This window comes from Panicum hallii, chromosome 1 (assembly GCF_002211085.1).
Source record: "Panicum hallii strain FIL2 chromosome 1, PHallii_v3.1, whole genome shotgun sequence".
Taxonomy (NCBI): Eukaryota; Viridiplantae; Streptophyta; class Magnoliopsida; order Poales; family Poaceae; genus Panicum; species Panicum hallii.
Genome location: NC_038042.1, coordinates 25,582,302 through 25,654,390, shown reverse-complemented (window position 1 = coordinate 25,654,390; position 72,089 = coordinate 25,582,302). Strand labels below are relative to the sequence as shown.

The 72,089-nt window shown below is 51.3% G+C and overlaps 1 protein-coding gene across 1 annotated transcript; it reads right to left on the bottom strand.

Moving 5' to 3' along the window:
• Positions 1 to 33,438: 33,438 nt before the first annotated feature.
• Positions 33,439 to 35,434, bottom strand: LOC112896568 (MAP7 domain-containing protein 1-like). Its single transcript, XM_025964587.1, has 2 exons — positions 35,306 to 35,434; positions 33,439 to 34,653 (listed from the first exon to the last, which is right to left on the bottom strand). Exons 1-2 carry the CDS (start codon positions 35,432 to 35,434, stop codon positions 33,439 to 33,441), a joined length of 1,344 nt encoding a protein of 447 aa, XP_025820372.1.
• Between the last annotated feature and the right edge of the window lie 36,655 nt (positions 35,435 to 72,089).

Below are 72,089 nucleotides of genomic sequence, written 5' to 3'. Positions count from 1 at the left end.
TCGTGTTGCAGAGGCTCAGAGAGCACAAGCTGTATGCCAAGCTCAGCAAGTGCGAGTTCTGGATTGACGAGGTTCCGTTCCTCGGTCATGTTATCTCCAAGGGAGGTATTGCTGTGGACCCCGGGAAGGTGAAGGATGTGCTTGACTGGGTCGTACCGCAGACAGTGAAGGAAGTCCGCTCTTTTCTGGGCTTAGCAGGTTATTATCGGAAGTTCATTGAGAATTTCTCCAAGATTGCGAAGCCTTTGACTTCCTTGCTAGAGAAGGGTGTGGATTTCTCTTGGACTGATGAGCGTCAGAGTGCCTTCGAGGAGCTGAAGAAGAGGTTGACTACGGCGCCAGTTCTTACTCTGCCAGACCAGAGCAAGAGGTTCACAGTGTATTGTGATGCTTCGAGGGATGGTCTTGGTTGCGTTCTGATGCAGGAAGGCAGAGTGATAGCTTATGCTTCGCGGCAGTTGCGCCGGCACGAGCTAAATTATCCCACTCATGATCTGGAGTTAGCCGCAGTTGTGCATGCTCTGAAGATATGGAGGCATTACTTGTTTGGGTAGAGGTGTGATATTTACACTGATCACAAGAGCCTCAAGTATATTTTCACTCAGAATGAGCTGAATATGCGGCAGAGAAGATGGCTAGAGTTGGTCAAGGATTACGACCTGGAGATTCATTATCATCCGGGCAAGGCTAATGTTGTAGCAGATGCTCTGAGCAGGAAGAGCTATGTTAACATGGCCGTGGCTTTTCAGATGCCTCAGGAGTTATGTGAGGAGTTTGAGCAGTTGAGTCTGGGTTTCTTGCACCATACCTCGGGTACATCATTCGAGGCAGAACCCACTCTAGAGGCGGAGATCAGGCAGCATCAGAAGGAAGATCAGAAGCTGCAGGAGATTCGTGAGTTGCTTAAGATTGGTAAAGCTCCTCATTTCAGAGAGGATGATCAGGGTACCTTGTGGTACAAGGGTCGGATATGTGTGCCGGATGTAGCAGATCTCAGGAAGTTGATTCTGAGTGAGGCTCATGATACAGCATATTCTATCCATCCAGGCAGCACGAAGATGTATTACGATCTGAAGGAACGATTCTGGTGGTATGGAATGAAGCGTTCCGTTGCGGAGTACGTGGCTATCTGTGACACTTGTCAGCGTGTCAAGGCCGAGCATCAGAGGCCAGCAGGGTTATTGCAGCCGTTGAAGATTCCAGAGTGGAAATGGGAGGAGATCACTATGGACTTCATCGTTGGCTTGCCTCGTACTCAGAAAGGGTACAACTCCATATGGGTAGTAGTGGATCGCTTGACGAAGGTTGCTCACTTCATTCCGGTGAACACTACTTACTCTGGTGCTAGACTCGCAGAGTTGTACATTTCCAGGATCGTCTGTCTGCATGGTGTACCTAAGAAGATTATATCTGATCGAGGACCTCAGTTCACTTCGCGGTTCTGGGAGCAGTTGCATGATTCGTTGGATACGAAGCTGCGCTTCAGTACTGCTTATCATCCTCAGACAGATGGGCAGACAGAGAGAACCAACCAAGTGTTGGAGGATATGCTTCGAGCCTCCGCTATTCAGTATGGTACCAGCTGGGATAAATGCCTGCCGTATGTAGAGTTTTCGTATAACAACAGTTATCAGGCCAGTCTGAAGAAGTCTCCTTTCGAGGCCCTGTATGGTCGAAAGTGCAGGACTCCGTTGTATTGGGATCAGATTGGCGAGAGGCAGGTGTTTGGTCCGGATATTGTTGAGGAGGCCGAACAGCTGGTGCAACAGGTGCGAGAAAATCTGAGGGTCGCTCAGACTCGTCAGAAGAGCTATGCGAATGTTCGTCGCCGAGATTTGACCTTTGCAGTGGGTGATCATGTGTATTTGAAGGTCTGGCCGATGAGAGGAATCCGCAGGTTTAATGTACGAGGGAAGCTAGCACCTCGATACATCGGTACGTTCAAGGTGTTGGAACGGAAAGGTGAGGTGGCATATCGTTTGGAGTTGCCTCTCAATCTCTCAGGAGTGCACGATGTGTTCCACGTGTCCCAGCTGAAGAAGTGCTTGAGAGTGCCAGAAGAGCAAGCACCGATAGAAGGGTTGGATGTGCAGGAGGATCTGACCTATGTCGAGCATCCGGTAAAGATTTTGGAGACATCCGAGAGAGTTACCAGAAACAAGAGGATCAAGATGTGCCGTGTTCAGTGGAGTCACCACACGGAGGATGAGGCTACTTGGGAGCGAGAAGATGAACTGAGGAAGACATACCCCGATCTCTTTGCTAGCTAGCCTATCCGAATCTCGGGACGAGATTCCTGTAAGGGGGGTAGGTTTGTAACACCCTAAGGTATTTTCCTTAAATTTTAATGAATTTATTTGGGCTCAAATAAAATTTTCCAGAGTTTTCTCTAATTTACCTTGCATTTAAAGTAATTTTAAAAACATAAAGAATTAAAATTTATTATAAGGTCAACATGTTTGTGCATTCATGCTGGTGCATAAGTTTTATTTGGTTGAGTGCATACAAGTTGAATTCAAATTCGAACTGAATTCCAATAGATTTGAGTGGAAAGAGGAAAGTGAGTCAGTCATTCTCTCTTTTCTCAGTCACTCCCGTAGTCTCTCTTTTCTCAGTCATTCCTTATATTCTCAGTCATTCATTCCTTTCTCTCAGTCATTCCTTCTGTTCTCAGTCATTCCTTATATTCTCAGTCTTTCCTTCTTTTCTCAGTCATTCTCGTTTTTTCCTCAGTTATTCCTTCTTTCTCGGTCATTCCCCCAGCTCGACCCCACCTGTCGGCCCCTTCTCCCTCCCCTTTCTTCTCCGGCGCAACTCCTTCCCGAGATCCCCGGCGAGCCACTCTCTCTGGGCCCGCACGCCCAGGGCAGCGCCGCCGCCCTACAAGTAGCGGCCCCACGCCCCTCAGAACCCTAACCCTAGTCCCCGCCGCCGCTATCGACGCCCGGCACCGCAACCACTCTGCTCCGCCGCTCGGCGCCTCTGCTCCGCCACGGACCCGCTGCTCCGCCGCGCCCTAGCCCCGGCCAAGGCCCGCAACATCTTCGCCCCGCAGCCAGGGAGCATCCCGAGGATCCCACCCTCGCCTTCGGCCTGAGCAACGGCCGGAATTCGACCCGAGACTGCCGACGGTGAGATTTTCCTCCGCCGCGATTGCTCCCCGCTGATGGTTCCCCGGTCGTCCTGATCCCCTCAACGTCTTCACAGGACCTTCACGGGTCGATCCGAGGAAACCCGACGCTCGGAGAGCGCCCGCAGCTGTCTTCCCCACGAGCGCCGCCTATCTCTGTCCGTGCTCCGCCGCCGTCGTCGTCGCCAGCACCCCTGCGCCGCCCCCAGTCGATCTAAACTCCTCGGTGAGCTTTCCCTTCGCGCCCTGGTCCTTTTGCACCAGAAGTCATAGGCATTAGCTAACCGTAGCGCCAGAACATCGCTCGCCAGCGTTGTCCTTTGCCCGAGCCGCCGTGCATAACCGCCGTCCCCGCGAACCCATCAGATCGGACCAGTCCGATCCAGATCGGACCGTCCGGACCCCTCCGTCCAGATCGGACCGGTCCGGACTCCGCTGTTCAGATCGGACCGTCCGAACCGGAATGCGTCCGAACCGTTCGATTTAGATCCAACCGCCCTTATTAGAAGTCGCGTACCCCTTCAGCTGTGGCCGTTTTGTTAAAGAACCCCTGAACTTCCTTGGAATCAACCCGCAGTCCACTATAGTTCAATAGTAATTGCAGTTTAGCCCTATTTCTTGCACCGAAGCCCTTGATCTTTATGGAATTTGAACCCGCAGTCCAAGCCCCGTATTTTCGCGTGTTAGCCCCTGCGTTTAGCCTTTAATTACGTTTAGGTCCCTGGTTTTTCGTCCAGAACCCCCCTGTAGTCCAGTTTTTCTTGCAGATAGGCCCCCGGATCTTGTTTTAGGCGTAGTTTTCGCGTTTTAGCTCCGTTTTAGGTGTTCTTTATATCCACGCGATCGTTATAACGCATAGAATAGCTTTAGACTAGTTTTGTGTGCTGTTTCTATGTAATGTTGTACTGTTTTCTTATATTTTGCAATTGTTTGCATGTGTGTGCATGTGTGGCCCATGTATTGCTGTTGCGATCGTGAATAGACGTCGAGCCACCGGAGCAATACCAGGAGCAGCCATCTTCCGAGCAGTTCGAGCAGCAGCCGGGAGAGTACGAGGAAGGCAAGTATAACATGAACCTCCTATCACTTTTAAATACAATTTCATACTGCATTTTAATACTGCATGCCTATAAGGATTTCCTAGCCACCTTTATATCCTTATATATATCCTATGGGTTGCATTTTGGTTAGTTGTGCTAGGTTGCTGCGCTACAACAAATCTTGGTCCTTTCTAATTAATTTGATTAATGGTCTTATGCAATTTAATTCTGGAGCCGACCCTCTGTGCTGTGTGCTTGAGTGGTTTGTGCGTCCTTAAAATATGCTTTTGTAGAAACATGGTTTAGGGGGCCAGCACGGTGCTTAGTGCTTGGTTGGCCACTCTCCATAAGGACCGGTTCATAGAGCGACAACCTGGGACAACCGAGCAACCACAAGACTGGAATGGGACGGTCTTGACTTACTAATTAGGTCGTGTTGGTTCGGGAGTAACTTACCTGCGTGGGCAAGAGGGGTGGTAAGCTTCAATGGTCCCTGCTCCTCCGGCTTGGTCTGTGCTGTGTGTCTTGTACCCCCGGAGGTGGGCCCCATCGTTGCTGATCCAGAATCCTTAGCGGTTACACCTTACCAATGTGATCCTTTGTAACGGTCTCGTAGTGTGCTTACTAGCCATCTCACCTAAGGAAGTGTGATGAACAACTAGCGTAGCTCACGACTTGTGGGTAAAGTTGTGCAACCTCTCGAGAGTGTAAAACTGATATATCAGCTGTGCTCACAGTCATGAGCGGCCCAGATCCTCAGTCTGATTAGTGGGGTTATCAACCTTTGACGAGGGCGATTCCCCGGGTGGTTTTGGTTTGGATGGTTCTCAGTAGTTCTTAATTAATATTGAGTAATTCTTATGCAATGTGGGTTATGGTAACTCATCCACTTGTAGTAATTAGCGTTAATAAAATTTGCCAAGATTAAAAGCTAATGCAGTTGAGTCAGCTAGCCTAGAGCCTCATAGTTTGTGTTATACTTGTTGAGTACGAGTTTGTACTCACACTTGCCTCTCTACTCTTCTGTTCTATTTTGGATATCTTCGACTGCTGCTCAGTGCCCGGCAACGTGAAGGATTACGTCAGCAGCTTCGACGACTTCTAGGCGTTTGTCTCCCAGTCGACGTCCCTGTGGCGCCCAGCTCTCCGTGTATCTCTTTTACGCTTCCGCAACTCTTGAACCGATTCTTGATTCGGTTGTAATAAAATAATTCATTTATGATTCATTTACGATTTATGTTAATGTTATTCGTGACATGTGTTGTGATATCTTGATGATCTGTTGTATATATGCGTGACTTGATCCTGGCGCATATATGATTGCTCGATTTATGTTCTTATAAATCGGGTGTGACAGCACGAAGATGTATTACGACCTGAAGGAACGATTCTGGTGGTATGGGATGAAGCGTTCAGTTGCGGAGTACGTGGCTATCTGTGACACTTGTCAGCGTGTCAAGGCAGAGCATCAGAGACCAGCAGGTCTATTGCAGCCATTGAAGATCCCAGAGTGGAAATGGGAGGAGATCACGATGGACTTCATTGTGGGATTGCCTCGTACTCAGAAAGGGTACAACTCCATATGGGTAGTAGTGGATCGGTTGACGAAGGTTGCCCACTTCATTCCGGTGAACACTACTTACTCTGGTGCTAGACTCGCAGAATTGTACATCTCCAGGATCGTCTGTCTGCATGGTGTTCCGAAGAAGATCATATCTGATTGAGGATCTCAGTTCACTTCACGGTTCTGGGAGCAGTTGCATGATTCGTTGGATACGAAGCTGCGTTTCAGCACTGCTTATCATCCTCAGACAGATGGGCAGATAGAGAGAACCAACCAAGTGTTGGAGGATATGCTTCGAGCCTGCGCTATTTAGTATGGTACCAGCTGGGATAAATGCCTGCCGTATGCAGAGTTTTCATACAACAACAGCTATCAGGCCAGTCTGAAGAAATCTCCTTTTGAGGCCCTATATGGTCGAAAGTGCAGGACTCCGCTGTATTGGGATTAGATTGGCGAGAGGCAGGTGTTTGGTCCAGATATTGTTGAGGAGGCAGAACAGCTGGTACAGCAGGTGCGAGAGAACCTGAGGATCGCACAGACTCGTCAGAAGAGCTATGCGATGTTCGCCGTCGAGATCTGACCTTTGCAGTGGGTGACCATGAAGGTCTCACCGATGAGAGGAATCCGCAGGTTTAATGTGAGAGGGAAGCTAGCCCCTCGATACATTGGTCCATTCAAGGTGTTGGAATGCTAAGGTGAGGTGGCATATCGTTTGGGGTTACCTCCCAACCTCTCAGGAGTGCACGATGTGTTCCACGTGTCTCAGCTGAAGAAGTGCTTGAGGGTGCCAGAAGAACAAGCACCGCTAGAAGGGTTGGATGTGCAGGAGGACCTGACTTACACCGAGCATCCGGTGAAGATTCTGGAGACGTCCGAGAGAGTTACCCGGAACAAGAAAATCAAGATGTGCCGTGTTCAGTGGAGTCACCACATGGAGGACGAGGCTACCTGGGAGCGAGAAGATGAGCTAAGGAAGACATATCCCGATCTCTTTGCTAGCTAGCCTATTCGAATCTCGGGACGAGATTCCTGTAAGGGGGGTAGGTTTGTAACACCCTAATGTAATTTTCCCAAATTTTAAGGATTTTATTTGGGCTTAAATAAAATTTCTAGGGTTTTCCCTAATTTATCTTGCATTTAAAGTAATTTTATAACACGAAGGAATAAAATTTATTATAGGATCAACTTGCTTGTGCATTCATGCTGGAGCATTGTTTAATTTGTGTTGAGTGTATAGGGTGAATTCAAATTTATTTGAATTCAAATAGTTTGTTTGAATGTTTGAGTATAGAAAAGAAAAGGGAAAGAAGAAGGAAAGAAAGCAACCCAAACCCCTTGGCCCAGCCCAGCTCTCCCCTTCCCTTTCCTTTCTCCCGCATGGGCCACGCCGGCCCACTCACCTCTCCCTCTCTCTCCCCCTCGGCCCCCCCTCCCTCCTTTCCCCTCCCCGCGTGGGCCGCGGCCGGCCCAACAGTCACGCCGGCCCACTTCCTTTCTCTCCCCGGGCTGCTTCGCTCTCCCCTTTTTTCCCCCGAGGCCCAGCACGCGCCCAGCCCAGTCCCCCTCTGCTTCCCCTGCCCGAGCGCTCTCCCTCTCTCTGACCCGATGGCCCCACCGGTCAGACTCTTCTTCCCCCTGACGCCCCTGCCCTGTTTTCTCCCCGCCGGCCCGACCGCCCGTCCCTGGGCGGGGCCCCGCTCTGCTGCCCCCCTGGGCCCACTCCACCGCACCGCACCCCGCCTAGATGCCTCTGGAAGCTACCCCGAGCTCGGATGGGGTTTGAGCTGCAACCGCCCGCGGGATGCGCGGCATCAGTTGGATCGGCGACCCGCACGCCGAGACCGCCTAGCTCTTCTTATCCACCAACGCTTCTCGGGCCTATTTCCAAACTACAGGAGCTTCCCGAATCGATCCCCGCGATCCAGAGGGCCCGGCCACCTCAGCATCGCCCTCCTCCGCGAGCGCCACCCATGACCGCCGCCGATCCACCTTGCGCCGCCACGATTTGACCCCGGCACCACCGATCTTCGGCCTCCAATCATCGTCGTAGCACCCCGGGGTGGTAAGGGTCACACCGTGCCCCTTCTTCCTCTCTCCCTCTGCGCGAGTGCGCCCTCCTCGCCGCTGTGGCCCGGCCTAGCGCCGCCTCCGCTGTGGAGAGCCTCGACCCGACCCCAATCCATCGCCCTGGATGTCCTGTAGGATTCACGGTGCCGCGAGCTTTCTCCGGGGCCTGACCTCGTGCAAGATGGGGCCCAGATGGCCGAGATAGGCCATCTCCGGCGAGCCGCCGCCACGGGGGGGTGACCTCCGGCGAGCAATCGCTGCCGCCGGTCCCTGATCCCCAACCCCTTTGTTCCGTATCACTGGATCCAGATCCAACGACTCTAATCAGAGCATACCGTTTCAGCCTGACCTTTTTGCTAAAGAGCCCTCGGGTTTTCTTGGAATCAACCCGCACTCCTGTGTAGTTCAAAGATATTTGCGGTCAAGTCCTGTTTTATTCGTTTAGGCCCCTAAGTTCTTTAGGAATAGAACCCGCCATCCATGCCCTGAGTTTTTATGGGTTAGACCCCAGATCTAGCCTTTAATTATGTTTAGGCCCCTGGTTTTTGCGCAGAACCCCTTAGAACTTCCTGTTTTCTTACAGAAAGGCCCCTAGACCTTGTTTTAACCCTAGATTTCACATCTTAGCTCCGTTTCAGTTGATTCTTGCGCTCACGCGATCGTTGTAACGTGTAGAATAGTTCTAGCATAGTTTTGTTTGCTGTTTCTATGTAATGTTGTACTGTTTCTTATATTTTGTCCTTATTTGCATGTATGTGTATGTGCTGGACCATGTTTTGGCGTTGCGATCGTGAGTAGACGCGGAGCCTTTGGACGAGTACCAGGAGCCACCATCTTCTGAGCAGTTTGAGCAGCAGCAGGAGAGTTTCGAGGAAGGCAAGTATAACATGAACATCCTATCACTTTTAAATACAATTTCATACTGCATGTTAATTCTGTATGCCTATAAGGACTTCCTAGCCACCTTATCCTTTATATTTATACCTTAGGTTGCATTTTGGTTAGTTGTGCTAGGTGCTGCGCTCTCACATATTATGGTCCTTTTTAATTAATGTGATTAATGGTTATATGCAACTTAACTCCGAGAGTGGCCCTCTGTGCTGTGTGCTTGAGTGGCTCACGTCTCCTTAAAAGATGTTTTTGTTAGAAGCATGGTTTAGGGGGCCAGCACGGTGCTTAGTGCTTGGTTGGCCACTCTCCATAAGGACCAGTTCATAGAGCGACAATCTGGGACAACTGCGCAACCACAAGACTGGAATGGGACGGTCTTGACATACTAATTAGGTCGTGTTGGTTCGGGAGTAACTTACCTGCGTGGGCAAGAGGGGTGGTAGGCTTCAATGGTCCCTGCTCCTCCGGCTTGGTCTGTGCTGTGTGCTTGTACCCCCGGAGGTGGGCCCCATCGTCGCTGATCCAAAATCCTTAGCGGTTACACCTTACCAACGTGATCCTTTGTAACGGTCTCGTAGTGTGCTTGCTAGCCATCTCACCTAAGGAAGTGTGATGAACAACTAGCGTAGCTCACGACTTGTGGGTAAAGTTGTGCAACCTCTTGAGAGTGTAAAACTGATATATCAGCTGTGCTCACAGTCATGAGCGGCCCGGATCCTCCGTCTGATTAGTGGGGTTATCTACCTTTGATTAGGGAGATTTCCCGGGTGGTTTTGGTTTGGATGGTTCTCAGTAGTTCTTAATTAATATTGATTAATTTCTTATGCAATTCGGGTATTGGTGATTCATCCACTTGTAGTAAATAGTTTTAATAAAATTCTGCTAAGACTAAAAGCTAATGTAGTTGAGTCAGCTAACCTTAGAGCCTCATAGTTTGTGTTATACTTGTTGAGTACGAGTTTGTACTCACACTTGCCTCTCTACTCTTATGTTCTCTTGGGTACCTTCGACTGCTGCTCAGTGCCCGGCAACGTGGAGGACTACGTCAGCGGCTTCGACGACTTCTAGGCGTTTGTCTCCCAGTCGACGTCCCTGTGGCACCCTACTCTTCATGTACTTCATTTTACGCTTCCGCAACTCTTGAACCGATTCTTTATTCGGTTGTAATAGAATAATTCATTTATGATTTATATTATTGATTTACGTGATGTGTGTTATGATATCTTGATGATTCTGTTGTATATATGCGTGACTTGATCCTGGCGCGTATATGATTGCTCGATTTATGTTCTTTATAAATCGGGTGTGACAACTTTGGTCTCGAGATCCTCTAGTTCCTTCTCCAGGAGATGAAGCCGTCGGGTGGAGACAGACGTGTCAGCCTTGGCGTCGAGAGCAACTTTCTTCTTGTTGACCGACTGGCACCTCTCGGCAACGATAGTTCTCAAGAGTGATTGAGAGTGCCGGGTCTCAATCCTATGGCGAGCTTCTGCCACCTTTGCCCGAAAAGAAGGGAGATGCCCGGCTGGCAAAAGCTTCACCTGAAGACTCACGGGAGCTGGGAGTTGACCTCATCAAGGATTTGTTTCACAGCGCTGGAATCCTGGATCAAGATGTCAATTGGACCCAACAGAAGATTCTTCGTGTGGAGAAGCCGACTGGCAGTACTGGTCGAGTCCGGTTGAGGGTCATCGGCTTCTAGTATGGTCGACCCAATTGATGCAGGATCAAACGCAAGGAGATCTGAAAGGTTCAGACTCTGCAGGAAAGGTGAGTAAGTGAGGCAGTGCAGAAGAGAGACTAAAGTAACTTAGGAATAAAGCGTACCTATCGTGAGAGAGAGGTGGCAATAGCCGATGAGGAAGTAGTCAACTCCCGAAGGCGCGTCCCTTCTGAAGGTTGAACGTTGACGGCGCGTCCCTTCTTTAGAAGAGGGGGCGACAGCCGATGAGACAACAGTCGGCTCTGGTAGGTGTGTCTCTCATGCAGAAAGATCGGTAGTGGTCAAGGCAGTGGATGGTCCCTCCAGAGGGGAACTGGTAATTGACGTGGCCACGATCGGCTCTCGCGAATCTGGCGAAGTGACCTGGACATCAACTAGCATAGAGGGGCTCTCTAGGCCTGTCGTGTCAGGATCACGAAGAGTGACTAGAGCTCTAATGGGCGCGTCCACATCCTCTGGAACTTCTGAAGCTGAATCCTTCTGGTGTGGGGGTTCCTCTCCACTGGAGATGTCCACGATGATGGGCTGATGGGGAGAGAGCATGATTAAAGAAAATGGGCATGAACAGAAGACCAATTATGAAAGAGGGAAGGTGATCCAAACCTGGTTGACAACTGGAATTTCTGGGCTAGGGGAAGATGGCGCAACTTCTTTCCAGATCTTTCTGACAAGGATTTTCCTCGTTTTGGCACGAGCTCAGGGGGCAACAGCCTCAGAAGATTGCTTCCGCTTGGGGGTCAGCTTTGCAGTATTGGGCTGGATCTGCATGATGCTCTTCGAAGGAGGAGGCATGTTTTTGCCGAAAAGAACCATAGGGGCAATTGGCAAGAAACAGAAGGGCGATCCATCATCATTCGTCGGCTCTGGGCCATCCTCCTGCTGCAGAAATAGAAAATGAAATCAGAAAGGGTTCAGTAAAGTCAAAAAGAGGGACATTGGATAAGAAGCAATACCTCTCCATCAGGGATTTCATATTCAGAATGAATCTGTTGCAGCATCGGCCCCAAAGCTGTTCGAAAAACATGAGTTTTCCACATTGACCACCACCCCTCGAAGTCAACAGTTGAAGAAGTAAAGACAAGATTGGCAGGGACCGAGATAGAGAGGTCTGAAAATGGACTGTAGCACCTCTGGGTGGTGACAGCATCAGGGAGATCCACTCTATTTGATGTTAGAAAATGAAGAAGGAAATGTGGAGGCACTTGCCCAAGACCAAACTGCCGGGCTGCTACGACCGGCTGGTAAAACTCATATCCTGGCTTGATGATCCAATTAGAAGTACTCATGCCAACTGAAAGAAGGCAGGGCCGAATCATGATGGAGTACAGGCGCCTGGTATCGGCATCATAGGGAAAATCGGCTAGTCGGAACGTGGCTGGGTTCTCAAAAAGTTCAGAATTGACATATGGGAGGAATTTTGGGTTATCTAGGCCTTTGTAAAAAATCCTAAACCAACGGGAGGCAGCTGGGGGATTCAGTTTCCCGCAAGGAAGACTGTACAAGGCCTGCCCGAAGCTAGTGCATCTGATCTGTCTCCCACTCAGATCAGGAAAAGAGTTGCTAACTAGAGAAGGGAAATTTGGGATGGAGCTTTGGAAGTAAAGGTGAGCCCATAACTGGATGAACCACCAGGGACCACCAGTCTTGAGTTTTTTCTGTGAAAGAAGGCTCAAGGACATCAGATAAAGGTATCTGTAAATTCCCCAAGAAATAGTTTACCAAGGCCAATAGTCTGACCCTTGGCCAGCTCATAAGCCAGAGGAAGGTAATTTTTGGTGGGAGCAAGTGAAGGGCCGCAGAAGAGGAAGTGTTCTAGCCATAAATTCAGGAGGCTGTGTGTTCTTTTTCTGTCACAGGACCCTTTATTTTCTGATGCTGGCTTAGGTATGTGCTCCAGTTAGTGCACTCTGCTTTGGAAGATAGTTTGAAAGGGACTACAGAAAGCCTATAAGCAGAAGGACAAGTCGATGATATGTCCAAGCCAGTGATCATCATAACATCCAGAAGGGTCGGGGTCATCGGACCATGCCCAAAGAGGAAACAGTTCAAGGCATCGGACCAGAAGTAGCCGATGGTCTTTAGAAGGTTCTCATCCTTTTCAAGAGGAGAAAGGGATAGAGACAGAGCATCGGCTATCCCGATGGATTCCCACAAAGGTTGATAGGCGTCCGCCATTCTGTTATACCAAATTATCCAACCCTCTGGAGGATTTGGCCAAGTGCGAAGGCTATCTGACCAAGATTCTAGATCTATTTCCTGGCTCACAAAGGGGACTCGATTAGCCTCGGAAAAAATCAGATCTATGGGCTTCTCGTAAGAACGAGGCCCGAGACAGAAAAAATTGGGGGAGGAAGGATGCGGTAAGAAGATATCGGAAGCCTGAAAAAACCCCAAGAAAGACAAAATAGTCAAAGAAGGAGTCAATTAACAACGTAATAAATTTTGCGACTACTGCATTAAAATAACAAGGGTCGAAGTTTTACCTTCAGACCAAAGACAGTAGCGGCAGTATTCGAAGACTCCGCCATCGGGAACCTTGATGAATCGAGAACTTGGAGAATAAATCTAGAGTTGGTGGCGCAAGATCAAATTTGTGTTTTGAAGCTCGAAGGAGGATTCCGCGGCTAGGGTTTATGAGCAAAGGGGTTTTTGGAAGTTAACCTAGATTTCCGAAATCTTCAGAGATCTATCTTGGAGAAGTATTTGAGTTCCGACGGAGAGTAAAACGAACTGAAAAGTTATTTCGGATCCGGATCAGTATATTCTAAGGCCGATGCATTGCCATCGGCTCTTGAGCAGGTCGTTGTGCGTAAAAGCTCATTGATGCGAAAAGAAGATTTTATTTACAACAAGGAAGTGAGTACAAAAGAGGAGCCGATTGCTCCTAGAGCCGATCTAATGGTGGTGCTACAGCCTACCACCAGTATGCGCCAGAAGTCTTGCGACGTTTGGTCGGCGGGGCAATGCTAGCACCACTATCATCGCTGCTGCTGTTGCTGCTGTCGTCGCTCCCGCTGCTGTTGCTGGTGAAGCCACCATCGTCTTCGGCTTCTGCGATGCTGTCGGAAGCTTCGTCCGATGACTTGTCAAAAAGGAAGTCACCTGCTACTGAATCTTCTTCGGTGGAAAAGGAATCGGCTCTTTCCTCCGAGGAGGAGAGTTCTTCTCCCCAAGATGCATCATCTTCGTTGTCCTCCTCCAGCTCGGCTCCAAGAAGGAGTGTGAGATCCTCATCATCAGTTAGGAATTCGTCATCCTCTGACTGAGATTGGAAGTCCCACTCCTCTGCATCCCAATGCAGGGGGGCAAGGATCTCATAAGCAGCCATCGGATCATATTCTGGAGTGGGCTCTCGGGAAGATTTAGATTCAAAAGAAACAACAGAAGAGGCAGAGGAGGAGGAAGCCATTGCAAAAGCAAGAGAGGATGGTTTAGATGCGATTGACAATGGCTGTGAGAAGAGGCAACTAAGGAAGATGCCGGGGGTAAGTTTATAAAGGCAAAGAGAGAAGTGAAGTAAATCGGCACCCTAACGGTTCCCAAGGAGACCGAAGCAGAGTGGTCACATCCTCCGGAAGCTAAAGAGGCATGACTGTACGGGTTCGAAGTCGAAGGGTCGAGGCGATTTAAAAAAGGATTGATTTCAGAATTATTATTGCCGAAACCAGGGGGGCATGTGTTATCACCATAATCTAGACGGGCCGGAAGTGGGCCATGGAGCAAGATGGGCTTAGAGGATAACTATAATGGGCTTGCGAATTGGACCTTGTGCGGATGTCTTGGGGCCAAAGAGGCCGTATAGATATAGATATAGGTAGTTAAGATTCGTGTCGTGTTTGGTTAGGGTTGGTTAAGAAAGACAAGTCTACAGACTATAAATATGTACCATGAATAAACAAGAAAGAGAATCATTCATCAACAATTCTCGGCGCATCGCCTCCCTTGTTCTAGGGTTTTCTCGGGTAAGTGCCATGCGGCCCGATCACGCTCTGCGTGATTGGGGTAGCATCACCTTTGCCTATTTGCTTTATGTGTTTCTCGTTCTGAAGCCTTGTAGATGGCGAGTAACACTAGTTATCTTAACATGCATCGAGTAACGTTGTTTTCCTTATATTCCGATCGTGCTTTGTTTGTTGCTCATGAGTGCTTGGTGGTCATCGTGTCCGATCTCGGATGCGATGGTCGCATCTTGCTTCATCTTTATTAGTAGATCCAATCTGTTATGATTAGTTTCTGTTTATCAGAGATTTAGCTTGATATGTGCATGATTAGGCCTTGCAAACGAGTTGAAAGTTCCGGCAGTATGATTAGTATCGGATCGCAGCTTGAAGAGAGATCGTTCCGGGAATCGGCTATTCGGCTGGTTTTTAGGCCTCTGATTAAGCTGGTTGTTTCGATGCTTTTGGTACTTGTTAGGCTCAATCACGTGTAGGATGTTCCGATTATGCAGTAAGGGCTTAGGCATCATAGATTGGATTAAGTTAATATTTATGAAGCAGGGTTTATATTGTCATCGAATATATATATTGTCTATTTATAGATCCGATCCGGCATTGATGCAATCGGCTCTTCATAGTCGACATCGGGGAAGGGGTGATGAGCCGATCAAGGCTCGTACTAACCTTTACACGTGTCTATGCATACAGGAATTTAATACATCGCACCTTCCTGATCAGGTACAGGGTCAGGTGGCACGCCTAGCGACTCCAAGCCAGGGTGTGCGCCGGATTACTGGGCCGTTGACCGAGGGACGGGGGCCCACCACCAGTCTCGGAAGCCTCCCGGCTCCTCGTGTTGCCTGTCACTGCTCGCCGACGGGTTTTGACTGACAACAGCCGTGTAGTCACATCACGGCGTTGTGCGTGGGTGATGATGGCCTGCTGCAGGTGAGCCGAGGCGTGCGCTGTAACAGCGTGCGCAGAGGCGACGGTGCGGCGGGTCAGCACTGCTTCTTCGCCTGTCAGAGGGTCCTGACCCAGTAGTGGCAGCACGGCTTCCACTGTTGGGTAACACTGACTGTAGTCACTGTGCCGGCAAGGCAGCACACAGCCATATCTTAGCTGTAGATACGCACATCAACTTCCCGATAGTGAGGACTACGGAGAGGAGCTGGAGATGAAGATCTCCATATCTCTCTTAGGACAGGCTCCTGTTGGCCGGGCCCACCTGTCGGGGTCTTGCTCAGTGTAAGCACCTCACTTGGACTATAAAAGGGAGAGCGTACTCGTTAGAAGGGGACGTCGGAACATCCATCTCAATTCCTTCCAGGCTTCCACAATCAATACAACACCCAAGTGGACGTAAGGTATTACGCTCCGACGGCCCGAACCACGCTAAAATCCTTGTGTCTTTCCTATGTTCATCCGCCCATCGATCAAGTGCTCCTAGGTGTCCCCCAAACTCTTCCTTAACTAGGATTAGGCGGGTGCATTCCGCCACCCGGCTGGAGATTCCCTCCGACATTTGGCACACCAGGTAGGGGCTCTAGGTTTGGTTTGCGCTTGGTCGAAGCTCAAGACCTCAATGGCGCAGGAAAATGGTCATCACGACCTCCTGTTGGGTGAGGAAGTGGCGTCCTCGATGCCAAACGCCTCACGCCGTCCCCCATCCAGAGTGGCGGCGCGTGCTGCTCCGCAGCGCCCTATGAGCGGGCCTTTGTGGCCCAATCGGTGCCTGCACCGATTGGGCCGCTCGTAGCAGCTAGGGAGTTGCTCCGCAACCCTCCTGGTGAGGCAGCCTCACCTGACACGCGGAGGCAATGGCGTGACGATGTCGACCGCCTCCTCAACCTGGCGCAGGCTTCCCCATGTTCAGTGGGGTGGGGGGGGTCTGTGTCCAGGCAACACCGTCGTCAGGGCGGCGCATCCGGCTCCGTGTACTCTCCATCTGTAAGGAGTGCATGGACCAAGGATCTCTGGGCAGAGCTCAACCGCAGACGTGTGGGAGAGGACGTCCGTGTCTCCATCGAGCAGGCACGCAACCGATGACTCAACGTTGAGGGTCGGGATCTTGCGCCCGAGCTCGATGCGGCCGTGGCAAGGCCACAGGCACTCGCTCAGGCATCGGTGTCCAGGGTGGGCTGCGCAGCGCTCGCAGACCACCTTCGTGCGGTCACCTCGCCATCCAAGTTTCGGCCCCACCTGCCGGAAAAGTATGACAGGTCCACCAACCCATCAGAATTCCTGCAAGTCTACATCACCGCTATCACGGCGCCCGGAGGTAACGACGCCGTCATGGCAAGTTACTTTCATGTAGCCTTGACCGGGCCAGCCCGGACTTGGCTCATGAACCTTTCTCCGGGATCCATCCAATCCTGGGGTGAGCTCTGCGCACAGTTCACGGCAAATTTTGCCAGTGCGTACCAGCAGCACGGTGTGGAGGCCTACCTTCATGCCGTAAGGAAACAACCCGGAGAGACCCTCCGGGCCTTCATCTCCCGCTTCACCAAGGTACGTGGAACTATTCCACATATCTCCGATGCATCTATTATCATGGCTTTCTGTCAGGGGGTCCGTGACGAGAAGATGCTGGAGAAGCTGGCGACCCATTAGGTGGAAACTGTCACCACCTTGTTTGCTTTGGCGGACAAATGCGCCAGGGCTGCAGAGGGCCATGCGTGGCGCTCTGCAACTCAGGGAGGACCTGCTCAGACGAGCGGCCCCAGTGTCGCTGCCCCTGGTAGCGGCAAGAAAAAGAACAAGAAGAACTGTGGCTTTGACAAGCCACGGGTCGGGGGTCTGGTCGTTGCAGCAGCAACGGCCGGGGGCTAGAACTCCCGCGGCAAGCGCCCACATCAACAGCGCACCGACCCCGGGTCGTGCCCTGTTCATCCTGGGGCTCGCCACAGCGCCATTGAGTGCCGCGAGATCGAGAAGCTCGTGGAGCGCCTTAGCAAGAGGCACGACCAAGCCTCCAAGGAAGGCTCCTCCCCTCCGCGGCGGTCCGGCAAGGAGAAGGCCTCCGATGCTGATGCAGCCGCAACAGAGAGGGAGTTAGGGTATCAAACCCCCAACAAAGACCTCAAGCGTCTTTTCCACCAGTCCGACTCTGAGTCCGGTGGAGATGAGCACTGCAAGAAGCTGTACGTCTTGTACGGTGGCAGTTCGGAGCTCATCTCTCGGCGGGACATCAAGACCCTTCGCCGAGAGGTCCTCTCTGTGAAGCTGGGGACGCCAAAGGCGGTGCCCCACCAGTGATGGAAGAGCACCACCATCTCCTTCAGGCCATCTGATTGCCCAGAGAACATGGCGGGTGCTGGTGTGCTGCCGCTTGTCACAGCACCCACCATCGCCAACGTCCGCCTCCACCACTTGCTGATCGACGGAGGTGCAGGCCTCAGCGTCATCAGCTATGCAGCGTTTAAGCACCTGCAGATCCCGGAGTCCAAGTTGGCTCCGTCGCACCCATTCTCCGGAGTGGGCCCAAATCCTGTTTACCCTGTAGGAACCATCACCCTGCCGGTCACATTCGGGACGGAGGTCAACTTCCGCACTGAGAACGTGCAGTTCGAAGTTGCGGAAGTTAACCTCCCCTTTAATGCCATCATAGGCAGGCCGGCCCTGTACCGGTTCATGGCTGTCTCCCATTGCGGGTATTTGGTCCTCAAGATGCTATCCCCAGCAGGTGTCCTCATCGTGCAGAGTGATCGGACTGCCGCCGTCATGGCGGTTGAGAAGCTCAATGCACTGGCAGCAGGGCTTGCCCCAGCAGCTAGCACAGAGGGGTCCGACCCCTCGTCCTCACGTGCCAAGGATCCAGCCAGGGCACCCAAGGTCCGTCCGTCCGACACGGACAATGTCCCCGTGAAGACCGTCCAAGTCAGAGCAGAGGCCTCCCAGACCACCCGCATCGGTGGGAATCTGGGAGAGAAATAGGAAAGTGCGCTCATCGCCTTCCTCCAGGCAAATGTTGACGTGTTCGCCTGGGAATCGTCACAGATGCCCGGGATCCCTAGGGAGGTGATTGAGCACCATCTGAAGATCCGGCCCGACACCAGACCGGTCCGACAAAAGCCGCGAAAGCAGTCCATCGAGCGGCAGAACTTCATCCGTGAAGAGGTCCGCAAGTTGCTGCAGGCTGGCTTCATCGAAGAGGTCTACCACCCAGTGTGGTTGGCAATCCAGTCATTGTCCCAAAGGCTAACGGGAAACTTCGGATGTGCATCGACTACACCAATCTCAATAAGGCATGTCCAAAAGACCCTTTTCCACTTCTGCGAATAGATCAGATCGTAGACTCCACCTCCGGGAGCGACTTGCTATCCTTCATAGATGCCTATTCTGGTTTTCAGGGTCGCCATCATCTGCATCTGGAGCTGGAAGAACTGCTCCGGGGTCAGTGGTGGCGGCATCGGCAACGGCTGACCAGTACCCTGGTTGTTCTGCTCCTGCTGGTCAGAACCGGAACCGGTGCGCCTGGTGTTCACCATCTGATTGCAACGAACGAAATTTATGAGAATAAGATATGGTGCCGCTGCGGAAATGAAACTTCGGTAGGATATAACAGAGAGAAGGAATATAGGTTTTACCCCCAACGATCTAACTCAATTTTATTATTTAGTTCAAGTTGGGTTAGGGTCGATTTGCATAAACAAATTTAACTACTAAACTATGCAATCAACCAAAGATCCAAATCATACATCTGCACAATAACAACCATTCAATGTTCACAACTTAGTCGAGTTTATCACACCACTCGACTAACACACTCGTCCTAGCGTATATTTTTTTTTATCGGGACAACCTAAGCTTATAGATTACAATATTAGGTGACTCAGGCCAACGTCTACGGAAAACTCAAGCTATTTCTCAGAAAGGACCGGAGAGAGATAGCATATCAATGACTTAAGACTCAAGGAATAGAAGTAGAAACGAATGTTTGGGTTTTGCGGAAGCAGAGCAAGCGGAAGAAAATCCCTAAACTCGACCATTTCTATCTAGGCTTCGTCCTACAGTCGACACGGCTCTGATACCAATCTGTCACACCCGATTTATAAGAACATAAATCGAGCAATCATATATGCGCCAGGATCAAGTCACGCATATATACAACAGATTATCAAGATATCACAACACATGTCACGAATAAAAGCGTATAAATTATAAAATGAATATCTTTATTACAACTGAATCAAGAATCAGTTCAAGGAATGCGGAAACGTAAAATGAATACATGAAGAGCTGGGCACCACAGGGACGTCGACTGGGAGACAAACGCCTAGAAGTCGTCGAAGCCGCTGACGTAGTCCTCCACGTTGCCGGGCACTGAGCAGCATTCGAAGATATCCGAAATAGAACAGAAAAGTAGAGAGGCAAGTGTGAGTACAAACTAGTACTCAAGAAGTATAACACAAACTATGAGGCTCTAGGCTAGCTGACTCAACTGCATTAGCTTTTAGTCTTGGTAAATTTTATTAAAGCTAATTGCTACAAGTGGATGAATTACCATAACCCAATTGCATAAGAATTTAATCACTATTAATTAAGGACTACTGAGAACCATCCAAACCAAAACCACCCGGGGACTCTCCCTAATCAAAGGTTGATAACCCCACTAATCAAAAGGAGGATCTGGGCCGCTCATGACTGTGAGCACAGCTGATATATCAGTTTTACACTCTCGAGAGGTTGCACAACTTTACCCACAAGTCGTGAGCTACGCTAGTTGTTTATCACACTTCCTTAGGTGAGATGGCTAGCAAGCGCACTACGAGACCGCTACAAAGGATCACATTGGTAAGGTGTAACCGCTAAGGATTCTGGATCAGCGACGATGGGGCCCACCTCCGGGGGTACAAGACACACAGCACAGACCAAGCCGGAGGAGCAGGGACCATTGAAGCCTACCACCCCTCTTGCCCACGCAGGTAAGTTACTCCCGAACCAAAATGACCTAATTAATAAGTCAAGACCGTCCCATTCCAGTCTTGTGGTTGCGCGGTTGTCCCAGGTTGTCGCTCTATGAACCGGTCCTTATGGAGAGTGGCCAACCAAGCACTAAGCACCGTGCTGGCCCCCTAAACCATGTTTCTAATAAAAACATCTTTTACGGAGACGTGAGCCACTCAAGCACACAGCACAGAGGGTCACTCTCAGGATTAAGTTGCATAAGACCATTAATCAAATTTAATTAAAAAGGACCAAGTGTGTTATAGCGCAGCAACCTAGCACAACTAACCAAAATGCAACCCAAAGGATATATACATAGGATATAAAGTGGCTAGGAAAGTCCTTATAGGCATACAGTATTAAAATGCAGTATGAAATTGTATTTAAAAGTGATAGGAGGTTCATGTTATACTTGCCTTCCTCGTACTCTCCCGGCTGCTGCTCGAACTGCTCGGAAGATGGCTGCTCCTGGTACTGCTCCGAAGGCTCGACGTCTACTCACGATAATCAAGCATGGTTCACACATATACACATGCACAACCAATAGTAAACTATAAGGAAAATAGTACACCAATACAATAGAACAGCATACCAAACTAGCCTAGAACTATTCTACGCGTTTCAACGATCGCGTGGACGTAAAGAACACCTAAAACGGAGCTAAGACGCAAGAACCACGCTTGAAACAAGATACAGGGACCTATTTGTAAGAAAACTGGAGGTTCCAAGGGGTTCTGCGTAAAAACCGATGCAAATAATGGGTAGACACAGGGGCTAGCACTCGAAAACCCATGGCATGGACTGCGGGCACTAATTCCAAGAAGCTCAGGGGCCTAAAAGCATAAAATAGGACCTAACCGTAATTATTTTAAACTACGGGTGGACTGCGGGTTGATTCCTAAAAAGCGCAGGGGCTCTTTAACAAAACTATCACAGCTGAGGGGTATCTTCTAATCTGGGCCGTCGTGTCTAGATCGGACGGTTCGGACCCAATCTAGTTCGGACGGTCCGATCTGCACGGCGGAAAGTCCAGACGGTCCGATCTGGAACAGACCGGTCCGATCTGGCTGGCTCGCGGGGACGGCGGAACGGTCGTCGGAATTTGACTCCCGCGGCGGCGCGCGGCTCGGGCTCGCCGGAGCTCGGCGTTCCCGCTGCTCCGGGGGCCAAATCGACCCGGCTTGGGTCGGGCGTGATCCGCGTGACAAGCGCGAGCTACCTAAGGCTAAAGTGAGGCACGGGAGAGGTTCTAGCGACGAGCACGACGGCGGGGGCGGCTCGGCGCAGCGACGCAACGACGGCGCGCGCGTTCCGAGGGCTAGGAAGGATCCTGGGCTTGGACATCTAGCGCATAAGCTTCGGGGGTTTGATGCGATGCTCACCAGGGGCTTGCGGAGACCGGAGCTGCGGCGGAAGGAGGACGACGATGATGACCGGCGGCGGAGGGGTCGGGCTCTCGTGGAGGAAGGTGATGCCGAGGTGGCCGGGGTCCTTGGCTTGCGTAAATCGGCTCCGGGGACTCCTGTTGAGGTAATCAGGGGGGTTAAGGGAGCCCGCGGTTCACCGGCGTCAAGGAATTGCGGCGGCGGCCGTGCTCACCGGTGGCGACCTTCGGGAGGAAATTCGGACCGAGGAGCGGGCCGAGATTGCGGGTGAAGGGCGCTGGAGCTTCTGGGTGGTGGGGCGATGCTAATGCGCAAGCTCTTGCGGCCCGTGGCGCGGTGGAGCGGCGTGCCCACGGCAAGGCCGAGGATGCAGCGCGGCGGAGGAGAAGGGCAGCAGCGTTAGGGTTTTGGGGCGGCTACGGGGTAGGGGATGAGATGCAGGGAGTTGGGGATCCTATTTGTGGGGCGATGGGGCAACCTCGGCGTGCGGGCCCGGCATGAGGGCTCGCCGGAGATTTCGGGCGGTCGTTGTGCGGCCGGTAGAGGGAGGAGGAAGAAGGGGCCGACAGATGGGGCCGGCTGAGGGAATGACCGAGAATTGAAGGAATGACTGAGAATAGAAAGAATAACTGAGAATAGAAGGAATGACTGAGAATAGAAGGAATGGCTGAGAATAGAAGGAATGACTGACCTACGTTCCTGTTTCCTTCCTTTTCTTTTTTTTATACTCTAACCATTCAAACAAATCTAGTTGGATTCAAATAAATTTGAATTCAAACACTACAACTCAACACAAATAAAACAATGCTCCAGCATGAATGCACAAGCAAGTTGATCCTATAATGAATTTTAATTACTTTCGTTATAAAATTACTTTAAATGCGAGATAAATTAGGGAAAACCCTGGAAAATTTATTTAAGCCCAAATAAATTCATTAAAATTTAAGAAATTACCTTAGGGTGTTACAAACCTACCCCCCTTACAGGAATCTCGTCCCGAGATTCGAATAGGCTAGCTAGCAAAGAGATCGGGGTATGTCTTCCTCAGCTCATCTTCTCGCTCCCAAGTAGCCTCATCCTCCGTGTGATGACTCCACTGAACACGGCACATCTTGATTTTCTTATTCCTGGTAACTTTCTCAGATATCTCGAGAATCTTTACCGGATGCTCGACGTAAGTCAGATCCTCCTACACATCTAACCCTTCTATCGGTGCTTGCTCTTCTGGCACCCTCAAGCACTTCTTCAGCTGAGATACGTGGAACACATCGTGCACTCCTGAGAGATTGAGAGGCAACTCCAAACGATATGCCACCTCACCTCTCCGTTCCAACACCCTGAACGGACCAATGTATCGAGGGGCTAGCTTCCCTCTCAAATTAAACCTGCGGGTTCCTCTCATCGGCGAGACCTTCAGGTACACATGATCACCTACTGCAAAGGTCAGATCTCGACGACGAACATCCGCGTAGCTCTTCTGACGAGTCTGAGCGACCCTCAGGTTCTCTCGCACCTGCTGTACCAACTGTTCGGCCTCCTCAACAATATCCGGACCAAACACCTGCCTCTCGCCAATCTGATCCCAATACAACGGAGTCCTGCACTTCCGACCATACAGGGCCTCGAAAGGGGATTTCCTCAGACTGATCTGATAACTGTTGTTATACGAGAACTCTGCATACGGCAGGCATTTATCCCAGCTGGTACCATACTGAATATCACAGGCTCGAAGCATATCCTCCAACACTTGGTTGGTTCTCTCTGTCTGCCCATCTGTCTGAGGATGATAAGCGGTACTGAAGCGCAGTTTCGTATCCAGCGAATCATGCAACTGCTCCCAGAATCGCGAAGTGAACTGAGACCCTCGATCAGATATGATCTTCTTTGGAACACCATGCAGACAGATAATCCTGGAGATGTACAACTCTGCGAGTCTAGCACCAGAGTAAGTAGTGTTCACCGGAATGAAGTGAGCAACCTTCGTCAACCGATCCACTACTACCCATATGGAGTTGTACCCTTTCTGAGTACGAGGCAAGCCAACAATGAAGTCCATGGTGATCTCCTCCCATTTAGACTCTGGAATCCTCAATGGCTACAATAACCCTGCTGGCCTCTGATGCTCTGCCTTGACACGCTGACAAGTGTCACAGATAGCCACGTACTCCGTAACGGAACGCTTCATTCCATACCACCAGAATCGTTCCTTGAGATCATAATACATCTTCGTGCTGCCTGGGTGAATGGAATATGCCGTATCATGAGCCTCACTCAGGATCAGCTTCCTGAGATCTGCTACATCTGGCACACATATACGATCCTTGTACCACAAGGTACCCTGATCATCCTCTCTGAAATGAGGAGCCTTGCCAATCTTGAGCAACTCACGAATCTCCTGCAGCTTCTTATCTTCCTTCTGATGCTGCCTAATCTCCGCCTCTAGAGTGGGTTCTACCTCGAATGATGTACCCGAGGCGTGATGCAAGAAACCCAGGCTCAATTGCTCAAACTCCTCGCATAACTCTTGAGGCATCTGAAAAGCCACGGCCATGTTAACGTAGCTCTTCCTACTCAGAGCATCTGCTACAACATTGGCCTTGCCCGGATGATAGTGAATCTCCAGGTCATAATCCTTGACCAACTCTAGCCATCTTCTCTGCCACATGTTCAGCTCACTCTGAGTGAAAATATACTTGAGGCTCTTGTGATCGGTGTAAATATCACACCTCTGCCCAAACAAGTAATGCCTCCATATTTTCAGAGCATGCACAACTGCGGCTAACTCCAGATCATAAGTGGGATAATTCAGCTCGTGCCGACGCAACTGCCGCGAGGCATAAGCTATCACTCTGCCTTCCTGCATCAGGACGCAACCAAGACCATCCCTCGAAGCATCACAATACATTGTGAACCTCTTGCTCTGGTCTGGCAGAGTAAGGACTGGCGCCGTGGTCAACCTCATCTTCAGCTCCTCGAAGGCCTTCTGACGCTCCTCAGTCCAAGAGAAGTCCAAACCCTTCTCTAGCAAGGAAGTCAAAGGCTTCACAATCTTGGAGAAATTCTCAATGAACCTCCGATAATAACCTGCTAAGCCCAGAAAAGAGCGGACTTCCTTCACTGTCTGCGGTACAACCCAGTCAAGCACATCCTTCACCTTCCCGGGGTCCACCGCAATACCTCCCTTGGAGATAACATGACCGAGGAAGGGAACCTCGTCAATCCAGAATTCGCACTTGCTGAGCTTGGCATACAGCTTGTGCTCTCTGAGCCTCTGCAACACAAGCCTCAGATGCTTCTCGTGCTCTGCTTCTGACTTGGAATATATCAGGATATCATCAATGAATATCACCACGAAGGTGTCTAGATAATCCATGAAAACCTTGTTCATCAGATGCATGAAGAAAGCCGGAGCATTGGTCAAGCCAAAGGACATGACCGTATACTCGTAAAGCCCATACTTGCAAGTGAATGCCGTCTTTGGAATATCCTCAGGATGAATCTTCAGCTGATGATAACCCGAACGCAGATCAATCTTCGAGAATACACAAGCACCCTGAAGCTGATCGAAAAGATCCTCAATACGGGGCAATGGATGCTTGTTCTTGATGGTGACTGCATTCAGATCCCGATAATCGACGCATATTCTCTTCGCTCCATCCTTCTTCTCTACGAGCAATACAGGAAAAGCCCAAGGAGAGAAACTGCGACGGATATAGCCCTTGGCCAGCAACTCGTCGATGGTCTTCTTAACTTCCTCATGCTCAACAGGTGCCATACGATAGGGCCGCTTAGCAATAGGAGCTGTGCCAGGCAAGAGATCAATAGAAAACTCAATGTCGCGATCAGGCGGCATACCTGGCAAATCATCCGGATAGACATCCGGGAATTCAGACACCACGCGAATACCATCCGTGGGTCTAGCCTCCATCTGATGAAGAAATCCAGAAGGCTCTGTGGCACCAACAGTGACCTCTACCCCCCTTATGGCCACACTGACTCTGGGACAGAAGATATGAGACCTCAACTGCCCTCCCGGTGAAGATACTAACATGCACCTCTTTAATGTGCTAGTAGGAATGCCATGATGCTCAACAAAAGACTGGGTGATGAAAGAATGCGTAGCACCAGTATCAAAAAGCACTGTAGCAGGATGGGTGTTAACCATGAACGTACCAATAACCACGTTAGGAGCATTGGCCGCTGACTCGGCCGTCACGTGGTTCACCCTGCCCTGAGCTGGGGCCTTGGGCGGTGCTGCACGCCCCTGCTGTCCTGCCTGCGCCTTCCGAGGATAGACGTTGACGTAGTGCCCCGGCTCGCTGCAGTGGAAGCACACTCGCGGAAATGCAGCAGCCTGTTGCCCAGCAGGAGGAGTAGGCACTCCTTGCCTCGGAGCTGGTGGAGCCGGAGGCGCTGGAAGCCTCTGACCCTATCCTGCCTGCTGCTGCTGCTGAGGACAAGGCGGGTACTGCTGCCGCTGCTGGTACTGCTGGGGCGGCCTCTGCTGCTACTATGGTGGATGCTGATAGCGGGGACGAGTGTTGCTGCCCGAAGAGGATGGAGCCATCTTCCTTTTCTTATCCTCAATCTCCCGGCGCTTACGCTCGGTGTTGAGGGAAGCATCAACCAGCTGGTTGAAGTTGTCGAAGCGGTGGTTCAGCAGCGCATACTGGATGTGATCATCCAGTCCCTCCTTGAAGTACTCCTGCTTGTCACTATCACGAGCGACGTCAGCAGGGGCATAGCAGGCAAGCTGAAGGAAACGGTCACGGTACTCCATCACTGTCATAGATCCCTGAAATAACGAACACAGATAACAAGGGTAGAAATCGCTCAATTTGTCAGGTTTACGAAGGAGATCAAGGATAGATCAAGCTCAAAAGAAATTGCAGAGAATTCCCTTCAATTTTTTTTACCTGCTTAAGGGCGCGGAACTCCTTCTGCTTCATCTTCATAATCCCCTCAGGAATGTGATGGTTCCTGAAGCGCTCACGGAACTGGACCCAGGTGAGAGAGTCGCGGTCCTGAGCCGGGTAGGACTCCCACCAGTCGAGAGCGGAGCCTCGCAGCTGCCCTGCTACGTAAAGGACTCGCTTACGGTCGTCGCACTGCGCAACAACCAACTGGCGCTCCACCGAACGGAGCCAGTCGTCCGCCTGGAGTGGGTCCGTGGTGTGAGAGAAGGTTGGAGGGTGACCTCTCAGGAAATCCGCACGCCGATCACGAGGCTGAGGTGGCGGAGGAGGCGGCGGCTGGGCATGGATATGCTGCAGGGCCTGAACGGTATTGTTCAGGGTCGCCATCATCTGCATCTGGAGCTGGAAGAACTGCTCCGGGGTCAGTGGTGGCGGCATCGGCAACGGCTGACCAGTACCCTGGTTGTTCTGCTCCTGCTGGTCAGAACCGGAACCGGTGCGCTTGGTGTTCACCATCTGATTGCAACAAACGAAATTTATGAGAATAAGATATGGTGCCGCTGCGGAAATGAAACTTCGGTAGGATATAACAGAGAGAAGGAATATAGGTTTTACCCCCAACGATCTAACTCAATTTTATTATTTAGTTCAAGTTGGGTTAGGGTCGATTTGCATAAACAAATTTAACTACTAAACTATGCAATCAACCAAAGATCCAAATCATACATCTGCACAATAACAACCATTCAATGTTCACAGCTTAGTCGAGTTTATCACACCACTCGACTAACACACTTGTCCTAGCGTATATTTTTTTTTATCGGGACAACCTAAGCTTATAGATTACAATATTAGGTGACTCAGGCCAACGTCTACGGAAAACTCAAGCTATTTCTCAGAAAGGACCGAAGAGAGATAGCATATCAATGACTTAAGACTCAAGGAATAGAAGTAGAAATGAATGTTTGGGTTTTGCGGAAGCAGAGCAAGCGGAAGAAATTCCCAAAAGTCGACCATTTCTATCTAGGCTTCGTCCTACAGTCAACACGGCTCTGATACCAATCTGTCACACCCGATTTATAAGAACATAAATCGAGCAATCATATATGCGCCAGGATCAAGTTACGCATATATACAACAGATTATCAAGATATCACAACACATGTCACGAATAAAAGCGTATAAATTATAAAATGAATATCTTTATTACAACTGAATCAAGAATCAGTTCAAGAAATGTAGAAGCGTAAAATGAATACATGAAGAGCTGGGCACCACAGGGACGTCGACTGGGAGACAAACGCCTAGAAGTCGTCGAAGCCGCTGACGTAGTCCTCCACGTTGCCGGGCACTGAGCAGCATTCGAAGATATCCGAAATAGAACAGAAAAGTAGAGAGGCAAGTGTGAGTACAAACTAGTACTCAAGAAGTATAACACAAACTATGAGGCTCTAGGCTAGCTGACTCAACTGCATTAGCTTTTAGTCTTGGTAAATTTTATTAAAGCTAATTGCTACAAGTGGATGAATTACCATAACCCAATTGCATAAGAATTTAATCACTATTAATTAAGGACTACTGAGAACCATCCAAACCAAAACCACCCGGGGACTCTCCCTAATCAAAGGTTGATAACCCCACTAATCAAAAGGAGGATCTGGGCCGCTCATGACTGTGAGCACAGCTGATATATCAGTTTTACACTCTCGAGAGGTTGCACAACTTTACCCACAAGTCGTGAGCTACGCTAGTTGTTCATCACACTTCCTTAGGTGAGATGGCTAGCAAGCGCACTACGAGACCGCTACAAAGGATCACATTGGTAAGGTGTAACCGCTAAGGATTCTGGATCAGCGACGATGGGGCCCACCTCCGGGGGTACAAGACACACAGCACAGACCAAGCCGGAGGAGCAGGGACCATTGAAGCCTACCACCCCTCTTGCCCACGCAGGTAAGTTACTCCCGAACCAAAATGATCTAATTAATAAGTCAAGACCGTCCCATTCCAGTCTTGTGGTTGCGCGGTTGTCCCAGGTTGTCGCTCTATGAACCGGTCCTTATGGAGAGTGGCCAACCAAGCACTAAGCACCGTGCTGGCCCCCTAAACCATGTTTCTAATAAAAACATCTTTTACGGAGACGTGAGCCACTCAAGCACACAGCACAGAGGGTCACTCTCAGGATTAAGTTGCATAAGACCATTAATCAAATTTAATTAAAAAGGACCAAGTGTGTTATAGCGCAGCAACCTAGCACAACTAACCAAAATGCAACCCAAAGGTTATATACATAGGATATAAAGTGGCTAGGAAAGTCCTTATAGGCATACAGTATTAAAATGCAGTATGAAATTGTATTTAAAAGTGATAGGAGGTTCATGTTATACTTGCCTTCCTCGTACTCTCCCGGCTGCTGCTCGAACTGCTCGGAAGATGGCTGCTCCTGGTACTGCTCCGAAGGCTCGACGTCTACTCACGATAATCAAGCATGGTTCACACATATACACATGCACAACCAATAGTAAACTATAAGGAAAATAGTACACCAATACAATAGAACAGCATACCAAACTAGCCTAGAACTATTCTACGCGTTTCAACGATCGCGTGGACGTAAAGAACACCTAAAACGGAGCTAAGACGCAAGAACCACGCTTGAAACAAGATACAGGGACCTATTTGTAAGAAAACTGGAGGTTCCAAGGGGTTCTGCGCAAAAACCGAGGGTCTAGACGCAAATAATGGGTAGACACAGGGGCTAGCACTCGAAAACCCAAGGCATGGACTGCGGGCACTAATTCCAAGAAGCTTAGGGGCCTAAAAGCATAAAACAGGACCTAACCGTAATTATTTTAAACTACGGGTGGACTGCGGGTTGATTCCTAAAAAGCGCAGGGGCTCTTTAACAAAACTATCACAGCTGAGGGGTATCTTCTAATCTGGGCCGTCGTGTCTAGATCGGACGGTTCGGACCCAATCTAGTTCGGACGGTCCGATCTGCACGGCGGAAAGTCCGGACGGTCCGATCTGGAACAGACCGGTCCGATCTGGCTGGCTCGCGGGGACGGCGGAACGGTCGTCGGAATTTGACTCCCACGGCGGTGCGCGGCTCGGGCTCGCCGGAGCTCGGCGTTCCCGCCGCTCCGGGGGCCAAATCGACCCGGCTTGGGTCGGGCGTGATCCGCGTGACAAGCGCGAGCTACCTAAGGCTAAAGCGAGGCACGGGAGGGGTTCTAGCGACGAGCACGATGGCGGGGGTGGCTCGGCGTGGCGGCGCAACGACGGTGCATGCGTTCTGAGGGCTAGGAAGGATCCTGGGCTTGGACATCTAGCGCATAAGCTTCGGGGGTTTGATGCGATGCTCACCAGGGGCTTGCGGAGACCGGAGCTGCGGCGGAAGGAGGACGACGACGACGACCGGCGGCGGAGGGGTCGGGCTCTCGTGGAGGGAGGTGATGCCGAGGTGGCCGGGGTCCTTGGCTTGCGTAAATCGGCTCCGGGGACTCCTGTGGAGGTAATCAGGGGGGTTAAGGGAGCCCGCGGTTCACCGGCATCAAGGAATTGCGGCGGCAGCCGTGCTCACCGGTGGCGGCCTTCGGGAGGAAATTCGGACCGAGGAGCGGGCCGAGATTGCGGGTGAAGGGCGCTGGAGCTTCTGGGTGGTGGGGCGATGCTAATGCGCAAGCTCTTGCGGCCCGTGGCGCGGTGGAGCGGCGTGCCCACGGCAAGGCCGAGGATGCAGCGCGGCGGAGGAGAAGGGCAGCAGCGCTAGGGTTTTGGGGCGGCTACGGGGTAGGGGATGAGATGCAGGGAGTTGGGGATCCTATTTGTGGGGCGATGGGGCAACCTCAGCGTGCAGGCCCGGCGCGAGGGCTCGCCGGAGATTTCGGGCGGTCGTTGTGCGGCCGGTAGAGGGAGGAGGAAGAAGGGGCCGACAGATGGGGCCGGCTGAGGGAATGACCGAGAATTGAAGGAATGACTGAGAATAGAAAGAATAACTGAGAATAGAAGGAATGACTGAGAATAGAAGGAATGGCTGAGAATAGAAGGAATGACTGACCTACCTTCCTGTTTCCTTTCTTTTCTTTTTTTTATACTCTAACCATTCAAACAAATCTAGTTGGATTCAAATAAATTTGAATTCAAACCCTACAACTCAACACAAATAAAACAATGCTCCAGCATGAATGCACAAGCAAGTTGATCCTATAATGAATTTTAATTACTTGCGTTATAAAATTACTTTAAATGCAAGATAAATTAGGAAAAACCCTGGAAAATTTATTTAAGCCCAAATAAATTCATTAAAATTTAAGAAAATTACCTTAGGGTGTTACAGTAAGGAGGCTGGAGATGGACTTCGATCTGCTGGAACTGCAACATGTTCCACGCGATGGCAACTCAGCGGCTAATGCAGTCTCCGCGAGGGCATCGACTCAGGCATCCGTGCCGGAGGGCATTTTCCAAAGACGCCTGCTGAAGCCTTCCGCCCAGCTTGCCGATCTGGGTGAAGGGGGTCGGACTAGCACCTCGAAGCTAGCGGTCCCGGCGGCGCTCCATCCATGGAGCACGCCAAGGGTTGTGTGCACCCTTGAGGGTCCCGAAGACCTCAAGGAGCCACGCCCAGTTTCTCAGGAAGGTCCCGATGCATGGATCTCCAAGGTCCGGGACTACCTGAAAGACAATTTCCTTCCTGAAGACCAAGCATCTGCTGAGCGCATAGTCCGGATGGCTAAGCGATACACGGTGGTAGAAGGGGATCTCTACCGCCGTGGCGCCAACGGTATCCTCATGTGGTGCATCACCCGGGAAGAGGGCTGCGACTTGCTCGAAGAGATCCATGGAGGCGAGTGCGGAAGTCATTCTTCATCCCACACGCTGGTCGGTAAGGCCTTCCGGCATGGCTTTTACTGGCCAACAGCGCTCCAGGATGCAGCTAAGTTGGTAAGGTCCTGCAAAGCATGTCAATTCCATGCAAAGCAGATACACACTCCAGCTCAGGCGCTGCAGATGATTCCACCCTCATGGCCCTTTGCCGTATGGGGGTTGGATATCTTGGGACCCTTCCCTAGGGCCGTCGGTGGGTACCGGTACCTCTACGTCGCCATTGACAAGTTCACCAAGTGGCCGGAAGCAACCCCAGTGGTCAACATTACCAAGGTGTCAGCAACAACCTTCCTCAAGTCAATCGTGTGCTGGTTCGGGGTCCCGAACCGGATCATCACCGACAATGGGACTCAGTTCACAAGCCAATACTTTCAAGAGTACTGTGAAGACATTGGAATCCAGCTCTGTTTCGCCTCTATGGCGCATCCTAGGAGCAATGGCCAAGCCGAGCGGGCTCATGCTTAGATCCTCCGAGGGCTTAAGATCCGGACCTCTAGCAATCTTGAGAAGCGTGGCACAAAATGGGTTGACCAGCTTCCGAGTGTACTGTGGGGGAACCGGACCACACCCAGCCGGGCAACTGGGGAAACCCCTTTCTTCCTGGTCTACGGGGCCGAAGCATGCCTTTCCCCGGAGATCACCATGAACTCTCTACGAGTCCAAGCTTTTGATGAGGACTTGCAAGAACAACAGCGTCGCCAGGACGTTGACCTCATCGACGAACGAAGATGGCGAGCAGCAGTCCGAAACGCACGGTACAACCAAGTGCTCTGGCGCTATCATCAACGGTTCATGCCAAGGGAGCTCCGGGTCGGGGACCTGGTCCTAAGGCGAATCCTGAACCGAGAGGGGCTGCACAAGCTCTCCCCCAGCTAGGAAGGGCCATTCAAGGTGACAAAGGTGTGCCTACCCGGATCTGTTCGTTTGGCTACAGAGGAAGGCACGCTGTTACCCAATCCGTGGAATATTGAGCACCTCCGTAAGTTCTACCCTTAGGGGCCTAGTTGAGAGGAAATTTTTCCTTTGTAATTGGTAGCATCCCTGTGCAGACCAGGGTGGTGGAGGTCCGCCCTCGTAAACCCGGCCCCTGGCGTACATCGCACAATCTGTCTGAACCAATTCGTTAAAGAAAAATTTGTTCTCAGTATGTCCTTAAGACTTATGCAATTCTGTTCTTCCTTGTTTCTCACTACACTAACCCTCCACGTGGTCCTTCACATCTGTGGCATGCCTGAGGCCTATTTTGAGGTTCTATGCTACGTCTCTGCCCCAGGACCTCTGCTTTGCAGGAGAAAAGGGACCGGCTACCTGGGAACTGGCTTTAGGGAAACATGCTCGTTCTTTGCTGGGGTCCAGGGTCGTGTAGCCGCTTAGCCTGGTTCCGTACCCTAAGCCTACACGCCCTGCCTCCCTAGGATGAGTGCCGTAGTACCTCAAACCATGGACCTAGGGAACCGGACCCCTTTAGTCCTCGAACCAGGTCCTGGTGCTCTGGCTCGCTACGCAACTCAATGGACCCTCACTGGTGAAGTCCGGGACCTCGTGGGGACGTCTGCTAAGTGTCGATCCTAAGTCATGTGCAGGACCTCGGTTTAATGGTAGATAGTCCCGACCCATCATGACTACCTCCCAGGGGGCCAAGGGACCTCGGTACGCTTGGGAACACTTCACAGAATCGCCAATCAGAAAAATAGCTAAGTTTTTTCGAAACAAAATTATATTACAACAAAAAAAAGATACTACTCCTATTGTGCTGGTGGTCCGGAGGAGTCTCCTCTTCTTGCAGGTTTGGGACGGCGCTGGACGCGAGTCACCATCATGTCCACCGCCTCCTGCACTCCTTCCTGCGTGGCGGCCGCCATCGCCCAGATGGGGCCAACCAGAACAGGATTCAGTTGGAAGGCGGGGTCATGGCTCTGGAAGCAGGTAAGGATATACTCCGCCATCCTTAGGCAACCGCTCGCCCTTCTGTCTCCAGGAGGTCGAGGATAGCGGACTCCAGATGTCGCAGCCGCTCAGCGGCGGAGTCCAGCACCATGAGGGCAGCGCCAAGTGAGGGTGGGGCCTCCGCGACCCAAATGGGACTTACTCCGAGTGCATCCAGAGAGGAGTTCACCTCACTGGTTGACTTCACAATCCGGCCGATGCTGGCGCTCCGCTCTGCTAGGAACTCCTCCACCTTGGCCTCCCTCTCCTGGAGGGATGTCTCCCTCTCCTGAAGAGATGCCTCCCGCTCCTGGAGTCCCTGGATTCGGGCCGCCAACTCCTCCTGGTGGACGGCGAGGTTGGCCTCTCCCTCCACCACAGCCGCCTCCCGTTCCGCAAGGGCAGCTTGCTGCTCTTTGATCAGCTCCAGCGACACCCGGGCGTGGTCGGTGAGCTCGAGGGCGATCTTCGTCCTCGCCTCCGCCGAGCTCACCTTCATCTCCGCCGCGAGCTCCCGCTCGATGGCCTGCGCCTCCCGCCGGGTGGCCACTCTCTCCCGCTGGGCAACTGCCGCCTCTCGGTCAAGAACCTTCTGCAGCTGCTCCTGCAGGTCTTCGCTCTCCAGCGCAAGCTCGGCGCGCTCCCCAGCGTAGCGGGCGGAGACTGTCTTGATGCGGTCCCCTAGGCGGCGCTCCCAGTTGGAGAGCCGGAGGCGCTCCGCCTCCAGCTCCTCCCACTCCCGGTGGATACCCGCCTCCAACTCCTCCAGTGCCTGCTGGCTCTTGGCCAGGAGGCAGGGGAGAGGGACCTTCGCTGGGCTAGGGAGAAGGTGCCTCCCGTACACCACCTCCGGCTCCTCCTGCGCGGGTGGTGTGGCGGTGCTGGCAACCTCCGCGTCCCCCGGTGCTGGTGCCACTGCTGCTGCCGCCGCCTCCTCTGTTGCTGGCTCAGCTGGAGAGGCCCCCGCCGTGGTGTCCGGCGCCGCCGCCGCTGCTGGCGCCTCGGTCGTGACAGCGGGATGGGCAGCCTCCTCTTGAGGTGCGGCTTCGGACCTTGGGGGTGTAGCCTCCGGCTTCGGACCTCCGGGTCCGGACTCTACTGGTGCTGGCGCGGGCGGAGGCCCTGTTGGTGCTATCGCCGACTTCACGGCAGGGGATGGTGGAGCTGGCTGGGGGCCGGACCCCCCCCGGCCGGAGAATTGCTGGCAGACGCGAACGGCGCGTCTCGAAAATTGGGCCTGACATACACCAACGGAATTAGGGCCCAAACATTAAGTAGAGCAAACAAAAGCTTGGGAAGGCTACGTACATGAAGTCGAGCCACTCCCAGCCTCCCTGGGCCATTGGGGGATCCCCTATCCCGTCGAAGGCTCCTCGGCCCTTGGCGGCGGGGATGGGGCTTGAGGGGCTGGCTCTGTCGGTGGTGGTGGCATCGCTGGGCGCCACGTCGTCGGTGGTGGCGGAGGAATCTGCTGCTCCGGTGAAGACCGCCACACCTTCTCCGGCCTCCCCTCCAGCTGCTGTCGTTGTGGCGGAGGTGGTGGAGCTTTCCCCTGCCTCTCCGCCTCCGCCGTCTTCTGGCGCTTGGGGGCCGGCTCCCCCATGAAGGAGCCGTCGCCACGCTGGAGCCTCCGGGCCTTGGACCCCTCTGCTTGGCTGCCCCGCGCGGGCGCTGCCCCCTGCGCCTCGTCGTCCCTCCGTGTCGGGGCGGCACCCGCATTGTCCCTGTGACGGTGCTCCGGCACCGGCACCCTTTCCTTTCCTTTCCCGGTGGGGGCCGGACCTCCGTGGCTGGCCCCCCCCAGGACCTTGGCTGGTGCATTGCTGGCGGTCGGGTGAAGCGCTAGGGATGTGGATCCCACGATTGGGGTCGCCTCCCATCTGCCGGACCGCCAGGCCGCCGTCGTCAAGGGTCAGCATCGACGCCACGAACGCTGAACGTAGCGCCTGGTCCTCGCATAGGGCCTTGATCCCGCTCGGGAGGACCAGCGACTCTAGACTGAACGCCTCGCCGGTCATCCCCCGGATCGTGACCTCCAGTTCCGCCCTGGTGAAATCAGAGCCGGGACCGCGCGCGATCCTACAGCAGTCATTTGGCCCTGTGTACATGCAACCCATCCTGGACCGCTGCTGTAGGGGGGCAATGCGATGCCTCAAGAAGTTGCCCAGCACCATCATCGACGTCAGGCCGCCCCTCGCCAAATCCTTGATCCGGTTCATCACTGGGTCGAGCCCCACCGGCAGCGACGGCTTGGCCTTCCAGGTGCTCCGGTCGCTGAGGGGCCTTTCTATTGGCAGCTCCAGGCGTTCATTGGCGTCGGCCTTGGCGATGACCCAGCCGTCATGCCAATCCTCCTATTTAGCACTGGAGAAGGCACTGATGTAGGTGCTGGCCGTCCCTTGCCAGAGCTAGAAGTAGTAGGCGCCGACCTCGCGCCTGCTCCTCTCTGACCCAACCAAGGCATAAAAATGCCTGAAGATGGCGGTGCAGGGGCGGACCCCCACGAACATCTCCATGAAGTGGACGAAGACCGCCACGAGGAGGACGGAGTGGTGGGTGAGAGGAGGAGATCGGAAGCACCAACCCACACATGGCATACGAGTTGAAGAGGACGAGTTCCCCCGTGGCAAGGTTGCTGAGGGGGATTTGGCCGGCCCGGATCCTCCTGACGAGTTCCGGCGTGGTCCATCCCAAAAGGTGGCGCACCAAGTCCAGCTGGCTCTCGCGCTAGAAGCAGCGGGGGTGACGAAGAGAAGACATGGTGTGATTGCGTGGGATGGATCGCAAGGGAGCAGGAAAGATTAGAAATGCCGAGCGCAAGAAAGCTGGTTGCAAAGTGCGAACAGAGATGAAGGGTCGCTGCGGCGACTGTTGAAGGCAAGAGCGAAAAGGTAGCCGGTCTCTTCGGTGCCTACCTTTTATGTAAAAGCTGCTTGCCCTCTCGAGCTCCGCGGCGACCGAGGGGGAGCCGAACGGCTGCCTACACCAGGCCCCCTCCTCTCACGCTCCATGACCAGTGGGCCCGGGCCCGCCAGTCAAAGGAGTGGCCGCTGGAGGTAGGGGGAGAAGGCAGAATCCGAACCGCCCGAGCCGCGGGGCAGGCTCGAATAAGGCAAGAATCTGAACCGCCTGATGCGCACAGCGTGGGCAGAGGACGGGCCCCTCGGGGATCCCGCTAAGGGGGAAAAGACGGCCATGCCCTTTCCCGGCGGGAACAAGCTGTCCACTCGGCGCAACGCAGGGATATGGCCCCACCTGCGGGTTCGTTCCTCACCCGAGGTGGGCCCGGGGGCCTCTGTCAGTACACATGGATGGGGGTACCTCCTGCTAGGGTGTCCAGATCCTTAGCGTCTCGCTGTCGCCTCACAGGAGGGCGCGACGGTGTCAGGCTCCGGCGTGTTCGCCAAGCGCATCGTGGTGGATGCGCGCCACCACATGCTCGACCTCCTATCCTCCATCGTCGCCAAGGAACTGCTCAACGACCAGAACATTATAATAGCCCGCTACAAGGAGATCGGCATCTCCACGGGCCTAGCCCGTCAGGGAGTCCCCTGATAGTTTGTCCGCCATGATGGACACGAGGTTATCCGTGACCTCACCCTTGTCCTTTGGGAGACGGGACGAACGGCCCAGACCTGACAGCTGGGGTCGTGGCCTCCGGACCTTCCCCCCGAGCTCATATAGGTTCGGCGTCCCCACGTGCCCATGAGGACAAGATACTTGGGGATGGCCTCTACAGGCCTGGACCCCCCAGGGTGTCCAGCGCCGCCACGTGTGGGAGCTAGGCCCCTATGCGCCTTCCTCTCCAACTTGCCTCGGGGGCCCGGACCCCCCTATTTCCTCTGGGAAGGGGTCCGGCGCCACCACGTGCCGCCACGGGGGCAATTGCAGGGCCGGCCCTGCCACGTGTGGCAGAACCAACCTGAATTATACCGGATCAAGTACGTGAGTCCACCCCGAGGGCTCCAACGTGCTTCAAACAGTAGAATCTCTTGGCCTGTCGGGTAACGTCCCGATAAACCACCGATATACAGGATCAAATAAGGTTACCTCACACGAAGGTGAGTCCAGAGATACAATCACCATCATATTTTACATCATAGAGAATTACATAACAAGGGTTGTCCCAAAGAAGTATGAAGTTTCAAATTTAGAGAAAAGATTACAAACTGTTAAAGCTAGGGTTATTAGCAGCGGAAAACATATGCGAAGATTTACAATACGTCGTCAAGATGGATGTCATGCTAAGCCCGGGCACGACATCACTCGGTATCACCAATGTTGGTCGGGGACGGACCCCATTCCACGGACCAACCTTCTGGGAGAGCACAGGGCCAAGGCAAGGAGAGAGTGGGGTCTTCAAAGGCTTTACCTGAAAAACATAAAACTAGCAAGGCTGAGTATACTAATACTCAGCAAGGCTTACCCGGGATTGGGTATACTTTAGCCCATAACTAGACTCATGAAGGCATTGTGAGGGCTCTAGGTTTATTTTCAGCTGAAAAGCAACAAAGAGCATGAACTACTTTCAAGTTTTAGCTTTCATCTTCTAGTTGAGTATTTATTCTAGATTAGCACCTACACTAAGTAAGCAAGGTAGTGATTATCATCCATCAAGATTATCCATCATTAGTTCCACTTCTTACTCAAAGTGGTAAAAGGGATAAGTAGTCTCAATCCTCGTGAGAGGCGGACGATTCGAATCGAATTTAACCTTGCAAGGTAAACCTAACTCACACGCTCGGAGTACCGACAGGGTGTTCCGAGCAATCGTTTCCCTCATATTCCGGGTTATGGATCGGGGCCACCACAAGCGACTGCAGGACCGTACGCACACCCAATGTGTACAGGACATACGTCTGTAGCGCGACTACAAAACCCGTATTCCTGTCTGCCTTGCAGAACGTACTCCCACACGTCGGTGCGTGTAAACATAAAATAAAAGTCGAGTGGTGGGAGCGCGTCCATTTGCCGGGCCAATCGGGTACTAGGCTTACCGCTTACCATATTTCGCGGTATGTGGCTAGTACTTTCAAAAACTTAGCCACCACTACCACACATTTTGACCTTAAAGCTTTAATCAAAACAGACAGGGTAAACTTCCAGGTCATGACACGGTACATGACCCTGTCCGTCATCCTTATAGTGGTTGCAGAAATGTAAACATGCAACTCCTATATCGCGCGAGTGACAGGAAATCACCCGACTTCTACCGGTTCTAATAGCGAAGCATCTAACCGATAAGGACTCAGGAGCATTACATTGGATTCCTAGGATTCATGCATCTAGGGTTTCACTTCAATTCCTAGACTTAATGCAAGATATAATATAGATAGACTTAGATTGCAGTGTAAATAAAGTAGTGGGATATGTCCGGGGCTTGCCTTTACTGGTGGGTCTGAAGTCAGAAATGTTAACATCTTCCGAACTTTGGTTCGGGGCTTGCGATATCCCTTGGTGACATTCACCTGGTCTTTAGAAACATCCTCTGTAGACTTCGGGGAGATCTCGCAGGTACCGTTGCCGAACGTAGTCGTATCTACATGCAATGCAACATTTCATTCAAATGTGCACACAAAACTATTCTATTTCACAACAAAGTTGCAATTCAACACTCATTTAACAAGCTACTCACATAACAATCAAAAGAGATCTGAAACTAAACTTAGGTGAAGTTTTAGGGAGACAACTAATCAGAATCAGCTACATGTTGAGGGTTACAACAGAGCTGATTGGAAACTTAGCCGATTGACGAGTGCATCGGGTTCCTAGACGATCGATGAAAGCATCGATTACTTCAGCAGAGGGGTGTCTCCTAGAGCAACTATGTCTTAACTGGGATGTGCTTAAGTGTTATCCCAGGTAACTAGGTGTGGTTGTATCAACTTGATTACGTCAGCACAACAATTGAGTGATGTATTGCTGAATGGAGTGTGGTTAAGGGTATATGACTGATAGATATATAACCGATCTCTCAGTCGATAAATCGACTGATAGAAGTATGTGGATAAGGATGAGAAAACTAAGGATTGATCGGCCATAACTGATATGGAGAGTAACTAAAATCGGCTTGGATAGGTCGATGGCAAGAACCCTAAGATCATGTGTGCACCTCAGATTGATCGGCTATGTGATAGCCGATGTAGGACGGAACATCAGAATTGTATCGGCAGTAGCCGATATTAGAAAAATAACAACCGTTTCAGCTAACCAGCCGATTGTAAAAGCATATCATAAGAAATGTATCGGCTGACAGCTGTTATGCAGAAATATCAAAGACCCAAAGAAAACAAATACTAAGTGGCTGGGTCGCTAACCTGACACTGAAGTATAGTGGTCGAGATGTTACGGCTAAGTAGCAGACACACAAGAACTAATGAGGATCCTTATACGGGAAGGACTTTAAGAAGACTGTAATCAAGACAAGGACAAAGTCCTGATGGCAGGGACATGAGCACTCGGGTGAAAGAGTTGACTAGATATCACATATCTCTACTTGAGATATATGCCTTATGGTTACTTTTCAGCTACAATACATGCACATCACATAAGATGCAAATAAAGCACACATTTTCTAATATTTAACATAGACCGCACTTCAAAGACTTTCAATTCAAAATCACAACATATAACTTGTAGATTTTGACCTAGAGTTTCAAATAAAACTGATTTCGTACTTTTATGAACTTCTTACGAAAATCTATGAAATGTAGAAGTTCACGAATTTGAAATAAAGAAAGCTCCGGAAATCTTACAGAAAACACCCTAGAACTTTCTAAAACATAGCAATCAAGTCCCTGGTCCGGGAAAATAGATAATAGGAAGTTAACGACGATATTCCGGCAAAGGAATTGCCGGCATTAAGAAGATTTAGTGGATCAGGGCAAACCTTGGGGTAGCCTTGGTTATGGAGAAGAATACGCGGAAAGTAAATTCCCGCGGTGAATAGGATTGACGACGATAAGATGAGCTCGACGATGACGAGATCTTGAGGATGACGAAGAAGTTTGTCGGGGATGGTTGCCGTGGGTGGAAGATGGCCTGTTGTCTTGTACACGCACGCGCTTGCTGAATCGAGTCGAGCCGGTCACCGGTAGAGCACTCTCGCTCGTATCCATGGACATGCTAGTCCAAATCCGTCCAGACCTTCGCTTTCGCCTCGCCGCGCCACACTCGCCCTCTCTGCCTCGACTTCTTCACGGATGAAGGGAACTCGCCGTGCGTGGCTCCTCCGAGCTCGTTGCATCCGGTCGCCACCTCCGCCTTGCCGCCTTTCCTTTCGGCTCGCCGCTCCTCGTGCATCTCATGAGCGAGCGAGCTCGCATCCTTCCTTTCAATTCGTCGGTCTTCGTCGGGCGTGCTCCATTGATGGCGGTGCCCCAAACTGGCGACCGCCTCCTCCCCGTGCTTGCTAGCGTCGGCGCCGGCCTGATGATTGGGTTCCCGTCCCTGAATAACAGCCGCCATCGTCACTCCTGCACTATCGCCGACAGCCTCACCGACACTCCCACATACGTGTGCCTGCGCGTTCCCGCACCGCGAACTCCGCGCTCAAGCTCGCGCAGACCGTTCCACAACGTGCCGCCGGTCTCGCATCCGCACACGCATGCCTGCACGTCATCGTCCTGCTCGGCCTCCACTCCACCTGCGCGCGCTCATTCGCGCCACTGCCGTATCCTCTGTGTCTGCGCTCCAGTCAAGTCGCCGCACACAGCACTTGCTCACGCGCTCCTCCGCGTCACGCACGCCTGCTGGCGCGCGCGCTTCGCACACCGATCCGCGCCACGCCTGGAGCCACCCACTGCCTGCTTCCGCGCCACCCGAGCCATGGCCGCGCCCGCCGCCTTGCCGGGCCGCACGCCGCACTGCCTGCTGCCGCGCTTGCTCCCGCTGTCGCCTGCGAGCCGCAGCCGCCAGCCCGCTCAGTCACTCCACCGTGCACCGCTCGCCCGTGCACGCTGCTCCTCCCGCTGCACCGTGGCCCGCACCGCGCTGCGCTAGCCCTCATCCAAAACCATGCCGAGCCGTCGCCACTCGCCAGCCGTCGCGCCGGCCCGCGCTTGCCTCCAGCTCCCGCGCGCGTACCGCGCCCAGCGCCCGCTCGCCTGGGCCGGCCCCGCCTGCGCACCGCCGGTCCAGCTTTCGCGCTGGCGTCGCCCCGCCTCAGGCGCTCGCCTAGCGCGCCTCTGCCCCAGCCGTTCGGGCCGCCAGCCGAGCCGCGCCACCAGCAGCTCGCCCCCACCTCCGCATACGCCTGCGCGCACGCGCCCGCACCGTGCGCCTGCGCGCCGCTCGGCCCCCCCGCGCTGGCGCCCGCAAGCCGCGGCCGCCCGCTCGGGCCGCTCAGCGCCCGAGCCGCGCCAGCGCTCCGCCGTCGCCTGCCCCCGAGCGCGCCCCACCAGCGCTAGCTCGCGCGGCGCCGCCCCGCTTGGGCCGCCAGCCGCGCTCCCTGCGCGCTCGCGCTCGGGCCGAGCCGCCGCCGCCGGCGCTCCAACGCCCAGCGCCTGGGCCGCGCGCTCCCGCGCGCTCGCGCTCGGGCCGTCGCCCGCCCGGCCCCGAGCGCCCGCCGCCTGCGCTTGCTGCCTGCTCCGGTCGGTGGAGGAGAGAGGGGAGGAGAAAGAACCAATGTGGAGACCAGAGAAAAGAAGTGGCGTCGGCAGAGGATAAGGGAGCACCAGGGAGAAGAAAACAGAGGAGAAGAAGGGATGGAATTCTCCAAGGACTTATATGTAATTACAGAAAATTGCAAGGGCCTATTTGTAAAACAAAATTTTCCGTTGGTTTGAAACCCTAATGAAGAAATGCCCAAAACGAAAGTTGGAGAGTTTTTCAAACTCTACAACATTGCTTTAGGGCTCAAGTTCAAAAATTTAAAACTATATTTTTACACGTGAATCTTTGAACAAAAGTCGGATTTGAATTGTTTTTGTTCTAAAGAATGAAACTTTATTTACCTAAATGCAAGCATTTATGACACGTCATAATGATTGGATAGACATGTCATGATGACTTGCACTTTTACACTTTAGTCCTGATTAATTTTGAAAGTTACTTTTGTAAATCAAACATTTGAATAAAAGGACTTGTACTTTTATAAAATTACACAAACACCCTTATTTTCACCATTTTACCCAAAATTTTTTACACACTTCAACACACACATTTCAATTGCAACTTTCAAATAAACATATATTTTTACAAGGGATAACATAAGAAAAACATGTTTACCAAAATCACATTTCACTTATTTTGAAATTACCCTAATCCAATTACATTTTGCAAAAACAACCCTAGGTTTTTCTGTAATTACAAAAATACCCTTTTTACTTGCACTTTAAATTTTCAAAAGCTTCACATAAACACACATAAGCTTTATACAAACAAACACATATTTCACACTAACAAATTATATGCCTAGTTTACAAACACACGAACTGTCACAGCCCTCCCCCCTAAAAAGAATCTCGTCCCGAGATTCAGACGAAAGAGTCTTAAGGGAAGAGAAGCAAGTCACAAATTAAAAGTGGTAGGAAGCAATCACACCAAAGAAACTTGAGGTTGAGGATAAAAGCCGTTGGAGTATGACGAGATGAGTATGACGAGAGCATAGATAGATTGTTCATGGATAAGTATGACAAAATAAGAAAGAAAAAGGTGATCAAGTTCTTATAGAGCTACGATCACAACATGAGGACGATAAATGTCGGTGACATTCATCACAAAACTCATGGATAACAAGTAAGGATAGTACAAGGGATTGATAAATGATGTTTGAGACATTCCTGCTCAGAATTTATTACCTGAATAATTTAGATGATGTTGATTGCAAAACATGTCTACTTATATCGATGCAATCAAGGGATAATGACGAAATGCTCCAACTCAAAATGCGATACTTGGTATATAATTATGAATGTAATACACTGTTGAAATGTATGTTTGCAATGATGATGCAACATGAAGATGGAGGATTCTATGCATAATCGAAATGGTGCATATGACACAATGCAATTACCATGCTGTTGACCAAATGATGCATACATCATGATGCAAGAATGATGATGCTTGTAATGTATGCATGTAAGAAATGCATAAAGTATGATGCATACCCTCATGAGTTGATGATGCACAGGACTCGCACTCTACAACCGTTCTCTCATGACTAACATCTGGGTAAGTCTATATCCTTAAACGAGGATCAAAAGTTAGGACACTAGTAAGGTTGCATAAGAAGAGATTGCAGTGGGGTTACGTCACATAGACCTAGTCACCAGTGCGCTCCTAATGGCTCAATCATATGGCTGTAGCACACATGAGGCCTTAGGTTCTGACATGGCAACATGATCATGTGACTAAACACCACCACAAAAGAGGAATAGCAACCCCGTAGTGTCAGCAGCCACAAGATAGATCTTAGGAAACCCAAGACAACCTAAAGTTGTATTGAAGGCATACCCGTTAGTCAGTCTACGGATTTTCGATGATGATGCAACACCATGCACTGACCAAAGATGGTATGTGTTATGATGCATGACTTTTGCTGGGAGAATTGTATGCAAAAAGTAACTATTGTCATAAATCTTTTTAATTTATCCAAAATCATCTGAGCAAAAATCGAAGGTACAAATTTTCAGATGTTGTAACCAGAATGGCCAACAACACAAGGTACAACATGAAGAGAGGATAGATGAATCACTGAATGATAGATTGAAGGGTTTGATGATAATTATCAAGGTTTAACCATCAAAGGAAAAGCTCAATGCTTCTGCCGAAACAGATTCAAAGCAAAATCAAGGATTTGATTTGGCTGTCAAGCTAAGATTGGTGATAGGGTTCAAACAAAGCCCAATTCACCTGATTCACAAAAGACTTTCTTAACTCTAAGATAGCCCAGTAGATTACATTAACTCCTACAACACAAAGTCTAGGCAGGCATTCAAATACAAGCACATATTTCTATACATCAACGTAACAGCCAAAGCAATCAGGTCAATCCAAGATGTCATGATGTATGCACGTTCTACACGTCCTCACAAACAAAAATAACTGCCAAGTAATCTTGGTCTTACGTGGTTAAGTACGGTGGCATCATATAAATACGTCTCTCCCTATAATATCTAGTCGATAATCCTAATCGTTCAGAACCTATCGAATCGTGGTTAGCATTCCTGCAGAAAATACAATATGTATATACTGAACCTTTCATGCCAGCATGTCATGAAAGTGTCCCCAATCATTACTGTTTACTATAGAAACAGTATCTGTACGATTACCGCCGTACAGACGATGTTAACATACGTTACCGAGATAACGTATTCACGGGGGTACCGCAAAATGCGGGGATATGATCTGCGATCGCCATACCCTGCGCCGAACCATATACTCCCAATGTAGTCAACCGAAGTTGGTACATTGGCAGCATCTCAAGTAGGCCACTGCTTGAGAAACAGCGTTCGGTTCGCATCACCGACAGGAAGGCCAAGCTCCCTCAGTTGGCTGAGGATCCTTACCTTCTTACCTCATCGTCGAAGGTGTCGTTACTGAATGTAAAGTTGGGTTGTGCATAAATTTAAGTTTTGACAGAAATGTAATGCTGGTAGTTAGAATTATATATATATATACTATAGCCACCTCTATTTCCTTCATAAGCATTACCCTAGGGCTTTACGTACTAAGCTTAATCCTTAACGAATCCAACACGGCTTTGCTAAACATTTTGTTGGTCAAACTTTAATACTGAAAGCATTTTTAAGGTAAAATGTATCTCCAAGGTAACCTTATAGCTCTGATACCAGCTGTGGCAGAACCAACCTGAATTATACCGGATCAAGTACGTGAGTCCACCCCGAGGGCTCCAACGTGCTTCAAACAGTATAATCCCTTGGCCTGTCGGGTAACGTCCCGATAAACCACCGATATACAGGATCAAATAAGGTTACCTCACACGAAGGTGAGTCCAGAGATACAATCACCATCATATTTTACATCATAGAGAATTACATAACAAGGGTTGTCCCAAAGAAGTATGAAGTTTCAAATTTAGAGAAAAGATTACAAACTGTTAAAGCTAGGGTTATTAGCAGCGGAAAACATATGCGAAGATTTACAATACGTCGTCAAGATGGATGTCATGCTAAGCCCGGGCACGACATCACTCGGTATCACCAATGTTGGTCGGGGACGGACCCCATTCCACGGACCAACCTTCTGGGAGAGCACAGGGCCAAGGCAAGGAGAGAGTGGGGTCTTCAAAGGCTTTACCTGAAAAACATAAAACTAGCAAGGCTGAGTATACTAATACTCAGCAAGGCTTACCCGGGATTGGGTATACTTTAGCCCATAACTAGACTCATGAAGGCATTGTGAGGGCTCTGGTTTTATTTTCAGCTGAAAAGCAACAAAGAGCATGAACTACTTTCAAGTTTTAGCTTTCATCTTCTAGTTGAGTATTTATTCTAGATTAGCACCTACACTAAGTAAGCAAGGTAGTGATTATCATCCATCAAGATTATCCATCATTAGTTCCACTTCTTACTCAATGTGGTAAAAGGGATAAGTAGTCTCAATCCTCGTGAGAGGCGGACGATTCGAATCGAATTTAACCTTGCAAGGTAAACCTAACTCACACGCTCGGAGTACCGACAGGGTGTTCCGAGCAACCGTTTCCCTCATATTCCGGGTTATGGATCGGGGCCACCACAAGCGACTGCAGGACCGTACACACACCCAATGTGTACAGGACATACGTCTGTAGCGCGACTACAAAACCTGTATTTCTGTCTGCCTTGCAGAACGTACTCCCACACGTCAGTGCGTGTAAACATAAAATAAAAGTCGAGTGGTGGGAGCGCGTCCATTTGCCGGGCCAATCGGGTACTAGGCTTACCGCTTACCATATTTCGCGGTATGTGGCTAGTACTTTCAAAAACTTAGCCACCACTACCACACATTTTGACCTTAAAGCTTTAATCAAAACAGACAGGGTAAACTTCCAGGTCATGACACGGTACATGACCCTGTCCGTCATCCTTATAGTGGTTGCAGAAATGTAAACATGCAACTCCTAAATCGCGCGAGTGACAGGAAATCACCCGACTTCTACCGGTTCTAATAGCGAAGCATCTAACCGATAAGGACTCAGGAGCATTACATTGGATTCCTAGGATTCATGCATCTAGGGTTTCACTTCAATTCCTAGACTTAATGCAAGATATAATATAGATAGACTTAGATTGCAGTGTAAATAAAGTAGTGGGATATGTCCGGGGCTTGCCTTTACTGGTGGGTCTGAAGTCAGAAATGTTAACATCTTCCGAACTTTGGTTCGGGACTTGCGATATCCCTTGGTGACATTCACCTGGTCTTTAGAAACATCCTCTGTAGACTTCGGGGAGATCTCGCAGGTACCGTTGCCGAACGTAGTCGTATCTACATGCAATGCAACATTTCATTCAAATGTGCACACAAAACTATTCTATTTCACAACAAAGTTGCAATTCAACACTCATTTAACAAGCTACTCACATAACAATCAAAAAAGATCTGAAACTAAACTTAGGTGAAGTTTTAGGGAGACAACTAATCAGAATCAGCTACATGTTGAGGGTTACAACAAAGCTGATTGGAAACTTAGCCGATTGACGAGTGCATCGGGTTCCTAGACGATCGATGAAAGCATCGATTACTTCAGCAGAGGGGTGTCTCCTAGAGGAACTATGTCTTAACTGGGATGTGCTTAAGTGTTATCCCAGGTAACTAGGTGTGGTTGTATCGACTTGATTACGTCAGCACAACAATTGAGTGACGTATTGCTGAATGGAGTGTGGTTAAGGGTATATGACTGATAGATATATAACCGATCTCTCAGTCGATAAATCGACTGATAGAAGTATGTGGATAAGGATGAGAAAACTAAGGATTGATCGGCCATAACTGATATGGAGAGTAACTAAAATCGGCTTGGATAGGTCGATGGCAAGAACCCTAAGATCCTGTGTGCACCTCAGATTGATCGGCTATGTGATAGCCGATGTAGGACGGAACATCAGAATTGTATCGGCAGTAGCCGATATTAGAAAAATAACAACCGTTTCAGCTAACCAGCCGATTGTAAAAGCATATCATAAGAAATGTATCGGCTGACAGCTGTTATGCAGAAATATCAAAGACCCAAAGAAAACAAATACTAAGTGGCTGGGTCGCTAACCTGACACTGAAGTATAGCGGTCGAGATGTTACGGCTAAGTAGCAGACACACAAGAACTAATGAGGATCCTTATACGGGAAGGACTTTAAGAAGACTGTAATCAAGACAAGGACAAAGTCCTGATGGCAGGGACATGAGCACTCGGGTGAAAGAGTTGACTAGATATCACATATCTCTACTTGAGATATATGCCTTATGGTTACTTTTCAGCTACAATACATGCACATCACATAAGATGCAAATAAAGCACACATTTTCTAATATTTAACATAGACCGCACTTCAAAGACTTTCAATTCAAAATCACAACATATAACTTGTAGATTTTGACCTAGGGTTTCAAATAAAACTGATTTCGTACTTTTATGAACTTCTTACGAAAATCTATGAAATGTAGAAGTTCACGAATTTGAAATAAAGAAAGCTCCGGAAATCTTACAGAAAACACCCTAGAACTTTCTAAAACATAGCAATCAAGTCCCTGGTCCGGGAAAATAGATAATAGGAAGTTAACGACGATATTCCGGCAAAGGAATTGCCGGCATTAAGAAGATTTAGTGGATCAGGGCAAACCTTGGGGTAGCCTTGGTTATGGAGAAGAATACACGGAAAGTAAATTCCCGCGGTGAATAGGATTGACAACGATAAGATGAGCTCGACGATGACGAGATCCTGAGGATGACGAAGAAGTTTGTCGGGGATGGTTGCCGTGGGTGGAAGATGGCCTGTTGTCTTGTACACGCACGCGCTTGCTGAATCGAGTCGAGCCGGTCACCGGTAGAGCACTCTCGCTCGTATCCATGGACATGCTAGTCCAAATCCGTCCAGACCTTCGCTTTCGCCTCGCCGCGCCACACTCGCCCTCTCTACCTCGACTTCTGCACGGATGAAGGGAACTCGCCGTGCGTGGCTCCTCCGAGCTCGTTGCATCCGGTCGCCACCTCCGCCTTGCCGCCTTTCCTTTCGGCTCGCCGCTCCTCGTGCATCTCATGAGCGAGCGAGCTCGCATCCTTCCTTTCAATTCGTCGGTCTTCGTCGGGCGTGCTCCATTGATGGCGGTGCCCCAAACTGGCGACCGCCTCCTCCCCGTGCTTGCTAGCGTCGGCGCCGGCCTGATGATTGGGTTCCCGTCCCTGAATAACAGCCGCCATCGTCACTCCTGCACTATCGCCGACAGCCTCACCGACACTCCCACATACGTGTGCCTGCGCGTTCCCGCACCGCGAACTCCGCGCTCAAGCTCGCGCAGACCGTTCCACAACGTGCCGCCGGTCTCGCATCCGCACACGCATGCCTGCACGTCGTCGTCCTGCTCGGCCTCCACTCCACCTGCGCGCGCTCATTCGCGCCACTACCGTATCCTCTGTGTCTGCGCTCCAGTCAAGTCGCCACACACAGCACTTGCTCACGCGCTCCTCCGCATCGCGCACGCCTGCTGCCGCGCGCGCTTCGCACACCGATCCGCGCCACGCCTGGAGCCACCCACTGCCTGCTTCCGCGCCACCCGAGCCATGGCCGCGCCCGCCGCCTTGCCGGGCCGCACGCCGCACTGCCTGCTGCCGCGCTTGCTCCCGCTGTCGCCTGCGAGCCGCAGCCGCCAGCCCGCTCAGTCACTCCACCGTGCACCGCTCGCCCGTGCACGCTGCTCCTCCCGCTGCACCGTGGCCCGCACCGCGCTGCGCTAGCCCTCATCCAAAACCGTGCCGAGCCGTCGCCACTCGCCAGCCGTCGCGCCGGCCCGCGCTCGCTTCCAGCTCCCGCGCGCGTACCGCGCCCAGCGCCCGCTCGCCTGGGCCGGCCCCGCCTGCGCACCGCCGGTCCAGCTTTCGCGCTGGCGTCGCCCCGCCTCGGGCGCTCGCCCAGCGCGCCTCAGCCCCAGCCGTTTGGGCCGCCAGCCGAGCCGCGCCACCAGCAGCTCGCCCCCGCCTCCGCATACACCTGCGCGCACGCGCCCGCGCCGTGCGCCTGCGCGCCACTCGGCCCCCCCGCGCTGGCGCCCGCACACCGCGGCCGCCCGCTCGGGCCGCTCAGCGCCCGAGCCGCGCCAGCGCTCCGCCGTCGCCTGCCCCCGAGCGCGCCCCACCAGCGCTAGCTCGCGCGGCGCCGCCCCGCCTGGGCCGCCAGCCGCGCGTCCTGCGCGCTCGCGCTCGGGCCGAGCCGCCGCCGCCGGCGCTCCAACGCCCAGCGCCTGGGCCGCGCGCTCCCGCGCGCTCGCGCTCGGGCCGTCGCCCGCCCGGCCCCGAGCGCCCGCCGCCTGCGCTTGCTGCCTGCTCCGGTCGGTGGAGGAGAGAGGGGAGGAGAAAGAACCAATGTGGAGACCAGAGAAAAGAAGTGGCGTCGGCAGAGGATAAGGGAGCACCAGGGAGAAGAAAACAGAGGAGAAGAAGTGATGGAATTCTCCAAGGACTTATACGTAATTACAGAAAATTGCAAGGGCCTATTTGTAAAACAAAATTTTCCGTTGATTTGAAACCCTAATGAAGAAATGCCCAAAACGAAAGTTGGAGAGTTTTTCAAACTCTACAACATTGCTTTAGGGCTCAAGTTCAAAAATTTAAAACTATATTTTTACACGTGAATCTTTGAACAAAAGTCGGATTTGAATTGTTTTTGTTCTAAAGAATGAAACTTTATTTACCTAAATGCAAGCATTTATGACACGTCATAATGATTGGATAGACATGTCATGATGACTTGCACTTTTACACTTTAGTCCTGAGTAATTTTGAAAGTTACTTTTGTAAATCAAACATTTGAATAAAAGGTATTGTGCATAGGTGATGATGGCCTGCTGCAGGTAAGCCGAGGCGTGCGCTGTAACAGCGGGCGCAGAGGCGACGGTGCGGCGGTCAGCACTGCTTCTTCGCCTGTCAGAGGGTCCAGACCCAGCAGTGGCAGCACGGCTTCCACTGTTGGGTAACACTGACACCAGTCACTATGCCAGCAAGGCGGCACACGGCTATATCTTGGCTGTAGATACGCACATCAACTTCCCGATAGTGAGGACTACGGAGAGGAGCTGGAGATGAAGATCTCCATATCTCTCGTAGGACAGGCTCCTGTTGGCCGAGCCCGCCTGTCGGGGTCCCGCTCAGTGTAAGCACCTCCCTTGGACTATAAAAGGGAGAGCGTACTCGTTAGAAGGGGACATCAGAACATCCATCTCAAGTTCTGTCACACCCGATTTATAAGAACATAAATCGAGCAATCATATATGCGCCAGGATCAAGTCACGCATATATACAACAGATCATCAAGATATCACAACACATGTCACGAATAACATTAATATAAATCGTGAATGAATCATAAATGAATTATTTTATTACAACCGAATCAAGAATCGGTTCAAGAGTTGCGGAAGCGTAAAAGAGATACATGAAGAGCTGGGCGCCACAGGGACGTCGACTGGGAGACAAACGCCTAGAAGTCGTCGAAGCCGCTGACATAGTCCTCCACGTTGCCGGGCACTGAGCAGCAGTCGAAGATATCCAAAATAGAACAGAAGAGTGGAGAGGCAAGTGTGAGTACAAACTCGTACTCAACAAGTATAACACGAGCATGAGGCTCTAAGGTTAGCTGACTCAACTGCATTAGCTTTTAGTCTTGGCATATTTTATTAAAGCTAATTACTACAAGTGGATGAATTACACCCAATTGCATAATAAATTAATCAATATTAATTAAGAACTACTGAGAACCATCCAAACCGAAACCACCCGGGGAATCGCCCTCGTCAAAGGTTGATAACCCCACTAATCAGACGGAGGATCTGGGCCGCTCATGACTGTGAGCACAGCTGATATATCAGTTTTACACTCTCGAGAGGTTGCACAACTTTACCCACAAGTCGTGAGCTACGCTAGTTGTTCATCACACTTCCTTAGGTGAGATGGCTAGCAAGCGCACTACGAGACCGTTACAAAGAATCACGTTGGTAAGGTGTAACCGCTAAGGATTCTGGATCAGCGACGATGGGGCCCACCTCCGGGGGTACAAGACACACAGCACAGACCAAGCCGGAGGAGCAGGGACCATTGAAGCTTACCACCCCTCTTGCCCACGCAGGTAAGTTACTCCCGAACCAAAATGACCTAATTAGTAAGTCAAGACCGTCCCATACCAGTCTTGTGGTTGCGCGGTTGTCCCAGGTTGTCGCTCTATGAACCGGTCCTTATGGAGAGTGGCCAACCAAGCACTAAGCACCGTGCTGGCCCCCTAAACCATGTTTCTAACAAAAACATCTTTTAAGGACGCACAAACCACTCAAGCACACAGCACAGAGGGTCGGCTCCAGAATTAAGTTACATAAGACCATTAATCCAATTAATTAAAAAGGACCAAGATTTGTTATAGCGCAGCAACCTAGCACAACTAATCAGAAATGCAACCCATAGGATATATATAAAGGATATAAAGGTGGCTAGGAAATCCTTATAGGCATACAGAATTAAATGCGGTATGAAATTGTATTTAAAGGTGATAGGAGGTTCATGTTATACTTGCCTTCCTCGTACTCTCCCGGCTGCTGCTCGAACTGCTCGGAAGGCGGCTGCTCCTGGTACTGGTCCAAAGGCTCCGCGTCTACTCACGATCATCAAACATAGCCCACGCATACACACATGCATAGCAAGAACAAACTATAAGAAAACAGTACACCAATACAACAGAACAGCACATGAAACTAGCCTAGAACTAATCTACGCGTTACAACGACCGCGTGCATATAAAGAACACCTAAAACGGAGCTAAAACGTGAAAACTGCGCTTAAAACAGGATCTAGGGACCTAATTGCGATAAAAACAAGACTTACAGGGGTTTCTGCGCAAAAACCGAGGGCTAAAACGTAATTAAAGCTTAGACTCAGGGGCTAGCGCATGAAAACCCGAGACATGGACTGCGGCCACAAATTCCAGGAAACTCAGGGGGTCAAACGGAAGGAAAAGGACCTATCTGCAATTATTTTTGACTCACGGGTGGACGGCGGGTTGATTCCCCAAAAAGGCAGGGACTCTTTAGCAAAAGGGGCGGCTGAAGCGGTATGTTTTAATCTGGATCCTCGGATCTAAATCGGGTGGCTCGGATTAGATCTGTTAAGCGAAGGGGTACGCGCAGATCTCACCCGTCCGATCGGGATCTAACGCTCCAGAGCCGATCATAACGGAAATTCAACCCCACGCGCCGGATCAAGGACGGACGGCCTGGATTTAAAATAAGGGCGAACCGGTACGCGCGGACGTGGTCGCTCGGATCAGGATCTTACGGCTCTCATCGAAGGGCTTCACGATCTAATCTTATTCGTGAACACCAGATCGGACGGCCAGAGAGAACGGGGACCCCGGGGGCGGCGATTGCTCGCCGGCGACCTCCCCCGTGGCGGCGCTTCACCGGAGTTTGCCAACATCGGTGCTCCGGGGGTTCTGGGTGGTCGGGATCGTGCCGGGGAGAGAGGCTGGACAGCGGGGAACTCGTCTAAGGGCTTGGGACGGCTGATTAGGGCTCGGGTAGGGGGTCTCCACGACGGGGGCGGCTCGGGGTAACGGCGGCAAGTGGGGCGCGCACGTACAGAGGGGAATAGAGAGGGAAAAGGGGCACGGCGCGCTTCTTACCTCGCCGGGGTACTGCGACGGCGGTTGGAGGCCGAGGATCGAGGGCTCCGGTGTTGAATTGCGGTGGCGCAAGGCAGCGGAGCTGCCCTCGGGTCGTGCAGCGGAGCGGCGGCGCTAGGGCACAGAGGGGAGGTGGGGGAGGTGGATGCGGCTGAGGAGGAACGCGAGAGAGAGGCCGCGGCTAAGAAGGGGGGGCAGTCCTCGGCGTGCGGATCACGGCAACGGATCCCGTGCCTTCCGCGGTTCGTTGCGGCTCGGCCTTACCCAGGTGCTGCGGGGCTTCTAGAAGGGGAAAGAAGGCTCGGGTGATGACCAGTGGGGCCGCGCGAGTGCGAGAGGGGGAAGCCCAAGGTGCGGCGGGGCGGGGCCGCGGCCAGTGGCCGAGCGGCCGGCCGGCGGGGAGAAGAAACAGGGGAGGGATCGGGCGCTGGGAGGAAGGGGAAGGGAAGGCGCCGACCGGTGGGCCCGGAGTGGCAGCGAGAGAAGGAGAGGGAGGGGAGTGCGCGGGGGGGAGCTGAGGGGGAAACGGGCCGGGGTCGTGGCCCACGCGGGGGAAGAGAGAAAGGGAGGGTGCTGGGCCTCGGGTTTGGCCCACGCGGGAAGAAAGGGGGAAGAGAGAGAGAGGGTTTTGGGCTGGGCTGAGGGAGAGAGTTGGGCTGCTTTTCTTTTATTCTTTTTCCTTTTCTATACTCAAACATTCAAACAACTATTTGAATTCAAATGCAAATTGAATTCAAACCTATGAACTCAACACAAATAAAATAATGCTGCGGCATGAATGCACAAACAATTTAATCCTGTGATAAATTTTATTTTCTTGCGTTATAAAATTACTTTAAATACGAGATAAATTAGAGAAAACCCTGGAAAATTTGTTCGAGCCCAAATAAATTAATTAAAATTTGAGGAAATTACCTTAGGGTGTTACAAACCTACCCCCCTTACAGGAATCTCGTCCCGAGATTCGGATAGGCTAGCTAGCAAAGAGATCGGGATATGTCCTCCTCAGCTCGTCTTCTCGCTCCCAAGTAGCCTCATCCTCCGTGTGATGACTCCACTGAACTCGGCATATTTTGATCTTCTTGTTTCTAGTAACTCTCTCCGATATCTCCAGAATCTTCACCGGATGCTCAATATAGGTCAGGTCCTCCTGCACATCTAACCCTTCTATCGGTGCTTGCTCTTCTGGCACCCTCAAGCACTTCTTCAGCTGAGACACGTGGAACACATCGTGCACTCCTGAGAGATTGAGTGGCAACTCTAAACGATATGCCACCTCACCTTTCCGTTCCAACACCTTGAACGGACCAATGTACCGAGGAGCTAGCTTCCCTCTTACATTAAACCTGCGGATTCCTCTCATCGGCGAGACCTTCAGATATACATGATCACCCACTGCAAAGGTCAAATCTCGACGACGCACATCCGCGTAGCTCTTCTGACGAGTCTGAGCGACCCTCAGGTTCTCTCGCACCTGCTGTACCAGCTGTTCGGCCTCCTCAACAATATCCGGACCAAACACCTGCCTCTCACCAATCTGATCCCAATACAGCGGAGTCCTGCATTTCCGACCATACAGAGCTTCAAACGGGGATTTCTTCAGACTGGCCTGATAACTGTTGTTATAAGAAAACTCTGCATACGGCAGGCATTTATCCCAGCTGGTACCATACTGAATAGCACAGGCTCGAAGCATATCCTCCAACACTTGGTTGGTCCTCTCTGTCTGCCCATCTGTCTGAGGGTGATAAGCAGTACTGAAACGCAGCTTCGTATCCAACGAATCATGCAACTGCTCCCAGAACCGTGAAGTGAACTGAGATCCTCGATCAGATATAATCTTCTTCGGAACACCATGCAGACAGACAATCCTGGAGATGTACAACTCTGCGAGTCTAGCACCGGAGTAAGTAGTGTTCACCGGGATGAAGTGAGCAACCTTCGTCAACCGATCCACTACTACCCATATGGAGTTGTACCCTTTCTGAGTACGAGGCAAGCCAACAATGAAGTCCATAGTGATCTCTTCCCATTTCCACTCTGGAATCTTCAACGGCTGCAATAACCCTGCTGGCCTCTGATGCTCTGCCTTGACACGCTGACAAGTGTCACAAATAGCCACATACTCCGCAACGGAACGCTTCATCCCATACCACCAGAATCGTTCCTTCAGGTCGTAATACATCTTCGTGCTGCCTGGATGGATAGAATATGCTGTATCATGAGCCTCACTCAGAATCAACTTCCTGAGATTTGCTACATCCGGCACACATATACGACCCTTGTACCACAGGGTACCCTGATCATCCTCCCTGAAATGAGGAGCCTTGCCAATCTTGAGCAACTCACGAATCTCCTGCAGCTTCTGATCCTCCTTCTGGTGCTGCCTGATCTCAGCCTCTAGAGTGGGTTCCGCCTCGAACGATGTACCCGAGGTATGATGCAAGAAACCCAGGCTCAACTGCTCAAACTCCTCACATAACTCCTGAGGCATCTGAAAAGCCACGGCCATGTTAACATAGCTCTTCCTGCTCAGAGCATCTGCTACAACATTGGCCTTGCCCGGATGATAGTGAATCTCCAGGTCATAATCCTTGACCAACTCTAGCCATCTTCTCTGTCGCATGTTCAGCTCACTCTGGGTGAAAATATACTTGAGGCTCTTATGATCGGTGTAAATATCACACCTCTGCCCAAACAAGTAATGCCTCCATATCTTCAGAGCATGCACAACTGCGGCTAACTCCAGATCATGAGTGGGATAATTCAGCTCGTGCCGGCGCAACTGCCGCGAAGCATAAGCTATCACTCTGCCTTCCTGCATCAGGACGCAACCAAGACCATCCCTCGAAGCATCACAATACACGGTGAACCTCTTGCTCTGGTCCGGTAGAGTAAGGACTGGTGCCGTAGTCAACCTCTTCTTCAGCTCCTCGAAGGCACTCCGACGCTCATCAGTCCAAGAGAAACCCACATCCTTCTCCGGCAAGGAAGTCAGAGGCTTCGCAATCTTGGAGAAATTCTCAATGAACCTCCGATAATAACCTGCTAAGCCCAGAAAAGAGCGGACTTCCTTCACTGTTTGTGGTACAACCCAGTCAAGCACATCCTTCACCTTCCCGGGGTCCACAGCAATACCTCCCTTGGAGATAACATGACCGAGGAACGGAACCTCGTCAATCCAGAACTCGCACTTGCTGAGCTTGGCATACAGCTGATGCTCTCTGAGCCTCTGCAACACAAGCCTCAGATGCTTCTCATGCTCCGCTTCTGACTTGGAATATATCAGGATATCATCAATAAATATCACCACAAAGGTGTCCAGATAATCCATGAAAACCTTGTTCATCAGATGCATGAAGAAAGCCGGAGCATTAGTCAAGCCAAAGGACATGACCGTATACTCGTATAACCCATACTTGCAGGTGAATGCCGTCTTCGGAATATCCTCAGAACGAATCTTCAGCTGGTGATAACCCGAACGCAGATCAATCTTCGAGAATACACAAGCACCCTGAAGCTGATCGAAAAGATCCTCAATACGAGGCAATGGATGCTTGTTCTTGATGGTGACTGCATTCAGATCCCGATAATCGACGCACATTCTCTTCGCACCATCCTTCTTCTCTACAAGCAATACGGGAAAAGCCCAAGGAGAGAAACTGCGACGGATATAACCCTTAGCTAGCAACTCATCGACAGTCTTCTTAACCTCCTCATGCTCGACAGGAGCCATACGGTAGGGCCTCTTAGCAATAGGAGCTGTGCCAGGCAAGAGATCAATAGAAAACTTAATGTTGCGATCAGGCGGCATACCTGGCAAATCATCCGGAAAAACATCCGGGAATTCAGACACCACGCGAATACCATCCGTGGGTCTAGCCTCCATCTGATGAAGAAATCCAGAAGGCTCTGTAGCTCCAACAGTGACCTCCTGACCATCCGGTGCTGACAGGAGAACCGTCCTCTGAGCACAATCTATTCGGACTCCCCACTTAGCAAGAGTCTCCATTCCGAGGATCACATCAATACCCTTGGAGTCAAGCACCATCAGATTTGCACTGAAATCTACCCCCCTTATGGCCACACTAACTCTGGGACAGAAGACATGAGACCTCAACTGCCCTCCCGGTGAAGATACTAACATGCACCTCTTTAATGTGCTAGTAGGAATACCATGATGCTCAACAAAAGACTGGGTGATGAAAGAATGTGTAGCACCAGTATCGAAAAGCACTATAGCAGGATGGGCATTAACCATGAACGTACCAATAACCACGTTAGGAGCTTCGGCCGCTGACTCGGCCGTCACGTGGTTCACCCTGCCCTGAGCTGGGGCCTTGGGCGGTGCTGCACGCCCCTGCTGTCCGGCCTGCGCCTTCCGAGGGCAGACGTTGGCGTAGTGCCCTGGCTCGCCGCAGTGGAAGCACACTCGAGGAAATGCAGCGGCCTGCTGCCCAGGAGGAGGAGTGGGCGCTCCCTGCCTCTGAGCTGGTGGAGCCGGAGGCGCTGGAAGCCTCTGGCCCTGTCCCGCCTGCTGCTGCTGCTGGGGACGAGACGGGTACTGCTGCCACTGCTGGTACTGCTGAGGCGGCCTCTGCTGCTGCTGCTGCGGATGCTGATAGCGGGGATGAGTGTTGCTGCCCGAAGAGGATGGAGCCATCTTCCTCTTCTTATCCTCAATCTCCCGGCGCTTACGCTCGGTGTTGAGGGCAGCATCAACCAGCTGGTTGAAGTTGTCGAAGCGGTGGTTCAGCAGCGCATACTGGATGTGATCATCCAACCCCTCCTTGAAGTACTCCTGCTTATCGCTATCACGAGCGACATCAGCAGGGGCGTAGCGGGCAAGCTGAAGGAAACGGTCACGGTACTCCATCACCGTCATCGGTCCCTGAAATAACGGACACAGATAACAAGGATAGAAATCGCTCAATTAATCAGGTTTACGAAAGAAGTCAAGGATAGATCAAGCTCAAGAGATTGCGGAGAATTCCATTCAAATTTACCTGCTTAAGGGCACGGAACTCCTTCTGCTTCATCTTCATAATGCCCTCAGGAATGTGATGGTTCCTGAAACGCTCACGGAACTGGTCCCACGTGAGAGCGTCACGATCCCGAGCTGGGTAGGACTCCCACCAGTCAAGAGCGGAGCCTCGCAGCTGCCCTGCTGCGTACAGAACCCGCTCTCGGTCGTCGCACTGCGCAACAACCAACTGGCGCTCTACCGAACGAAGCCAGTCGTCCGCCTGGAGTGGGTCCGTGGCGTGAGAGAAGGTCGGAGGATGACCTCTCAGGAAATCCGCACACCGATCACGAGGCTGAGGTGGCGGAGGAGGCGGCGGCTGGGCATGGATCTGCTGCAGAGCCTGAACGGTGTTGTTCAGGGTAGCCATCATCTGCATCTGGAGCTGGAAGAACTGCTCCGGGGTCAGTGGTGGCGGCATCGGCAGCGGCTGACCAGTACCCTGGTTGTTCTGCTCCTGCTGGTCAGAACCGGAACCGGTGCGCCTGGTGTTCACCATCTGATTGCAACAAACGAAATTTATGAGAATAAGATATGGTGCCGCTGAGGAGATGAAACTTCGATAGGATATAACAGAGAGAAAGGATTATAGGTTTTACCCCCAACGATCTAACTCAATTTTTATTATTTAGTCCAAGTTGGGTTAGGTCGATTTGCATGAACAAGTTTAACTACTAGCCTATGCAATCAACCAAAAATCCAAATCAAACATTTGCACAATAACAAACATTCAATATTCACAACTTAGTCGAGTTTTCCACACTACTCGACTAACACACTCGTTCTAGCGTAATTTCATCGGGACAACCTAAACTTATAACTTACCGGATTAGGCGACTCAGGCCAACGTCTACGAAAAACTCCAGCTACTTCTCCGGAAAGGCGGGAAAAACAGCAAATCGAGGGATTAAGACTCAAGGAATAGAAGCAGAAACATGATGGTTGAGGATTTGCGGAGGCAAGCAAGAGAAATGAAGTCCTAAATTCGACCAATTCTACCTAGGCTTCGTCCTACAGTCGACACGGCTCTGATACCAATCTGTCACACCCGATTTATAAGAACATAAATCGAGCAATCATATATGCGCCAGGATCAAGTCACGCATATATACAACAGATCATCAAGATATCACAACACATGTCACGAATAACATTAATATAAATCGTGAATGAATCATAAATGAATTATTTTATTACAACCGAATCAAGAATCGGTTCAAGAGTTGCGGAAGCGTAAAAGAGATACATGAAGAGCTGGGCGCCACAGGGACGTCGACTGGGAGACAAACGCCTAGAAGTCGTCGAAGCCGCTGACGTAGTCCTCCACGTTGCCGGGCACTGAGCAGCAGTCGAAGATATCCAAAATAGAACAGAAGAGTGGAGAGGCAAGTGTGAGTACAAACTCGTACTCAACAAGTATAACACGAGCATGAGGCTCTAAGGTTAGCTGACTCAACTGCATTAGCTTTTAGTCTTGGCATATTTTATTAAAGCTAATTACTACAAGTGGATGAATTACACCCAATTGCATAATAAATTAATCAATATTAATTAAGAACTACTGAGAACCATCCAAACCGAAACCACCCGGGGAATCGCCCTCGTCAAAGGTTGATAACCCCACTAATCAGACGGAGGATCTGGGCCGCTCATGACTGTGAGCACAGCTGATATATCAGTTTTACACTCTCGAGAGGTTGCACAACTTTACCCACAAGTCGTGAGCTACGCTAGTTGTTCATCACACTTCCTTAGGTGAGATGGCTAGCAAGCGCACTACGAGACCGTTACAAAGAATCACGTTGGTAAGGTGTAACCGCTAAGGATTCTGGATCAGCGACGATGGGGCCACCTCCGGGGGTACAAGACACACAGCACAGACCAAGCCGGAGGAGCAGGGACCATTGAAGCTTACCACCCCTCTTGCCCACGCAGGTAAGTTACTCCCGAACCAAAATGACCTAATTAGTAAGTCAAGACCGTCCCATACCAGTCTTGTGGTTGCGCGGTTGTCCCAGGTTGTCGCTCTATGAACCGGTCCTTATGGAGAGTGGCCAACCAAGCACTAAGCACCGTGCTGTCCCCCTAAACCATGTTTCTAACAAAAACATCTTTTAAGGACGCACAAACCACTCAAGCACACAGCACAGAGGGTCGGCTCCAGAATTAAGTTACATAAGACCATTAATCCAATTAATTAAAAAGGACCAAGATTTGTTATAGCGCAGCAACCTAGCACAACTAATCAGAAATGCAACCCATAGGATATATATATAAAGGATATAAAGGTGGCTAGGAAATCCTTATAGGCATACAGAATTAAATGCGGTATGAAATTGTATTTAAAGGTGATAGGAGGTTCATGTTATACTTGCCTTCCTCGTACTCTCCCGGCTGCTGCTCGAACTGCTCGGAAGGCGGCTGCTCCTGGTACTGGTCCAAAGGCTCCGCGTCTACTCACGATCATCAAACATAGCCCACGCATACACACATGCATAGCAAGAACAAACTATAAGAAAACAGTACACCAATACAACAGAACAGCACATGAAACTAGCCTAGAACTAATCTACGCGTTACAACGATCGCGTGCATATAAAGAACACCTAAAACGGAGCTAAAACGTGAAAACTGCGCTTAAAACAGGATCCAGGGACCTAATTGCGATAAAAACAAGACTTACAGGGGTTTCTGCGCAAAAACCGAGGGCTAAAACGTAATTAAAGCTTAGACTCAGGGGCTAGCGCATGAAAACCCGAGACATGGACTGCGGCCACAAATTCCAGGAAACTCAGGGGGTCAAACGGAAGGAAAAGGACCTATCTGCAATTATTTTTGACTCACGGGTGGACGGCGGGTTGATTCCCCAAAAAGGCAGGGACTCTTTAGCAAAAGGGGCGGCTGAAGCGGTATGTTTTAATCTGGATCCTCGGATCTAAATCGGGCGGCTCGGATTAGATCTGTTACGCGAAGGGGTACGCGCAGATCTCACCCGTCCGATCGGGATCTAACGCTCCAGAGCCGATCATAACGGAAATTCAACCCCACGCGCCGGATCAAGGACGGACGGCCTGGATTTAAAATAAGGGCGAACCGGTACGCGCGGACGTGGTCGCTCGGATCAGGATCTTACGGCTCTCATCGAAGGGCTTCACGATCTAATCTTATCCGTGAACACCAGATCGGACGGCCAGAGAGAACGGGGACCCCGGGGGCGGCGATTGCTCGCCGGCGACCTCCCCCGTGGCGGCGCTTCACCGGAGTTTGCCAACATCGGTGCTCCGGGGGTTCTGGGTGGTCGGGATCGTGCCGGGGAGAGAGGCTGGACAGCGGGGAACTCGTCTAAGGGCTTGGGACGGCTGATTAGGGCTCGGGTAGGGGGTCTCCACGACGGGGGCGGCTCGGGGTAACGGCGGCAAGTGGGGCGCGCACGTACAGAGGGGAATAGAGAGGGAAAAGGGGCACGGCGTGCTTCTTACCTCGCCGGGGTACTGCGACGGCGGTTGGAGGCCGAGGATCGAGGGCTCCGGTGTTGAATTGCGGTGGCGCAAGGCAGCGGAGCTGCCCTCGGGTCGTGCAGCGGAGCGGCGGCGCTAGGGCACAGAGGGGAGGTGGGGGAGGTGGATGCGGCTGAGGAGGAACGCGAGAGAGAGGCCGCGGCTAAGAAGGGGGGGCAGTCCTCGGCGTGCGGATCACGGCAACGGATCCCGTGCCTTCCGCGGTTCGTTGCGGCTCGGCCTTACCCAGGTGCTGCGGGGCTTCTAGAAGGGGAAAGAAGGCTCGGGTGATGACCAGTGGGGCCGCGCGAGTGCGAGAGGGGGAAGCCCAAGGTGCGGCGGGGCGGGGCCGCGGCCAGTGGCCGAGCGGCCGGCCGGCGGGGAGAAGAAACAGGGGAGGGATCGGGCGCTGGGAGGAAGGGGAAGGGAAGGCGCCGACCGGTGGGCCCGGAGTGGCAGCGAGAGAAGGAGAGGGAGGGGAGTGCGCGGGGGGGAGCTGAGGGGGAAACGGGCCGGGGTCGTGGCCCACGCGGGGGAAGAGAGAAAGGGAGGGTGCTGGGCCTCGGGTTTGGCCCACGCGGGAAGAAAGGGGGAAGAGAGAGAGAGGGTTTTGGGCTGGGCTGAGGGAGAGAGTTGGGCTGCTTTTCTTTTATTCTTTTTCCTTTTCTATACTCAAACATTCAAACAACTATTTGAATTCAAATGCAAATTGAATTCAAACCTATGAACTCAACACAAATAAAATAATGCTGCGGCATGAATGCACAAACAATTTAATCCTGTGATAAATTTTATTTTCTTGCGTTATAAAATTACTTTAAATACGAGATAAATTAGAGAAAACCCTGGAAAATTTGTTCGAGCCCAAATAAATTAATTAAAATTTGAGGAAATTACCTTAGGGTGTTACAAGTTCCTTCCAGTCTTCCACAATCAATACAACATCCAAGTGGACATAGGGTATTATGCTCCGATGGCCCGAACCACTCTAAAATCCTTGTGTCTTTCCTGTGTTCATCCGCCCATCGATCAAGCGCTCCTAGGTCTCCCCCAAACTATTCCTTAACTAGGATTAGGCGGGTGCATTCCGCCACCCGGCTAGAGATTCCCTCCGACAGTCTCCCTTCCTTGTACGCAACCTTAGGCTCAGGCTTGGTATCACCTTCATATCCGTTTCTTACTAACTTGTTTAACCTCTCAAGTTGAGCATCTTTAGCTTTGATCAACTTTTCTAACTTTACCAAGTTAGTAATACAAGCTTGCATATCAATTTTATAACACTTTGAGCACCCTTCACTTGTGGAGACATTGGAGTCAAGAGTTGCTTTAGAATTGGTTTTGGTGCTTTCCCAAATGGCATTGTTGCTAACTTCAAGACCTTTGTACTTGGTCGTTAAGCATGAGAGGCTTTCTTGAAGTTCACTATGAGTGGCCTTTAGGGAAGCTAGAGATTCATTTATCAAAGTGATCTCCTTTGACATCCTCTCTTTTGAATCATTAGCTAGAGATAAATCGATAGCTAATTTTTCAACTTTCACCTTTTCTTCGGCAAGAGTCTTCTGTAAAGCAAGGTTTCTCTCCTTCTTAAGGATGAGCAAGTCCTCTTGCCTATCGAGACACTCCTTCTTTTTCTCCAATTTCTCCATAAGTTTTTTAATTTCTTTGAAACCTTTCTTTCCAAATTCTTTTATCATGAATGCTTTATGTTGCTCTTCCTCATCATCAAAATTATTTTGCGAACTACTAGATATAGTGGAAGGATGAGAGGAGGAGGTGGATGATTCTTGTACCTTAGTTCCTCTTGTCATGAGACAAAAGGGTGCGTCATCTTCATCGTCGGAGATGTTGTTGAAGAGTTTCCTTGAATTCTTTGGTATGGCTAGAGTTGCCATACCTTTATGGTTGGAGTCTTCATGACTAGACTCCCACTCTTGACCAACATGAGCATGCCCTTGATATTTCTTCTTGTAGTCCTTGCTCTTCTCCTTGTTTCTCTTCTCTTCCTTTTCTTTGTTCTTTAATTGTGGGCAATCGGCAATGTAGTGACCCACTTCTTTGCACTCATAACATCTTCTTTGTGATGGCTTCTTCTTGTCATCACCACCTTTCTTGTAGTACTTCTTCTTAATGAACTTCTTGAAGTTTCTCAATGTGGCAGAATCGTATGAATTATTCCAGCTCAAGTGCGCTAGTCATTGCTATACAGCAGACATTAACTCAACGCACTTCAAATGGAAAACCTCATTGGTCTGTCAGGTCTCCGCCCGATTCAACAATGGTTCAACAGGATCGAAGCAGGTTTACCTCGCATGAAGGCGAGTTTACAATCACACAACAGCTCACCAACTTTTAATCCACAACATATTAAACATTATTATAAACCATTTCAAACTTAAGGTAAACTTATACAAATATTATTTAAAACGACAAGCTATACAGCTTGTCCAGATTCACAGCGGAAGACAATTAACACGCGACTACACATGTCACGGAGGTTGACACCATACTCAGCCCGAAGCATGGCGTCATTCAGGAGGGTCACTGCCAGCCGGGGTCGGATCCTGTGACGCCCTGACAATTTATCAAATCAAACTACGCGCTAAAGTCTTTCGATCAAAAACCTAATCGTCGTCAAAGCCCATCCAAACCCTAGCCCTAACCCTCTCCATTCTCCCCGCCACCCTGACAACCGACACGAATTTGACCGCCGTCCCGTTCCGCACCGCTCAGTGGCCTGTCGCCCACGCGTGACCAACCGCCACGATCGGCGCCGACGCGATTTCCCCCCCCCCCCCTCTCTTTTCTCCTCGCGCAGCGTGCGAACGCCGCGCGCGCGTGGCCGACCAGCCGCGGGCGCCGCCGCGAATATCGCCGGCGCGCGTCGCTTTTCCTTCTCCCTTTCTCTTTTCCTCCTACCATTTCTTCTTTTCGCCTCCTCTTTTCCATTTTTCTCCTATTTTCTTTTCCCCTTCTTTTCCTTTCCTCCCTTTTCTTTTCTCCCCTTTTTCCTTCCTTTTCTTTCTTTCTTCTCCCCTTCCTCCCTTCTCTCTCCCTCCATCCTTTTCTCCTTGCCGCGCGCCTGAGCACCGCTCAGCCGTGCGCCGGCCCTGTGCGCTGCGCGCGAGCCCTGCCCGGCCTCCTCCCCCCCCCCGCGACGCGCACGCGCAGCATGTGGCCACGCGCCGCGCCATGCCGGCCGCCGCTCGCGCCCCCGCTCTGGCCCGCGCCTCGCCGCGCCGTGAGCGCACGCGCACGCGCGCGTCCGATCCCGCGCGTGCCGCGCCGCCCACCGCTGGCGCTCCGCCCCGCCGTGCGCGCCACCACTGTGCCAGCACAGCGCTCCCCCACGTGCGATGCCTCGGCCCTCGCCACCACGTCACGACGGCCGTGAGCGGCCAAACGCCATTAATGGCCGCCCGCGGAGCCGCCGGCCAAACCCCCCTCCACCGCCTCCCCCGGCCTATAAATCGGCCCCTGCGCAGCCCCCCCCATGGCCTCCACCACCACACGGCCTTTCCCCCCAAGGCCGCAGCGCCGCCGCCGCCCACAGCCTCGCCGCCGCCCGCTGCCGCCGTCGTCCGACCTCCACACGCCGCCCCGGCCCGAGGTGAGGCCGGGAACCGATTCCCCTCGCTCTCCCCTCCCTTTTCCCCCAGCCCCGGGCCGCCACCGAGCCCCGGGCCGCCGGATTTGACCGCCGCCGGCACCCCCACCCCTCTCCTCTGTTCTGTGCGGGGGAGAGGAAGGAGAAGGGCACTTTTGCCCAAAGACCCCCCCCCTCTCCCTCTATTTCCTATAAAACGTTTCCCCCCTCCCATTTATTTCCTTTTTGCAAAAGAAACCCTGCTCCTTCTATTAATACCGAACCCCTCCATAAACCTAAATATAACCGACACCGTTTAGCATACCCTGAGTATTTCTAGGATTCGCAAATAGGTCCTTACTCCTTCCGGATACTCACAAATAAGCCCCTGGACCCCTGTTTAACCCCCGAACCCTCTTTAACTCATCATTTTATGCGCCAAACGACCTCCGATCGACCTGAAACTTTACCATGCCATTTCTAGTATAGTTCTAACCATGCCATTAAGAAACCACCCAAAAATATTACCCCTACCTCCGTAACTAAATTATTTCCGATTTAAGTCAACGATGAAAGCTTTTAGTTCTTTCGCTTGATTGCGTGTTTGCTTGTTTGCGTCGTAGGACACGGAGTGAACGAGGAAGGTCCCAACTGTGACCAAGTGAACGAGGACCAGTTCTGCGACCCCGAGCCCGAGGGACAGTGCTTCGATCAGGACCTCCCGCAAGGGTTTGATGATGGCAAGTTCAATCCCGCCCTTTGATGCATGTTTCTGTCCTAGTTTTTATAAACGCAACCCAGTGGCCTGTTTTATAAAATTGCATGGTTTTGCTTGCTGAAAGCATGGTAGGATAGCCACCCTTGTTTGTGATAACCATACCTTGACCACTTGGTTTTATAAAGGAAATGTGTGTGTGTGGGAAGGGATAAAAATGTGGTTTTAAAAGATGAGTCAGACAGGATGGATGGCATTTCTGGGTGAATTGCCGTTGGTGTGCTCGTACCTATGTGGTTGAGCGAGGAAGGGAGATATCCATCTTGTCACCTCTAAGGACCGAGTTGATGTGTCATCTCACCTAGCTTCCTGTCGTGCAAACCACTTGACCGTTGTATGGGCAACGGCTTAGCATAAATCCCACTAGTTAGTCTGATAGCCATCAGGAGGGCTGAGAGCAACGGGTGATCAAGGAGAAGAGATAAGCTCTGTGTGACTTGTGCCCCGGTTAAAACTCAGAGATAGGTCGAGTGACCCCTTGATGGACCCCATGGTGGCTAGTTAGGTCTAGCTAGGGTGGGTAATGGCTTTGTTGGGATCTGCACAGACACTAAGGTGATCGTGCTGTAGTACCCCACCTGTGGGTAAAGTTGAACACCTCTGCAGAGTTAAAATCTATTCGAACAGCCGTGCCGACGGTATTGGGCAAGTTATGGTGTGGTCACATAACTAGTGTTTCTCTCTGGGAATGGTTGGACTGGTGTGGGTTGTTTGGGAAGTGTCCGGCAGTTGTGCCGTGTGCTATGGCGGACGGGGAGTCCGGTAGCAGTTTAAAACTTGGGTCCTGTGTGGATCAACACTATGTGCTCCTTGATGCTTAACAACTTGTTTTGGAAAATTTTTTTAAACGAACCTTTGCATATAACTGAGTTTTCCGTAAATGAACCCTAACCTTATCCTTGGACTGTCCTGCGCATTGATTTCTGATATACCCCCCCCCCCCGTGGGTGTGATTGGACTTGCTGAGTACATTTGTACTCACCCCATTCTTACTTCTTATAGCAGAAGATCCAGACTACATCCCCGAAGACGTCGAGTAGGGTTTCGTCCTGCACCCAGTCTTGCCTGTGGTTAGGGCCACCGCTGGAGTTCCGCATGGCACAAGACTCTGATGACCCTCTTTTTGTAGCCAGTGTAGTAGTGTGGGTTTTAGTTGTAATTCTCGCGATAGTGGCGCTTCACTGCCCATTACCGCGTAAAGTTGTACGGTGATGTACCATCTGATGTAATAAAAGTGTTATCAGCCTCCTGGGACTGATAAAGTAACACTTTTAAGTCCCCTCTGATGGGGGGGACGCTTCAGGTGGTATCAGAGCCGTAGGCTGGCTGTAGGACGTGACCCTAGGAGCGAGACCCTTTTTCCAGACCCTAGGACGTGTCCTGCCTTAGCTCTTTTCTTGCACAAACACTCACCACTGGTCTTTGCCCTGTTCCAGATGGCTGACAATGGATGGGTTGACGGAATCTGCCATGCAGAGCCCGGCCTTCCTAAGTTATTAATACTCAGCCTGGAACGCATCGGAGTTATGGAACCACCAGAGTATGCCTACCGAGAATACACCTCCAATGGCACCCTTCGGTGCGACATGATGGTCTTTGTGGGAAAAAGCACCCGCTACCCTGATGTGGACCCCTGGTTCGTCTCCACCTCTGGCTTTCGCTTCCCTGACACCTACCGAAAGGCCGCCCGTAAAGCCCTGCGACGACTGCGTGTGATCTACAAGCACCACCTTCAGCGGACTCCTATGGGATTTTTCCCACCTACCGAAGGAAGAGGACGCACTTGGATTGCCCGGATGAGAGGACTCGGAAGAGAAGAAGAAGACCTAGAAGATACGGTCTCCCACCTATCCATCTACCTTACCGGCTTGGATGAACTCTACCGCGAACAGGCGGCACAACTGAAGCAGCTAATCCATAGGGCAGAAAAAGCAACCCAGGAACTGGAAGAACAACAGTTAAGAGCCGCACGCGCCGAGTATTCCTTAGCCGCCCTCCAAGCCCAGATGCAAGAATACGAAAACCGCAGAGGAATAGGTGGATGGATAGAGGAAGAAGAGGAACCCGAGAAAACCCATTGGGATAAAGGTACTCAGACCGAAGATGAGGTGATGGATCGGTGCCTCCCAATTAAGAAGCGCCCTATCAGAATCGGGGAAGAATACCATGATAGGAGTAGCACTCCAAGCTAGAACCCTACCCTAATAACCACGTATCCATGGAAACTGTACCCCCAGGTTGCAATAATAAATGTTATCTACTTCCTTTTGTACCTGTGCTAGATTGTTTACCCTGTCCTTGTTTCAGATGGCTGAGGAAGGATGGACCCAGGGCGATTGCCAAGCAGCACCTGGCTTTCCCAGCCTTTTGATCAACACCCTGGAAAGCCTTGGCGTTACGGAACACCGAAGGTACTATAGCAGAGAGTACGAATACCATGGTACCCTCCGCTGCAGGGTGATCCTGGTCATCGCCAGGAGCAACCGCTACCCCGACATCCAGCCATGGCGAGTGACTGCCACAGGGTTTAGGCATCAAGACACCTACCCCTTGACCGTCAGAAAAGCACTCCGTTATTTGTGACGGATTTTTGAAGGACACCTCGCCGCCACACTAGTGAGGTTCTTCCCACCGGCCATCAGAACCCCAGTTTGGGAAGCACGCATGAGAAGTCTGGAACGACGCCGCCATGAAGAAGGCCCTCTGTACCAAGTGGCTACTTATCTAGCCGCCTTGGACCAACTCTTCGATGAGCAAGCCAACCTCCTGAGGGAGCACACCCATCGAGCCGAGCAAGCAGAGCTCGCAGTGAGACTGCAGCAGATCCGAGCCGCCCAAGCCGAGGCAAGGGCCGCAGCCACGGTCAGCAGCGAAGCAGTCGCCCAAGAGAGCCTCAGGCAGGCCCGAGACCGGCGTATGCAAGAATGGACCCAAAGTGGAACACCAGTCCCCGCAATTGGAGAAGACCATGTTTTACTCGGGACACCCATCATAGGATGGGGACCTCTCTTTGGAAACACACGAGCCCCACCCGAGAACCCTGAAAGTTCTGCTGCCGCCGTTGAAAGGGATGCTGCAGCGCAACCCTTGACAGATGGGAATCCAGAGAACGGCGAGCAAGGATTACTCACACTCCTCGCCCCAGAAGAAGGCACGCCCTGCGAGTAAAATAACCGACGCCACCCTAGCGATGTGTCCCCAGCCGCTTTTGTTTAAGTCTTGCCCTTAGGCCTGACCCCGGACGAGTAGTACGAGACCTAGTTTTACCCCCAAGCTATACCCCCTTGTAGTAATGAAGTTGTTTGAGCTTGTTGTTTGTGATGTTGTGTGCTGGTTTGTTGTGTGCTGCTTGTTTATGTGACTACTGGCAGAAGGTAGATTCTGCCTTATATACGAATTAAACAACTTAAACATCACATAATCGTAACCCCACTCTACCCAATCAACAGATGGCTCCCCAGAGCGTCGCGAGGGCGTCCCGTAGCCGGAACCCCGCAGCCGCTGGTGCCGAAGCGCAGCCTGTTGGACCAAATCTTCCTCAGGGAGAATAGGAAGTAAGCCAGAACCGAGGAGAAAATCAAGGAGGAGAGCAACTACCACCACCCCGACCGCTCGGAGACCTGGCACAGATAATCCACAACCAGACCCTCATACTGGAAACACTGGCCAACGCCCTCGTTAACCGGCAACCACGAGGGCAGAACATGAATGACAAGCTTACAGCCTTTCTGAGGACCAAGCCGCCCACCTTTGCCGGATCTTGCAACCCTTTGGATGCAGACGACTGGTTACGAGTAATTCAGAGGAAACTCGAACCGTTTGAATGCCAGGACCGAGACAAAGTCCTTCTAGCAGCCCACCAACTCACCGGAACAGCATTAGCCTGGTGGGAAAATTATTGTGCCGCAGCTGAGGATGCCTCTACCATCACTTGGGAGGAATTCGTGAAGGAGTTCTGCCGTTATCACATCCCTTCGGCCACCATGAAGTGCAAAGCGGATGAATTCCGCGCACTGCAGCAAGGAAGCATGACGGTGGAAGAGTACACTCACCGGTTCATAGAGTTGGCCCGATATGCACCGGAGGAAGTGAACGATGATGACAAGAAACAAGACATGTTCAAGAAGGGACTGAACCCAGAACTCCGGACCTTGCTTACCCCTCAGATCTATCCTGACTTCAATACCCTGATGAACAAGGCCATCCTTACGGAAAGGGCCAAAACCGAAGAGAGGAAGGATAACAAACGCAAATTCTTGGAAAGTAAGGCCCGCCAATAGGACCGTTCCCAAAAGCCGAGGAACTTCAGCTACACTACACCAAGATCTCAGGCCCCAATGCAGTATAGGACTCAGTCCCAAGTGATGGGACCACGGGCCCCTAACACGTAGCTTAGGAGCCAGAATACCATGAGGGCCCCGCAGAGCAACGCAAGCCTGGTCGCCTCCGACAACAACAATGTTAGGGCCTGTTTCAACTGCCGTGAGATAGGGCATTTCATTGCCAATTGCCCTTATGCCAAGAATAAGCCAGCTACATCAGCCTTCTCCAACACGGTGAATGGACCCAGACCAGCCCTGACCGGTGCCAACCGGGTACCCATCCGCAACAACGACAACAGTCAGCAGACGAAGCAGCCCCAGCAATCATTTGGACGAGCCCGCGTCAATCACATCGACGCGCAGGAGGCTCAAGAAGCTCAGGGCGTAGTGCTCGGTGAGTACCTAGTCAACTCAGCTCTAGCAACAGTACTATTTGATTCTGGAGCATCGCACTCGTTCATATCCTCAAGTTTTGTGGAAAGACATGAAATACCTACAGTACTACTAAAAACACCCCTATTAACCCGGACGCCTGGAGGCGACATCAATTGTCAATTAGGTTGTCCACGGGTAAGGATCAATTTGAGTGGGGTAGAATTTCTAGCAGACTTGGTAGTACTTAAGTCTGGGGGGATAGACGTGATCCTCGGAATGGACTGGTTAAGCCGACACAGTGGTCTCATAGGCTGTACTGACAAAGTAGTACACCTGACAAACCCCGAAGGAGTACGAGTAATCTGCCATACCCGGGAAAGTGAGTTTGACCCGATGGTGTTTAGCGTGGAAGCCAAGCCCTTAGAAGGAGTCCCGGTAGTAAACGAATACCCAGATGTCTTCCCCGAAGAACTTCCCGGTATGCCACCGGATAGGGTTATAGAGTTCGTCATTGATCTTATCCCTGGGACCTCCCCTATAGCCAAGAGACCCTATAGGATGGCGGCCACTGAGTTGACAGAGCTAAAGAAGCAACTAGAAGAACTGCAACAAATTGGCTTCATCAGACCAAGCTCGTCGCCATGGGGAGCCCCAGTTCTGTTTGTCAAGAAGAAAGATGGGAGTATGAGGTTGTGTGTAGATTATCGGGCACTGAATGAGGTTACCATCAAGAATAAGTACCCCCTTCCCAGGATTGATGACCTTTTCGATCAGCTAAAAGGAGCCAAGTACTTTTCCAAGATTGACCTGAGGTAAGGATATTTTCAGCTCAAGATTAGAGAGAGTGACATCCCTAAGACAGCTTTTGTCACCCGTTACGGGCAGTTTGAGTTCACCGTAATGTCCTTCGGACTAACCAATGCCCCTGCCTATTTTATGAACCTCATGAACAAAGTATTCATGGATGAGCTAGATAAGTTTGTCGTAGTCTTTATCGACGACATACTTGTCTACTCCAAGAGTATTCAGGAACATGAGCAACACCTGCGGGTACTATTGGAAAAGCTGAGAATACATAGGCTATATGCCAAATTTAGCAAGTGCGAATTCTGGCTGGAGAGAGTAGCTTTCCTTGGTCACATTCTGACCGCGGAAGGCGTAGCAGTGGACCCAGAGAAGGTCGAAGCCGTTTCCAACTGGCAGCGACCAACTAATGTTAGTGAAATCAGAAGTTTTCTTGGATTAGCTGGGTACTATCGGAGGTTTATTGAGGGATTCTCCAA

Excerpts from the sequence above, each read along its gene's own strand:
- LOC112896568 (XM_025964587.1), bottom strand. The coding sequence starts at position 35,434 with ATGACCGGCGAGGCGTTCAGTCTAGAGTCGCTGGTCCTCCCGAGCGGG. Across the intron at positions 34,654-35,305 it reads TTGACGACGGCGGCCTGGCG|GCCCAATTTTCGAGACGCGC; the intron begins GTCCGGCAGATG and ends GGTGTATGTCAG.